Raw genomic sequence first — 62,600 nt, 5'->3', positions numbered from 1 at the left:
GAAGAAATCATCACCGAGACCGCTCCTGATGAAATTGCAACCCCTGATGCAACTGCTCCTGATCCAGTTGCTTCACCAAAGCAGGCCGATGACTCTGTTCCAGCTGGTTCCTCACTACCAGCTGAAGAATCTGTAGAGAAAACACCTTCACCAAAAGCTTCAAAGGTGAAGAAGTTAATCCCGTCTGCATCAGACGCGAAAAAGACAAGAGCTGCTGAGAAGGAAGCGAAGAAGAGAAAAGCTTCCTCAGCAAAAGAAAAGATTGAGGCAAAACGCCTCAAGGAAACTGAAGAATCTGCCCCTCTGGACCCGGTGTCTCTAAATGTTGCACCTTCATATGAAATGGTCGTCATTGGTGACCAAACTACAAGGGCAGATGAGGAAATGAAGGATGCTGCCTCTGAGGAGCATAGTGATGAGGAAATCCAGATTGATGACAGTCCTCAACCTCATATTCCTCACACAGAGACTACTCAAGCTTCAGCTGCAGCAGCTGATGAACCTGCTTCTGCCACAAAGTCAGCTGATGAAAACCAAGATGAAGAAAATGTCCAGTTTGAGCAGGTTCCTCCCGTGGCTGAGATTGCTGAGTCCCCCGTGGCTCACAGATTACTACAACACCAGTTGCAGGTACAGGTAAAGGTTACGTGACGCGAGCGCGTTGATTGTTCATTTGGAGTTGCTTCTTCTTCTTCTTCTTCTTCATCGATCTAGGAGGGGTTCCAGGCCGGCAGCCTGGGATAGCAAGGATGGACGTCGTTCTTCTTTTGTCGTTTGTTTTCGTCCGTAGACGGACCCTGCTCTTACTCTTGATGATTATGTAATGTACTGATGTGACTCTGATGTAGCTTGTGGCGAATGTAAGCCAACTCTTCACATATCTCTTCTTTTTAGTACATGTACTTGTAACGATATCCATTCTTGCGACACGACGAGATGCGCTTCTATCCATGACGAGGCCCTCGTGCCAAATTGAGGATAGGGTCGCATCTTGGGCGTGACAAGTTGGTATCAGAGCAAGGACCGACCTAGGAGCCCCCTTGATTGATCGAACTTGGCCGAGTCGAGTCTAGTGAAAAAAATACTTTGAGTCTAGTTATATATCGGAGAGTAGGATTCTTTTTTCTCCTCTTCTATGCTCTGGTGAGGAATCTTGACGTAATAATTTAATTCTACTCCTCTTCTCACTCAAAATTTTTTTAGGATCACGCGGATATTTTTGAGATCTATATGATGCCGATGTGACGGAGTTCTGTCTTGGTGCCTCCTATCTGCTCTAAGTCTCAGGGGAGTTGAGCTCCAGGGGATTCTTGAGCACATCGTTATCATTCAGATTTCTTAGTATCTCAGAACGAAGGATGTTCGTAATTGCTTCAATACTAGTAGTTGCAAGATAACCCCGATGTCCCCAGTACTGGTGCAGATTGTTCGGGAGTACTGCCATACTTTGTATCGTTGTGATCACGAGGGCCTGTTGTAGATGAAGGTCCGAGATTCTGGTCGTGTGTTGACGGATGTGATACAAGTGACAGGTTAGTATAGGAGTTGTGTGATAATTACTCCTTGTATCCGTGTACCAGATTGCATGACTAGATATTTCGGGAATTCATAGGTGGGAATTCAAGTAGTTGCTTATAGGACAATCTTCCAACAAATGCATGATGATAGGTTGGGGTTCGACATCTAGTGGATTCGTTTGTTCACGGTCGACTTACAGCGGTACACGTTGTGTCTTAAAGAGTCCTTGTAGCTTGCTACAGCTCAGGGACACTTCGTATGTCAGGTGCACTGCCTTGCACTTGATGGCTACTGTAAAATCGAGCCCGTGCGATCCTGTCCACGAAAATATCGGACGAAATCTTTCTCATGAGTTTGTTCTGGCTAATTGCAAGCCGCATCCTTGTTTTGTTGAATATGGTAATTCAAGTTGCTTCGATGTCAAGTGATGATTTCAGATCTTTCCTAATCTGTGTTCTCATATTTTTATGGGAATGCAAATTCTTTGCTCAATCAGATCGTCGTATCAATTCCATTCAATCGGTGTGTTTCTCTCCAAGTGGATTCAATCCTCCCCAATTCTTGCAGATCAGTCTCTCATTTCATCCGGAGTTCGTCTCTTCTGTCCCAAGTCGTCTTTGTTTTTCCCCGCCCTCCCGCCCTTTTTCTTCGATGATTGGATTTCATCCAAGCACATTCATTTCGTTGTGCTTCTGCTATCTCTTCTTCCTTTCGTAGCCGGTGATTCATTGTGAAGATTCTCAGGAGCTTCGTGTTCCTCTTTGTTCATTCTTGTCATCCTTGCCGGTGAATTCAATTCAATTGTCCGTGTTCATCATATCCTTTTCATCCTTGTAATTATTTCCTGTATTGGAAATTTTTATGAGTCTATTTTTTTGTTGTTATTTCTCTCTATTATATCCGAAGCGTTGAAGTTATCTCAGAATTCTTGTTCTCAATTCTTTAATTATTTCGAGGTGCTAACCTCATCTAGTTCTCTTCATACCGGTGCAATATCAATCTTTCTAGCAATCTTTTCTAACGGTGGTTTCTTTGAGTGGGCCCATAACCCACAAGTCCTTTCCTAGGATCTTTCCTGACTCTTTTAATCCTTGCCCGGAGATCATTAATTCTTTTCAACTATGACGTAAGTATGAATTTCATCAGTCATATTCTTTCTTCAAGATCTATTTGAATTAATTCTCATATTGGTTCAACCTTTCATTCTTCTTTATTCCGGAGTGTCTCATTAATTCTGGGTGGTGTTCTTCTCGTCATTTTCAGCTTAGAAGACCGAAGGAGTGTTTCTCTCAAATCTTGCTCCATTCTTGTGAAGATTGTCATCTCAGCTTCGTTTTTTTCCCTCTCAATTGTTTCTGTCATGAGTATCCCTTTCTTCCTATCCGGTGCATTTCTGAGTTGTTTTCATTCTCGATCCTCCGAAGGCCATCATTTCAGAAGATTCTTCGTTGTCAGCTTTCAACTTTCATCCTCAAATCTTCTCAATTGTTGCCTCTTCGTTCGTCTCTTGATTATTACGGTGCCTTATTCAAGTTTTCTCTCAGGTGGTTTATGATCTCGTCATTCTCATGTATCTCCATTAATTCGTGGTGTTCCCATTCAATTCTGAATTCTTACCGGTGCTTTCTTCAATTATGCTTCAAGTCGTGCTTATCTCTCTCTCTTCAAGATTCTTTCAAGAGGAATAAGCTGTATGCTAAATCCGTTGCTTGTCATCAGTTTAACTTGATGAAGGATGAGCATAACATAATTCTTATTCTTGTTCTTCCTTCTTCAAATGATTTAAATTCTTCTTCCGGAGTGGCTCATGATGTGGTTCATTCTCTAGTGTTCTTCATCATTCATGTTGGAGTACCTCAAGCATTCTTTCCCTTGCATTTCAGTGCAATTGTTCTTCCTTATCCTTTGAGGTGGTATTATAGCATTCTTGTTAGTGTAGGAGCCTCGAAGAGTTTTCCTCTCAAGAATGAGATAATTAAACCCACCAATTCTATGGTCATGAGATATTTCAACCCATGATTTCTTCATTGAGCTATCTTGGTTTGGATTTCACCTAAAGCTTTTCCTATGGATTGTTCCTATCATGGTGCTTGTCATTAATCCAAGTTCTCAATGTATCCTCTTGGTGTAAGAGTGCTCATTTCTTGTTGCTCCCAAGCTATCCTTGTTTCTCTTAGTGGTTGGTTGTCACCTCATAGTTGTTGAGATGATTTTCATAAGCCCACTACTATCTTGTTCTTTTCGTGTTGGTTTTTCCAGTTGCTATGTCAATTCTCTGTACGGAGGCTCTTCAATTCTATTGTGATGATAGTTGTCATTCTTTCTTCATTCTCTTCTTCCATATGAGCTAGTTCATATTCTATTGTTCTGGAGGCATTGTGATATTGCTCTTTTGGGTCAATCTTGTTGTTCTATCAAGATCATGGTGTTCCCTTGCTCTATTTATTTGTTTGTTGTGAATATTGTCTATTTCTTCCACCTTTCGATTTTTTTGTGTCCCATTTTCCAATCGAAGTGCTGCCGAAATTTTCCATGAATTCTTGATTGTTTCTCATATCATTCCTCATTGCCTTGCAACCTTCAAGGAACGTTGGTTTCACTCGTTTGTCAAAGAAGCGACTAAGTTTTACCTCTTGCTTTCTCATCCTCTCCCCCTTACATTCTTGGATCTCAGGGCGAGATCCTCTTGTAGTGTAGGAGAGTTGTGACAGCCCGATGCCGACGTTCCAGAAGCTTCCCCTTTTCTTTCCGTTTTCGTCGTGTGTCTATTCTCTTCTGTCGCATCATCATCGCATCATGCGCATCATCAGCATTGCATCGGCATCTCCGTTGCCGCCAGTTTTAAAAACTGGCATCCGTTGTTAGTTGCCGGTTCGCGTCGTCGTCCGTTCTGAGTCCGACCGCACTCGCACGCCCCGCGGCACCGTCGAAACCCTGTTTTAAAAGTGCGTTTAAAACTTTCTCTGATCGAGGTGAAACTTGGCACGCGGTCGTGATTAGTTATAGCTAGGTCGCATGTCGATTTTCGTCGCGATCGGAGTTCGTCTGGTACCCGAATGGTCGTCCGTAGCGGCACCGTCTTCGGTCTACCGTCGGACGTGTGTCGATGTTTTTAAATCATTGCCGCACCGCCCGTTCTCCCTCTCGTCTCCGGATATCCCCTCTACACGGCCGCGTACCCATTCCCTCGTGCGGAATCGTCCGAATCCGACCGCGCGGTTGGATCCGGATCGCGATTCCGGTTAACCGAGCCCCCCGTTTGTCTATATATAGCCCCCATGCCATTAATTAGACAACCTCTCCCTAATTCCTCCTCGTTTTCCGCGCCACCACACCAAACCCTAGCGTCCCTGTCTCCCTCCTCCAGCCGCCGGGCCCGCCGAGCCCGTCGCGCCGCCGCCTCTCTCTCTCTGCCCGAGCAGCCGCCGCGCCCTCTCCCCGAGCTAGCTCCCGGGAGCCCGCAGCTCGCGAGCTGCCCCGCGCGTGCCCCGCTCCTCCCCTCGGTTGTCGGAGCCTCCGACGCCGGGAACCGCCACCGGAGCCCCGCCTTTGCCGGCCGGAGTCGTCGCCCTCGCGCCGTTCCCCGCAGGTCGCCGCGCCATGGCCTGAGTTCGTCGAAGCTTCCCCAAGGCCGGCCGCTGCCGGGGATGGGACCCCTACGACCAGATTTGGTCAGCTCTCGCCGCTCGACGGCCTCCGTCGCCAGATCTCGCCCCCATCCCCCCCCTGCGCGCCAGTGTGGCGCCCCAGACCGCCTACAGAGCCAGCGTGGTCGCCCCCGTAGCGCTCGGGATCGAGCAGGCAACGGGAGGATGACGAGGGCCTCGCTCCAGGCCGCAGTGCCGTCCTGGGCCTTCCCCAGCGACGCGGCCCACCTCAGCCTCCACAGCTCCCCCGCAACGGGCCCAGCAGCAGCTCCCCCTTCGGCCCAGGCGCCCAGGCCGCCTCCTCCCCTTCAGCCGGCCTTTCGGCCCAAGGTGAGAATTCCCCCAGCCCCTCTAAATAACGCCTAGGCGGGTCTTAATTATTTAGCGCTGCCCCAGATTCAGCCCATTTAGATTCCAGGGTTCTTTTATTAGGTATTGTAACCTCCGTAGATTTCAAACCGTAAATCGGATGGAGGCGTATTATATATGGTTTTGGGGTAGCTTTGCGAGTAGAACACGTTTTCGCAACTTGCATTTTTATTTGACGTCGTTTAGCGTGCTGTTTGCCTAGATAAGCGTGCTGTCCTAATAGGTTTCGACCCGTATTTATTTTTCGTGCAAGACCGGGTTGCCCGTGTGCCTTAGATAAAATGCCTATGTTTTAGGGACCATTTTTCCATGTATTTTAGAGCGGTCACTCGTATTTTTGCGTGTAGGATTTGCCTCTAGTTTATTTTCCCGTATATAGGTTATTTTCCCGCATTAATATGTGGCATTATTTTGTGTTGCAAACCCCACATATTTTATATGTTTCCGGGGTAGAAAAATTCCATGGATTTTTCTGTACAATTAGTTTTAGCTTTCGAGTAAGTTAGTTCACGATATTTTTTGCTAAGTTGCCCTTTTTTTTAATTCGTAGGATTTATTCCGTGCCTCGTTAGAAATAGTTGTCAACTAGAGAGTTGATGTTGGATGTTTTGTTTAGCCCCTGGTATTTTTGGTTGCAATAGAAATGCATGTTTAGGTGTTGTTTGATTGCCCTCAAGTTGCTAGAAATAGTGCTGTTTTAGACGTGCTGAAATATTTCTAAGTCTGGAATCTGTTATGTTTTGTTGCTGTCTTTTCTTGCTTCTATCTTTGGATCTGTAGCTCTTTTGAGGTTGGTCCAATGGAGTTAGTTGTACCCCTTTGGTTTCTTTAGCATGCTGTAAAGTTTCATGCCATTTGGAGTCCTGTAGCTATAGGTTTTTCTGCTGTCAATATTGCTTCAGATCGAAAACTGCACTTTCATGAGGTGTAATTTTCACTAAGTCTGAAATAGTGTGTGAGATGCCATTTTGTGTCTTGTTTTCCTAGTGCTCCTTGCGGCCATGCTAGTTGTTGTTAGCTGTTAGTAGTAGTGCTTCTTGCCCTCTTCCGTGTCATGCCTTGCTTGAGCTTATCGGAGTTGTGTAGCCGAAGTTTTGAGGCGTATAAAATGCCATGTGGCTGTTATTGGCAGATGGTGAAGATTTCTTGTTTTGCTCGTAGTTGTTGAACCGTAGCTACGATTTGATCGTGTCCTACATGAAACTTGCTTAGAATCTCGCTTAGTTACATTTTCTCTTGCTGGTTGAATATTTTGAAGTGCTCGTGACCGCCGTTGCACACATTTTGCATTCATGCCATCATATCTTGCGGTGCTTGTATCTTTTGATCCGTAGCTCCGTTGGAGATGTTCTCTATGTGTAGATTTCTTGTCTTGACGCGTAGAATCACGTGAACCTATTTGTTTTTCTGTATAACAACCAATTAAATGTGTTAATTCAGATCTGGACAGAATTGTAAATTAACATGTGAGGTCGTTTCGGAGATGCTATATGTCATTTCCGACCTCATTTAAAATGTCTAGATAGGTAGTTTAATTTTCGCTTCACCTCTTGCATGTTAACAACATTAATATTGCCGGGTAACTAACCGGGAGTGAACTAAATAATTAACGTGGAGTTTCGTCAATATGCAACTCGTTGCATATTGAACTTCACTTAATGTGTAGTGTTTTATTGTGTGATTTGTCATGCCGTGACTTGCATGTATTCAGCTGTTCATGCATCATTTGTGTTGTGCATCGTGTGGTGAATTCCGTGTGTTGATTTGTGTTTCCGGTTTGCTTCGTCTCGATAGAGTTCCGCAAGCGTGTCGGATGTGAGGACCCGTTCGACTACATCGGTTCGTCTGCTTCCCGGAGTCGTTCTTCTTCCAAGCGGGATCTCAGGCAAGATGATCATTTCTCCAGATACCATTACTATCATTGCCATGCTAGTTTTACCGTTTCTATCGTTATGTCTCCATGTGGAAACATGGGTTCCTTGTAATATCACCATATTTAATTGCTATTTAATTTAATGCACCTATATACTTGGTAAAAGGTGGAAGGCTCGGCCTTTCTAGCCTGGTGTTTTGTTCCACCTTTGCCCCTTAGTTTCCGGCTACCGGTGTTATGTTCCATGAATGAGCGCTCCTAACACGATGTTAGTTTTACCTTTGACGAGATATCTTGTGCATCGGGATTCCGGTGATGCTTTGGGTAATCTCGGAGTTGAGGTTTTCCACTAGGGAATCCGACGAGATCGTGAGCTTCGTGATTGAGGATTTCTATGCGGCTTGTGGTAATTTGTGATGGAGTAGTTGGAGCACCCCTGCAGGGTTAAATCTTTTCGGAAAGCCGTGCCCACGGTTATGTGGCAACGTGGAAACTTTGTTTAACACTGGTTCTAGATAACTTGAAGTTAACTTAATTAAAATATGCCAACTGTGTGCGTTACCGTGATTGTCTCTTTCGTGAGTTCCTTCTCCGATCGAGGACACGGTGGGGTTATGTCTGATGTAGATAGGTGTTCAGGATCATTCTTTTGATCATCTGTAGTTCACGTCCGCTATGCGTAGATCTTCCCCCTATTATTTCTGGTACTCGTAAGTTTAGCCACCAAATATATGCTTAGCCGCTGCTGCAACCTCACCACTTAACCATACATCACCCATTAAGCTTTGCTAGTCTTGATACCTTTGGAAATGAGATTGCTGAGTCCCCTGTGGCTCACAGATTACTACAACACCAGTTGCAGATACAGGTAAAGGTTACGTGACGCGAGCGCGTTGATTGTTCATTTGGAGTTGCTTCTTCTTCTTCTTCTTCTTCATCGATCTAGGAGGGGTTCCAGGCCGGCAGCCTGGGATAGCAAGGATGGACGTCGTTCTTCTTTTGTCGTTTGTTTTCGTCCGTAGACGGACCCTGCTCTTACTCTTGATGATTATGTAATGTACTGATGTGACTCTGATGTAGCTTGTGGCGAATGTAAGCCAACTCTTTATATATCTCTTCTTTTCAGTACATGTACTTGTAACGATATCCATTCTTGCGACACGACGAGATGCGCTTCTATCCCTGACGAGGCCCTCGTGCCAAATTGAGGATAGGGTCGCATCTTGGGCGTGACAACTGGACAACTGGAAATAAATGCGGCAAATGACCGGATGCGGCAACCTACGACCAAGATGGGACAATGTTGTTGGTTTGGTGAAATCCTACTCTAAATGTGCAAATCAAGGGTGGACAAATAAAGGTATTAGAGATATTGGTTTTCTCGTCTTCATCGATATAAACAAATCAAGAACAAGTAACAACTATTCGGGGAGGCATCAAGAACATGGCAGTGATGAACTTCTAAAGAGAATAGGGATCTGCTCTTGAGTAAACGGAGACCTAACCTGGTGGATTCGGCCGAAGATGGTCGACGGCGACGAAGGCTTCTGGAGGGGCGCGGAAACGTCGAACGGGCGCGGAAACCTCGGTCGGCGTCGAAGTATTCAGCGGCGACGAAGTGTTCGGCGACGAAGGGGTGTTCAACGACGACGAGACGGACGGTGATGGCGAACTGTTCGGCCGCGGCGAAGTGCTTGACGGCGACAAGGTCCTTGGGCGGCACCAAAGCTTTCGGGCGACGGTAGGAACTACGGTTGGTGGCAGAGCTCACAGAAGACAATGAGGGTTTTCTTCGCTGCAGCAATGGGGAGAAAAGGCGATAAGACTGGTGGGTGGAATGCACCCAGTCTTGTCCCCCCACCTATTTAACAGGGCAGGCGCTGGAATCGAGGCGCCACGAGCGGGAACCGCCAAAGGATAAAGATTCGCCATGATGGCGCTCCGAAAATCTTGGGATAACGATACCAAGGGATCCGTTGGGATTACGTCATTATCTTTTCCGGAATTCAAGGGATAAGAAGATACCAACGAGAAATGGTTTGGCGATTTAAGTTTTTCCACAACAGATGGCGGGTCAAGTTCATGGCGTATGGAGGAGGATGAAAAATGAATCGCCCTTAACTGAGCAAAAATATTGGCGTGAAGAGAATACAAGTCAATCTGGGGCCTAATGTTGGGGATATTACCTATTGATAACCCGCCCTGGTTGGGCCGGGTCACCAAATCAGGCAATTCATCTAAGCGTGGTTCGGGCCTTGGCCTGGCAAGACCATAGGTTGTATGGCGGTTTACAACTTCCGGAAGGTTTCCAAGCTTTGGAAGATGGCGACTTAGAGATCGTAAGGGTCACGGTTTGTAGAAAGGAAAGTACCCTTGTGAACCCTAGGGACTCGACCTGTATATAAAGGCGAGTCCCAGGGAAGAAGAGGGCAGGTTAGAAATCATCGATTGCTAGGTCTGGCGAGTTACGCCGGCCCTCCTTGTAATCGAAACTCCATCAATACAACTCAAAGCAGGACGTAGGCCTTTACCTCCTCACGAGGGACCGAACCTAGGTAAATTATCGTCTCTCTCCCGTTCAACCCCTTTGAGTCGCCACCAAAGTGCGATTTCTCCAGTACTAAGTCCTTTCACGAGGACATCTGCCGTGAGAAAACCACGACACAGGGGATCCAGGGTTCGAATCCCTCCCCTTTCCTTTTTATTTTTGTTGCAATTCAGATCTGTTTGCTATGTTTGGCTTGCAAAGTTGCTGCACATGCTTAGTCTCTTGTGGGTATTTTTATTCACTCACTTCAGCTTGTGTAGCCTAGTATATTTGGGTGATGGTCATATATGTAGTGTGTGTGTGGTGCTTCCCTTGTAGAGAAGTATGTGTAGGTGGCTTGATATATACTTGCTTATGAGGCTAGATGTATGGCAGATTGTGTGTGTGTGTGTGGCACACCATGTGGTGGTGCTAGTGTATGTATGAATATGTGTGTAAGTGTCATTTGCATGTGTTAGCATTCTTTTGTGTTCCTAGCATGTGTAGGTGGTGTGGTTTCTACTAGATGACATGCATATGAGTACATGTGAGTGTGTGGCAAACAGCCCTATTTGCAACTTGTGCACCTCCTCATGTTTAATATGAGAGAGGGCATGATGTTTGTGTGCGTGGGTGACATAGTGAGAGAAGTATTTGTGTTGATGTTGTGCTTGACACCAACATGGGGTCCAAACCCTCATGTCCATATTGTCTTTGTGCACATGAGCATAGATATGTGATATTTGGACTAGTGGGAGTTGCATGAAATGTTGCACTATTCACTATGTATGATTTCTTGTAGTTTCTTCCTTCCTAGTTTGTGGTCACTTGCTCCAAGCAAATGCATATGTTATATTTATATTTTGGCGGTAGAAAGATCCCAGGAATCCATTGGTGAAATCATTTTTACCATTGGAAAATTTTCTGGAGAAGTCATATTTGCATTTTCATCTAAGTTTAGAGCTTGGTTCCATGAATTGTGATGTGCTCTTGTATTTGTTTCTTGGTAGTGGTAGTAGAGGGTGACCCCCTCTACCACATGTTTGTTTCAACTCATGATTTGGAATCCATGTGAGCAACTAGTGGTCACACCATTCCGATAAAGAGGCGACTTGGGAACGCGAGGATCACCTCCGTTCCGAATTTCCCGATTTCTTTCAGTCTTAGATCTCGAGGGCGAGATCTTCTTTGTAGTGTGGGAGATTTTGTAGTGCCCCAAGTGTAAACCTTCCCTATTTGGAACCTATTGCAAGTGGGTCCACCTTGGCAGGGATATGATGATACCATTTGTGCCACGACTTCATGTGATATCCCTTATTACTTCCTTCCCTTGCATGCATGCATAACATATTATTTCATGCCCATGTCTTATGTTGTTGCAATTTGGTGATAGCATTTCATGTGGTGGTTGTGATCTTGTGGATTATGTACCTTGTGATTTCATGTGATCTTTTGTGGTGATGTGAGATATGATCTTGTGTGAAGTATGCCTTGTGCTAGTAGGAGCAACCTTGGGATGGCATAGGTTTTAAAACCTTTCCTTTCTCTTTTATTCATAGCTCCAGAAAACTCTTCTTCCTTTTCTGTTTTAAAAATGCCTATGTATTAGGTTGATTTCAGTTGGGTGTGGTGAAGTGAAGTCTTTGTTTTAACTTAGCTTTGACAGGTGCAAGATAATTACAAAACAGCCCATTTATTGCTGTTTTGTAAAATATTCAATTGCCCTAATATTCATTCTTACATTTTATTCAAATAGGTTAGATTTTTCCAAGCTCGGGGTCATTTTTGTTCTATTTTCTCCCCAGTAGATTTTCCTGAGCATTTATTTCTTCCAAGTATTTATTCTGTAAATAGAGAGTCCGTGGAGTGTTTTGTTTTCCCTTTTGAATGGCGCTACCTGTGGGCTCACTCCCACATGTCGGCCCATCTCCACTCCCTCTCGTGAGTGCAGGAGCCCACGCGCGGCACCTTTCTTCTTCTTCTAACACCGTTTCCTCCCCGTTCGTGCCGACCGTCAGGAAGCAGAGATAGTGCGCGTTGCCGCTGTGAGGGCACCAACGTCGAGGGCCCCCCCTTATAACCTGGGCGTCCGTACCTCCCCTCGCCTAGGGTTCCTCTTCCCCTCAGCCGCCTCTCCCACCTCTCCCCATCCCCATCTCCATCTCTTCTTTTCTTCCCTGGTAAGATATGTAGGCTAGCAGCAGAGAGAGAGAGGGAGGAGCTCGCCGCGTCTACCCCGCCTACTTCACCGTCCGGCGAGTCCGCCATGTCCGGGAGCTCGGGGTGGTTTCCCGCGATCCATTCCCGGCGCTAGGAGCCCCGGGGATCGACCACACCGACGGCCCCGAGCTCGTCAAGGGTGCGCCCGCGGTGTTCCTGCTCCTTCCCCTGCTTCGGTTCTGTAGATCCCTCGTCGTCGTTCTTCTTCCATTCTGGCGCTTCTTCCTCCATAGACCGGCCTCCTACTTCCTTCTCTAGGTGAGGACGTTGTCCCCCTTCCTTCTTCCTCCCTGGTTCGCCCTAGATCCGAGGTAGAGTCATCGTGCTCCACTCGGGTGCTGTTCATCAGAGCCCAGCAAGTTTGTGTGCGTGCATCTTGTCAGTCAGGGTGGTATGTAGTGATGTAGCAGTAGCAGGGGAGCTCTCCCCTTTGTGTTGCAACGTCGTAGTGCAGGGGCTCTCCTTCGGTAGTGCAGCGCATCAACAACCCCGGCGAAACACCCCAGCGATCTCCCTGTCGCTGGTGTTTCTTCGTAGGCAGAGAGGGTTTCCTGCTAGCTTCCCTGTTTCAGTCCCCTGATCTATCAATTATCATATCGTAGCGCAGTGGTACAGCAGGTGTTTGTCTTCGAGAGGGTGTGGGTTCGAATCCCAGCTTGCCCCTTTTTTTAATTCCTGTTTCTCGGCATAGTAGCATGCAATAGCTGCACTTGCTTTATAACCTGTTCTTTTCCCTTGTTGCTGTCGACCAAGAGGATGCAGTAGAGTGGTGATGCTATTGGGTGTGATTGCAGGGGATCCAGGGTTCGAATCCCTCCATTGTCCTTTTTATTTTTGTTGCAATTCAGATCTGTTTGCTATGTTTGGCTTGCAAAGTTGCTGCACATGCTTGGTCTCTTGTGGGTATTTTTATTCACTCACTTCAGCTTGTATAGCCTAGTATATTTTGGTGATGATCATATATGTAGTGTGTGTGTGGTGCTTCCCTTGTAGAGAAGTATGTGTAGGTGGCTCAATATATACTTGCTTATGAGGCTAGATGTATGGCAGATTGTGTGTGTGTGTGTGTGTTGCACACCATGTGGTGGTGCTAGTGTATGTATGCATGTGTGTGTAAGTGTCATTTGCATGTGTTAGCATTCTTTTGTGTTGCTAGCATGTGTAGGTGGTGTGGTTTCTACTAGATGACATGCATATGAGTAGATGTGAGTGTGTAGGAAACAGCCCCATTTGCAACTTGTGCACCTCCTCATGTTTAATATGAGAGAGGGCATGATGTTTGTGTGCGTGGGTGACATAGTGAGACAAGTATTTGTGTTGATGATGTGCTTGACACCAACATGGGGTCCAAACCCTCATGTTCATATTGTCTTTGTGCACATGAGCATAGATATGTGATATTTGGACTAGTGGGAGTTGCATGAAATGTTGCACTATTCACTATGTATGATTTCTTGTAGTTTCTTCCTTCCTAGTTTGTGGTCACTTGCTCCAAGCAAATGCATATGTTTTATATATGTTTTTGGGGTAGAAAGATCCCAGGAATCCATTGGTGAAATCATTTTTGCCACTGGAACATTTTCTGGAAAAGTCATATTTGCATTTTCTTCTAAGTTTAGAGCTTGGTTCCATGAATTGTGATGTGCTCTTGTATTTGTTTCTTGGTAATGGTAGTAGAGGGTGACCCCCTCTACCACATGTTGGTTTCAATTCATGATTTGGAATCCATGTATGCAAGTTGTGCCCATCCATAGTTGGCTAGTGGCTGAAATTCCAGATTAGTAAAAATCTGAGATTTTCACCAAGTCTGAGAATCTGGTTATATTTTCTTCTCCCGTAGATGAGGTTGTGCTGGTCATTGTGTTGTGACCTAGCCCTAGCTTTCAACTAGAAAGTTAGACCTGATATGTTTGTATAGCTCCCTATAAAATTTCATGTCATTTGGAGCCCTGTAGGTATTGTTTTGGCTGCTGTCAAAAAGCTTCAGAGCAATGACAGAAAGTTAGGTGCAGGAATTTTCACTAAGTCCCTGTGATATGTTGGTTTTGGGAAAGTTTGCAGCCTTGTATCTTCTTGTGTTTAATTCCTTTTTGTGTGATTCTTGCTTGTTCTGGTAGTATTCTTGGCTAGCTACAGCCACATATATTATTTGTCATAGTTGGGTGGCTGTAGGTGCTTTGCATGTAGCTCACAAAGTGCTATGATGCAGTTTATGGCAGATTATGTGGTTTTGTCATTTTTGAAGTTTGTGAGTGCTTAGTTGATGTTGTGGTGTTCTTCTTTGATCCACCCCATACATGATGGGTTATTTTATGTCTTGGAAACCTGGGAATACCATATTTGTGCCATTTGAGGGTGTGGTGATGATTTTGACACGTAGGGCTTCATATCTTGTTTCGTCGATTCCCGTTGATCTGTAGCTCCGATTGTAATGTTCTTTATATGGTTTTGCATCGTTTTCACGAGACGCATCTGATCATGTCATTCTCATGCATGTAAAAATAGGTTAGCATGTAGTACTGTCCAGGAACTTGTTTTAGCTCCTTAAGCTTGTGTTAGTGATAGAAATAGTGATGCATGCTCATTCTTCATCTCATGCATCATGTGCTTGTTGCATCTTGAGGTGCTGTTGTTCATTTGATGTTATTCTTATGTCGGGTAGCACCGGGATCGTAGAACGAGTACGTGGATTCGGGAGAGTACGTGCAGGACGATCAAGAACCATTCCAAGCTGAGGATATCACAGGCAAGATGAAATGACCTTGATTCCATCTCTAGACTTGTTATGCTAGCTTGCGTTTCCATGTCATATTGCTCGCTGCCTGCCACTGAATTAAATTGCCTCCTGACATGCCATGAAACCAAACACCATCCCTACCTAGCAAAACTTGAATGGCTAAGTAGGCTTTGCTCAGCTACTAATGTTAGCGTTGCTAGATGCAGGTGCTTTGTCTCATGTGACAACATGAGCTTGATATCATTATCTAAATTCTGTTATTTAATTAATACACCTATATACTTGGTAAATAACGGAAGGCCTAGCCTTTGGCCGGGTGCTTTGTTCCGTTATTGCCGCCATAGTTACCGGCTACCGGTGTTTGATTCCATAATGATCGCTCCTAACACGTTCGGGGTTGTTATGGGGACCCCCTTGATTAATCGCGTAGTGCTAAGGCTTGTCCGGCAGGACCCAACATTGGTGTTAATTTGCTAATAACTTAATAATAATCTACATAGGGAATAGCTACCCCAAGGAATTTAATCAACAACCCGGGCCAGTGCTCCTCATGAGTGTTGGCCCCACCTGAGCGATGTCCGGGGCCCCACTGGTCACCCAGAGGTTTAGCCATCCCGACGTCTAGCTCATCCGTCGTGTCCTGAGACTGAGATACGCGGCTCTTATTAGGGTCGTTGACACGACGGGGGGTCCTACTAGCCTTGCCTTACCTTAGCGATATATCTTGTGTATAGGAATCCCAGTGAAGCTTTGGTTTCCCCCAGAGTTGAGGTTTTCCTCTAAGGAATCCGACGAGATCATGAGATTCGTGATAGAGGATTACTTTGCGGCCTGTGTACGTTTGTGATGGACTAGTTGGAGCACCCGTGCAGGGTTTAATCTTTCGGAAAGCCGTGCCCGCGGTTATGTGGCAACTTGGAATATTTTGTTAACATCCTGTATTAGATAACTTAAACAAAAGCTAATAAAATTTCCAACTGTGTGCGTAACCGTGACTGTCCCCTCGAAGATCTCTCTTCGATCGGGAACACGGTGGGGTTATGAATGACGTAGGTAGGTGTTCAGGATCAGTTAGTGATCAAGTATTCACGACCGCTAGTATAGACCACCTTCCTAAATGTTCTACGTAAGTTAGCCACCAAATCAAGCTTAGGATGCTGCAACCTTAACCACTTTACCTTATCCTACCTAATAACTTGACTAGTTCTGGCACCAAGGTCTTAGATTGCTGAGTCCCCGTGGCTCACGGATTCCTCCACAATACCAACAGGTTCAGGTACCCCAGAGACAGGTGATACCGACGGCACGCAGCTGGCGTGGGAGTATGATGAGGAGACAGACCACCTGTACGTGAACTATCCAGAAGATTCAGGCGTGGTTGTGATCGTGGGCCTGCAGGCAGGGTAGCGTAGCCTTTCTATGTTTTGTAGTCCGTAGCGGAACTACTTTGGTTGTATGCGTGGTGTACTCTGATATATTTATGAGAAGGCAATTGAACCCCTGATTGTCTATCTTTATTATTATGTATGTGCTGTGTTACCTATTTGCGAGACGCTTAGATGCGCTCATTTCCAATTCGGGGCCTCTATCCCCAGATCGGAAAGGACCGCATCTTGGTCGTTACACATTGATATTAGTTTACCGTAAGACCTTTGTGTCACTTGCTTATGTGGTTAACTTGTGTTCTTTGCTGAAATTCTGGTTATAAGTTAGGCATAGTTGCAACAACAAGATCAAACAGAGTTTGTCAAAGTTTTTCTTTCTCTCTCAGTTTGTCAACTGAGTTGCTTGAGGGCAAGCAAGGTTTTAAGCTTGGGAGTTGATACGTCACTACTAGGAAAAGGGCTATAGATGATATAGATACTAATGGCGCACCAGACAAGTAGTGCGCCACTACTATATAGAAGTGGCGCACCATGTGTAGGTGTGCCATTAGTGTGATGGACACTAATGGCGCACCACACACTCGGTGTGCCACTACTATATTACTTTTTTGCAAAAGTACTAATGGCGCACCGGAGCAGAGTGCGCCATTACTAGTTTAACTAGTAATGTCGCACCACTCACCCAGTGCGCCACTACTATATATTTGTTTTTTGCAAAACTACTAATGGCGCACCACCAGCTGATGCGCCATTAGTAACCAGGGTTACTAATGGCGCACCCCCTGGGGATGCGCCATTGCTATCACCCCCGCTAAAATCACATGCGAGTCCCCGCGCTCTGTGGAGAGGACCTGGCCACCACTCTCCTCTTCCTGCAGCCTCGTCTCCCTCCAAACCCTAGCCTTGCACGCCGCCGGCCGCGCTGCTCCGCCTCCTCCTGTCCTCCACTTCTCTCCTCCCTTCCTTCCACGATCTGTTTCCTCTCCTTGCTCGCGCCGCCTCCTCCCGCACGGATAAGACCCGTCTGTCCCCCCCATACCACCCCGCCCGCTGCCGTCCGGTCCGTCATTAGGGTTTCGTTGGCCAGCCAGCCATGGCGATCCTCGGGGAGCTCGGGATGGAGATCCTCATCCTGTCTGCGGGGTCATCGGCATCGTCTTCGTTGTCGCGCAGTGGTTCATCGTCTCCAAGGTCAAGGTCACCCCCAGCACCGCCTCCGCCGCCGCCGGCGCCAAGAACGGCTACGGCGACTACCTCATCAAGGAGGAGGGCCTCAACGACCACAACGTCGTCATCAAGTGCGCCGAGATCCAGACCGCCATCTTTGAAGGTGAGCTCACCCGTCCCCTTCGCCGACAACGGTGGTGGTCCCCCCTCTCCCTCTCACCCGCTCCCTCCCCCAGATCTGGTTCTCAGCCTCTCAGGCTCGGAAGCTTTGGTCCCCATGATAGCGGGCATCGTTTGGCTTGTGTGGAGAACCAGAGTGCTCTGGTCTTTCTTGCAGAGACCCTTCGCCCGGTTGTCACTGTCGGCATTCTGCTCAATGCAAAACAGATTCCTTGTAATATAATTTCGTCTCGTTTGGATAGAACTTCCAGAAAAACTACTACATTTTTTTATGTCTGGTTTACTGCTAATATAGGGCCTAGCTAGCTAGGGGAAAAATGATGTCACAAACCAGGCACTGAATACTTTTTCGTTGAACATGCCTAAAGTGGACACGAATTCTATTTGAAAGCTAACGATCTTTTGCTATTGTTTGGACAAAACACACTGAATTATTTTACATTTTGTTGTATCCACCAGGCAATCGAGCATACATGCGATGGATCATTTGATCAGACTATATAATGAGTGGGAAATGCAGCTACTCGTGCTCCTTAGCTTCACACTGCAGTTGTTCCTCTTCTTTGCTTGCAGGCTCCGGCGGTGTAGCGGCAACAGGCTCCTACGGCTCTCCCTTTGGGCTGCTTACTTGGGGGCAGGCCGGGCAGCAGTTTATGCACTCGGCTACCTGTCACGGCATCGGGATAATAACATTGAAAGGCTAAGAAGAACCGAACAGCTGGCTTTCTTCTGGGCAGCATTTCTCCTCATCCATCTTGGTGGGCAGGACACCATTACTGCTTTCGCCATGGAGGATAACGACTTGTGGTTGAGGCATCTCTTGAATCTGTTGACCCAAATTGCACTAGCTTTATATGTATTCTGGAAGTCCATTGGAAGACACAGCCCTCAAATCTGCTTCGACGATGACATCTCTGTCGTGCCCTGCTACTGCTGCAGGAAGAGGTCAAGCTATTGGGGACGTGGCTGCAGGGCGACCGTGCCCTCACCTTCTGCCACCTCCTCGCCCGCAACGCCGTCAGGGCCAAGCCAACCCAACTCGCCTTCGGTACACCGTCAGGGCCAAGCCAGCCCAACTCGCCTTCAGGTTATGGTCTTGGTGGGTCTTCCATGGCTCTATTCGGAAGAGTTGGTGGAGGTATCTACACTAAGGCTGCTGACGTGGGTGCTGACCTTGTTGGCAAAGTTGAGAGGAACATTCCTGAAGATGACCCAAGGAACCCAGCTGTAAGTTCTCTTCTCATTTCTCAGCTTTTGGCTACTAATTTTAGGCAAATTAGCAGACATTGCTTACAATTTATATTGTGACTATTTTGCTTCATGACATATCCTTTGCTGAACATGGAACTCTTGTTTGCAGGTGATTGCTGATAACGTCGGTGACAATGTTGGTGATATTGCTGGAATGGGATCAGATCTCTTTGGTTCATATGCAAAGTCTTCCTGCGCTGCTCTTGTTGTTGCTTCCATCTCATCTTTTGGAATCAACCATGATTTAACTGCGATGTGCTACCCACTGCTCGTGAGCTCTGCAGGCATCATTGTTTGCTTGCTCACCACACTCTTTGCACCTGATTTCTTTGAGATTAAGGCTACAAACGAAATTGAGCCTGCTCTGAAGAAGCAGCTCATCATCTCCACTGCTCTAATGACTGTTGGTGTTGCGGTCATCAGCTGGTTGGCTCTTCCAGCTAAGTTCACCATCTTCAACTTCGGTGCTCAGAAGGAAGTGTCCAATTGGTAATTTTGTGGGTCAATATTTGTTCAATTCTGCAATGTTGTACTTCCTTCTGATTATGCTTTCTTGATTTTTCACAGGGGCCTTTTCTTCTGCGTGGCAGTTGGTCTATGGGCTGGTCTGATTATTGGATTTGTGACTGAATACTACACTAGCAACGCCTACAGGTAACTAAAACATTAGTTTCTAGTTATATTATTGTTCATATTTTATGTTATTGTGCCTTATCCCCCAGCTGTTTCCTTGTGGCAGCCCTGTGCAAGATGTTGCCGATTCCTGCAGAACTGGTGGTGCCACCAACGTCATCTTCGGTCTTGCTCTGGGGTACAAGTGTGTTATCATCCCAATTTTCGCTATTGCTGTCAGCATCTACGTCAGCTTCTCCATTGCTGCAATGTACGACATTGCAATCGCTTCTCTTGGCATGCTAAGCACAATGGCAACTGGTCTTGCCATTGATGCTTATGGTCCCATTAGTGACAATGCTGGTGGAATTGCTGAGATGGCTGGCATGAGCCACAGAATCCATGAGAGGACTGATGCTCTTGATGCTGCTGGCGCCACGTCTGCCCGGTGGATGGCTGTGGAAAGAAATTCTTCACGCACAAGCATCTGCTGCAGCACTGCGAGGTTCACACCTAAACGACGAAGCAGTTGAAGAAGGCTACAAGAGAGGAGAGGACTCCAAGAGATCATCCGATGCGCGTCGAAGGGTACACTTGTGGCATCGAGGGCTGCTGGATGAGCTTCGACATGAAAAGGGAACTATCCCTGCATGAGCGTGACTTGTGTGTGTAAGTGCATCTAGTGCCCCTTAGTGATTTTGGTGGTTTGAAGACTTATAGGTTAAGTATCTAATGTGTTTATAAGTGTACACAGGATCTATAAGTCATTGAGGAGTTTGAGATATTTGAAGAATATCGAGCCCTAAAAATATATGTCTTCAGTTGAAGAAATTGGTCTGAAGCTGAAGAAATGAATCACGAGGAATCTGCGATGAAATTGATATTCCTCATGAAGATATTGATATTGAGAAGATCGGTGGTTCCTGAAGAAAATCATTTTGAAGAAATTGAAGCGTGAAGATTTACGTTTTCTGTTTTACTTTCTTCGCAGTTGATGAATAGGAACATCGTACTGTTAAAGGGGGTCAAAGTAACACTATGGAATGGATTTCCTCATGATGCTCAACCCAAGCCAAATCCTACCAAAAGCCTCAAGTGAGGAATATGAGTGACACGAGGACTCTCACAGTTGAGGGTCCCGACCGTTTCGATAGCCACGCCAAGTCACTAGTCTTATCCACTCCAACGGTCATATTATTTAAGGGCATTAATGTCAAATCATGTCGGGATGCTCCCAGGCTATAAATAGCCTCCCCCCACAACCACTAGCTGGTTGGCTGCTCCGTTAAAAACTGACACTTGTCATAAGAGCAACCCAAATTCCTCAGAGCCTACGAGAGTAAATCATCAGTGAGGAAATACACCACCCACCGAAACCACAAACCAAACCTAGTGATTGAGCATCACTGAAGAAGTTGTTCCTGTGTGGGACTAAAGCCTTTTACCTTTGAGGACTGTGCATCCTCCAGACGATTAGGCGTCATGGTCTAGAGCAATCCAGCAGTCAATTGTGGATCGCCGGGTGACCGAGTTTGTGAGGGTTTGGAAGTCTGGCCTGAAGACTTACCACGAGTGTTGGGCGAGGACTGTGTGTCCTTAGCTCAAGGAGAATACGGTAGGGACTATGTGTCCCGGGACTGGGTGTCCTTTGGTTTCAATACCAAGCCGCTCCAAACCAGATGTACAACTGTCACAGCTGTTGGAACTGGGTCATCAACAACAGTCTTCACCAAGAATCGGGTTCTAATTCCTCAACTCTTTAATTTCTCTGTATTATGTGTTGATGACTTTCACTGTGACTGTTTGAAGAATTTGCTGAAGACTTTCTCTAAATTTCCTCAACCCCAAATTCTTCACAATAGTTAATCATCATCTCTATTCTGCGTGCCTGCTTACTGTGCAATCTGTTTTCATAATCTTCACTCGGTAATACTGCTGTTGTGAACGATTGCACGACTGATCCTTAACTGTTTCCGCTGTAAGTTAGTCATCAGTGAGGAATTTCCTCAAAAGGAATTTCCTCAGTGATGAAATTCTAAAAATCTCCTATTCACCCCCCCTCTAGTCGATATAACGCACTTTCCATTGGTATCAGAGCAAGGTACTCCCTTATTCTGTATGATTTTGGTTTAACCACCTAGAGTTTTAGTTATGTCGACTGCAGGCATGTTTAAGGTGACTGCAGCATGTCCTACCTATGAGGGAAAGAATTTTCCCTTCTGGAAGAACAAAATGCAAATGCATCTACAAGCTATAGACAATGATCTCTGGTATATTGTGGAAAATGGTGTCCCCATCATTTCTGCTAGTGTCACTGCAGCTGATGTGAAGAAATTCAAGCAACTCGATTCTCAAGCGAAGAACATCATCTGTGGTCATCTGAGCCCTGGTCAGTTTGGAAGAGTAAGTGCCTTAGGCTCTGCAACACTGGTCTGGGAGAGACTGTGCAAGGTAAATGAAGGAGTATCAACCCAACGCGACTCTCGTGTTGATATTCTTCGCAATATCTTCAATCGCTTCAAGAGACATGACAATGAAAGCTGCCAAGACACCTTTGATCGCCTCACTGACATATCAAACGAACTGCAAGCACTGGGAGCTCGAGACATCACTGATCACGAAGTTGTGAAGAAACTGCTGAGATCTTTGGATTCTTCATTTGACACTTTAGTTCTGATGATTCAAGAAAGACCAGACTACAAGATGCTAGATCCTGCTGATATCCTGGAAAGGCTAAATACTCATGAATTCCAGCTAGAAGAAAAGAGAGATCTATATGGACAAAGCTATTCCAGACCACATGCACTGAAGGCAAGAGCAATTTCCTCATCTGAAGAAGAAGACACAGATGACAGCAGTTGTGACCCTGAAGAATTTGGTCAGGAACTTGCAATGCTTGTGAGGAAATTCCAGAGATTTACACGACGAGGCCAGTTCAGTAAATCATCAAGAAGAGACATGCGGAAATCAGAATCTGCATCTGAGGACTACAAGAAACGGACCTGTCACAAGTGCAAGAAATCAGGTCATTACATTGCTGATTGTCCTCGCTGGGGAAAGGAATCAAAGAAGAAGAAATACAAGGATGACAGTTCTGATGACTCAAAGAAGAAGAAGAAATCTTCAAAATCCTCATCTTCAAAGTCCTCCTCACACAAGAAGACTAGCTTCAGAAAGGCTCGGGCACTTATTGGCAAGGAAATGGATTCCGAGGCAGAATCAGAGGAATGTGATGAAGAAGAAGGCTCTGGAGAAGACTCAGAATCCGGACAGGCTAGTCTTGCACTAGCAACCACTTTCGTCAGCAAGTCAATCTTCAATCTTGAAGAAAATGATTGCACCATCCATACTGATGAATATGCTGATGACTTCGCTCCAACCTATTGCTTCATGGCGAAAGGTTCAAAGGTATCAAATAATGCCTCCTCCTCTGATTCAAGTGACTGTGAACATGATGATTACAAAAAACCCAGTTACAGTACACTTGCCATCATTGCCACTAAACAACAAACCGCTCTGGAAAAGCTTCAAAAACTGCTAGACAAAAGTGATGATCTGTTGAATGATGAAATGAATCTTAATCAAATCCTCGCTGATGACATGAAAAATCTTCAGTCTAGATTTGATATTCTTCAGGATCGTTATGATACACTCCTCACTGATCATTAGAAGCTTTCCTACGAATTTCTTCAAAGGAAGCTTGATCTTGAGAAGCTGAGGATGTCTTATGATGATCTTCGTATGGAAAATGATTCATTACTAGCTCAACAGATTAGCGCTAGTCAAGTAGAATTTATTCCTCCATGTCTTAAGTGCATTGAACGTGAAACTGCAAATTCCTCACCAGAATCATCAAATGCTACAAATGCTTCAACTCCACCTGATGTGTCTATTTCCTCACTTGAGGAAAACACAAATGTCACTGATGAAAATGCAGGGTTGAAGGAATTGTACGTGACAGGCATGTACAAAACCCTCAAAGGACATCAAATCCTTTGTGATGTGCTCAAAAAGTAGATCTTGAACAGGAACCCGAGGAAAGAAGGAATTGCCTTTGAGAGGAAATTGAATGCTGATGGATCTTATTGGAAACCTAAGTAGTATCCCAAAACCTCATGGGTTGCTGCTACTGGGCCTCCTTTTGATCCATCTAATCTAACTGGCTTCTCATGTGAATTATCCTATTCCTCGGATGAGTCATTTGATTCCAACTATAAACTGTTCAAAAATCAATCTGGTGAAGTATTTGCTCGATATGTTGGAACTAACTGCAGGAATGGCCCTCCTCTGAGGAAAATCTGGGTTCCCAAAAGCTGTCTTGAAAATCTTCAAGTGAATGTCCTCATGACATCACCTCTGAAGAATCTGAACCCCAGATCAAATTCCTCAGGAGGACCAAAGTCTTCAAGAGGATCAAAATCCTCAACTGGTCAAAACTATGCTCGTACCCGTGCTTATGCATCTAACATGGAGGGAAACTACAAGGAATATGATTATGAGCGCTACTCCTCAAATCATTTTGTTCATAAATCATCAAACCAGTTCTCTGCATACTCATATGAGTACTTTAACCCCCCTACTGTCAAGAGAAGTGCATTAGCTTCAATGCCACCTTTCTCATCTGGTGCTCGCAGGATGATGAACGCTTTGCCACCCCTTCAGATGTGGGTGGTGAAGAAATCAAACTAATCACTTCTGCAGGACAGGTCTCCAGATGAAAATCATCATTTGAAGAATTTGCTGGAGACCTGAGGAAATGCTTGATAGGACGCAAGCTAACGATTAATGAAATAGAAATATTTCACACGTCCTTATATTTCTGTTATGATGAAATCACTGAACTGATGAAATTAGTATCATATTCTTCAAATCTGAAGCATATGAGATGGTAAGCTGTACTAATTCATCTGCAGGATGACAAACCCAAGAATACTGAGTGGGTTCTCGATAGTGGCTGCACACATCACATGACTGGTGATAAAAGCCAACTGATGAATATGCCACTAACTCCGTCACCTCTGAAGCAAATCACATATGCTGATAAAGGTAAAAGCAAGGTATTGGGACTTGGCAAAGTAGCTATTTCCAAGGATAGGCATATGGACAAAGTGATGCTTGTTGAATCCCTTGGTTTTAACCTCATGTCAGTCTCGATGCTTTGTGATCTTGATATGATTGTTATCTATGGTAGATATAGATGTGTAGTCATCTTGGAATCTGACAGATCCAAAGTGTTTGAAGGTGTAAGAAGAGGGGATTTGTACATTGTTGACTTCTCTACAGGTCCTCAACCAGCCACTTGCTTACTAGCAAAAACCTCAGAAGGATGGTTGTGGCACCGAAGACTAGGTCATGCAGGCATGAGGAATTTGCACACACTTGCAAAGAAGAAGCATGTCATTGGCATCGAATCAGTCAAATTCCTCAAGGATCATCTCTGCGGTGCTTGTGAATCTGGGAAAATGACCAGATCCAAGCATCCCTCCAAAACCATCATGACCACTACACGTCCATTTGAATTGCTTCATATGGATTTATTTGGACCTACTCACTATGCAACACTAACCAATGCAGCATCTCTATATGGCTTTGTCATAGTTGATGATTATCCCAGATACACTTGGGTGCATATTATAGTGTATAAAACTGAAGTGCAGGAAATCTTCAAACGATTTTCTTCAAGGGCCTCGACGAACTTCGGCATCAAGATCAAACATATCAGGAGTGATAATGGAACCGAGTTCAAAAACACTGGTCTTGATGATTATCTTGATGAACTTGGTATTACTCACGAATTGTCTGCTCCTTATACTCCTCAGCAGAATGTTGTCGTCGAAAGAAAGAACAGGACTCTGGTTGAAATGGCAAGAACTATGCTTGAAGCATATCAGACTCCTCGTCGCTTCTGGCCTGAAGCAATCAACATTGCATGCCATATCATCAACAGGGTATATCTTCACAAATTCCTCAAGAAAACCTCATATGAACTCCTCACTAACAAGAAACCCAATGTAAGTTATTTCAAAGTCTTCGGTGCAAAATGTTGGATTAGAGATCCTCATCATAGCTCAAAATTTGCACCTAAGGCACATGAAGGTTTTATGCTCGGTTATGGAAAGGACTCGCACACCTACAGAGTCTTCAACAACTATCACAACAAAGTTGTTGAGACTGTAGATGTGCGGTTCGATGAAACTAATGGCTCGCAAAGAGAGCAATTGCCTTCTAATCCAGATAAGCTGTCTCCTGAGGAAGCAATAAAGCTTAAGCCTACGGAAGACATTGTCCCCACTGAGGAAATTGGTGAAGAAACGATCCCCATCGCTGATGAAAGCCAAGAAGATGCTCCTGAGGAAATTGCAACAGCACCACTTCCTCAGCCCAGACAAAATCCTCAACCAGCTCATCCGAGGATTGCAAATGAAGTAGAACTTGACAAAATCCTCAACGACATCAACGCGCCAAGTCCTCTCACTCGCTCAAAAGCTTCACACTTAGTTAACTTTTGTGGGCATTTTTCTTTTGTATCCATCTCAGAACCCTCAAAGGTAGCTGAGGCTTTTCTGGAACCAGAGTGGATCCAAGCCATGCAAGACGAACTTCTTCAATTCAAGCTGAATGACGTGTGGGAGCTCGTCAACGACCAGATCCTCGCAAGCATAACATCATCGGCACCAAGTGGATTTTCCGAAACAAGCAAGATGAGGACGGTCAAGTGGTGAGGAACAAGGCACGACTTGTAGCCCAAGGCTACACCCAGGTTGAAGGAATAGATTTCGATGAAACTTTTGCACCTGTTGCTAGACTTGAAGCTATTCGAATTCTACTTGCTTATGCTAATCATCATAACATCATCTTATATCAAATGGATGTGAAAAGTGCATTCCTCAATGGTAAGCTTGAGGAAGAAGTATATGTTGCTCAGCCCCCAGGTTTTGAGGATCCAAAGAATCCAGACAAAGTCTTCAGACTCAAAAAGGCTCTGTATGGCCACAAGCAAGCCCCTCGGGCATGGTATGATACATTGAAGGAATTCCTCATGAAGAAAGGCTTCAAACCTGGTTCACTCGATCCAACTCTTTTCACAAAATATTATGATAATGAGCTGTTTGTATGTCAAATATATGTTGATGACATCATATTTGGTTGTACTGACAAAAGATACAGTGATGAATTTGCCTATATGATGAGTGAAGAATATCAGATGTCCATGATGGGGGAGCTGAAATTCTTCTTAGGTCTTCAAATTCGTCAACAAAACAATGGAATCTTCATATCACAGGAGAAATACCTCAAGGATGTTCTGAGGAAATTTGACATGCATGAATGCAAAGGTGCCAAGACTCCAATGCCTACCAACGGTCACCTCGGCACTGATGAAAATGGTAAAGATTTCGATCAGCAGGTATACCGTTCTATGATTGGCTCTTTATTGTATCTATGTGCATCTAGGCCAGATATAATGCTTAGTGTTTGCATGTGTGCACGTTTTCAAGAAAAACCGAAGGAATCACACCATAAGGCTGTGAAACATATTCTTCGATACTTAGCTCACACACCAACACTAGGATTGTGGTATCCCAAGGGCTCCAATCTTCATCTGGTAGGGTATTCTGATTCAGACTATGCTGGTGACCGTGTGGATCGCAAGTCAACATCTGGCACATACCATTTCCTCGGAAGATCACTAGTTTGTTGGTCCTCAAAGAAGCAGAACTGCGTATCACTCTCCACTGCCGAAGCTGAGTACATTGTTGCTGGTTCTTGTTGTGCTCAATTACTATGGATGAAGCAAACCCTCAAGGACTACGGCATCAACATGAAGAATGTGCCTCTCTACTGTGACAATGAGAGTGCTATCAAGATTGCATATAACCCAGTACAGCACTCGAAGACCAAGCACATCCAGATTCGTCATCATTTTCTTCGGGACCATGTCCTCAAGGGCAATATCCTCATCGACCATGTGAAGACTGATGATCAACTGGCTGATATCTTCACTAAGCCCTTGGATGAGAAAAGGTTTTGCAAGTTGCGGTGTGAGCTAAATATCTTAGAGTCTTCAAATGTTTTGTAAAAACATGCACACATCCTAACACTTATGCAAAGTTGATGACTTAGATGTGCAACACATGATGAAACAATTTTATTCAACCAATGAAGAAAGTCACTCTGAATGTGAAGAAATTAACGAAGAAATTGATTCTCAGGGCCCTACGACAATTGTACGCGGCGTCTGTAATCAACATTCTTATATGGTGGGTAACGCCACCGCCCAATGTGAAATTCCTCAAGTTGATTTTCTTCAAATGATCAATTTCCTCACAATGCATTTTTCTTCAAAACAGCTGTTCTTCATTGTGACGATCTATTGCAAAATCTTCAAAAACACTTGATGACTTTCATTTGCCTAGGTAGACTGTGATTTCTAGTCCTCAACGGCATTCACTTATTGCTATTTCTTCAAGTTGATGTTTCTACTAAGTGAATGTGATCGGACCCTACTTTCCCTCTATGCTATACTTACCCACTCTATTCAATTCTTCATATGCGTTCTACTTGAAACTTTGTTCAAAATCCTCACTGCATCCTTGTCAGCTGATGATTTGGTAACAAAAATCCTCAAATCCTCAAAAATTGTTTTCTTCAAAGGAACAGTAACTGAACCCCCACTTCCCGCGATCGGATAACCACGATCTCCACTATCTCCACCGCATCGTACGGGAGCTACACGTGTCCTGCAGAGACGTAGAGGCAAGGGCTATTCGGTCCGAAACTTTCGCGCCAAACAGTAACTTTCGGGCTATAAATATGTCCTTAACACCTTCAGTATCTTCTTCACCTCATCTCTCTCCTGCCATCACACTCTCCATCGAACCCTAGCGCCACCGCTGGTTGTCTTGTCGCCGACAAGGAAGAGCTTCACTGCCTCAACCTTTTCGCCGCCCGGATCACGCCGGAGTCGGAACATCTACGTCCGCCGCCGCCGTAGACGTCCTCTGCTGCCAAGTTAGGATGCATTGGACACTTGACCGAAGAGCCTCTCCAACACCACCTTTTGTGTTCTTCGTTCGCACCTTCCATGGTAAATATATCTCATTTTTACAGCAGATTAGATCTGAAATTTTACCTCTCCCATGTGAAATCTGTTTTTCCTCAAGATACAATGCGCACATGATTCCTCAAACACTATTCATCACCACAATCATTGATGAACTAGCTAAGCATCTAAGATTTTCACGAGATTCCTCAATTCTGCGAATTTTCGGATCTGTACAACTCTGGAACCCAAGAACAGTATGCTTAAGCAAATTCCTCAACCACTGGTTATATTCCTCAAACTATCAAACTTTTTCATTTTCTTCAAATCTGAGAACGCATATGACCTCTCCAAATTCCTCGCAACTATACTCTGTTTACAGGTACACACATGTCAGCTGATGAATCTCTCGGTTCTCATCACATTAACTCATTTGCAGCGTTTTTGGAAGAAACTCTTCAAGGCTCATCAGAATCCTCAAGAGTTCAAAATCATCAGCAAATTCCTCATCTGAAGAAAATGGAGGAAGAGAGGAAACAGAAGGGAGGAAAGAAACTGGAGCAGAACACAGCTGTTGATATTCCTGATGACATATACATGGACTATTGCATGCCTGATGAAGAACCTGAGACAATGGCTAAAAAAAGATTAGGCTGCAGAAAATTGAACGCAGATGGGCACAGGAGTGGAAGGAGTACAGGTTTGTGACCCCAAAATATGCGAATAAATTCGCTTTGAAGCCTCCTGGCAGAAGGGCTCCACTTGAGGATCATCAAGTAGCTCATCCCTCAAGTCTTATGACACTTGATGACTACCCAGATGAAAAAGAAAGGCATGTGGCCAAGCTCAAGAAGCAAGCCGAAACAGCAGTGAAGAAATTTAATGAATCCTCAGCTCCTGCCTCCGGTGCTGCTCATTCCTCAGCAGCAGAAACTTCAGGCTCAGAGATTCCTCAAAAGCAGTCTGCACCATCAAAACCAAAGGCTCCAAAGCCTCAAGAGAAGTCTGGATAGGCTTCTGTCACAAAACCATCAGCGCCAAAACCCTCAGCTCCAAAACACTCAGCTCCAAAACCCTCGGTTCCAAAACAGTCAACACCAAAACCATCAGCGCCAAAACCCTCAGCACCCATCTCATCTACACCAAAGTCCTCAGCTCCACCTCCAAAACCAGTACAGAAGAAAGTCGTGAAGCCTACGACTGCCAGCTCCATCTCCTCACTCCCAGCTGCAACTAGCTCGGAGACAAAGTCTTCAACACCCCTTGTGAAGACTTTGGCAACTACTGAACCTGCACCTCTGCCCAGCCCCAGCAAAATCATCGCAGTCCCGTCTGCATCAGAGGGAAGTGATGATTATGATGATGAATCCCTGGAAGCCATCATCAGGAACAAGCAAGAAAGGGTAGCACAAGCATCAGGCAGTGCTATTCCTCTGGCCATGGACCCCAAGGTCCTCCTCGACTTCATCAATGTATGGTATGAAGACCCAAACACACCCATTGATGATTTGAAACTTCCTCCTCGCGTCAGCCACATGGTGGCCACCTTCATAAACGAAGCCAAGTGGAAGGAACAGAAGGCCAAGCAGGCAAAGATTGCAAAGGCCAGAAAGGAGAAATTCCTCAGGCAAAATCTCCTCAAGCTGACACCTGAAGCATTGGTTTCAACCCACGCAGAGCTGCAAGTCTTGACAGACAAGTGTGAGAAACTGTCAGACCGCAAACGCAGCAAACGCAATTTCATCAAGCTAGCCACTAGTGTTGTTGATGACTACAACAAACGTCACCCACCACCAGCACCAACTCCTCAGCCCCTGGTTGAACAGCCAGAAGATGCATCTCCTGATGAGGAGGAAATTCCTCAAGATGAGGAACAACACCAAGAGAGCCATGTTGATGAGCCGGTCATTGAAGAAATCATCACCGAGACCGCTCCTGATGAAATTGCAACCCCTGATGCAACTGCTCCTGATCCAGCTGCTTCACCAAAGCAGGCTGATGACTCTGTTCCAGCTGGTTCCTCACTACCAGCTGAAGAATCTGTAGAGAAAACACCTTCACCAAAAGCTTCAAAGGTGAAGAAGTTAATCCCGTCTGCATCAGACGCGAAAAAGACAAGAGCTGCTGAGAAGGAAGCGAAGAAGAGAAAAGCTTCCTCAGCAAAAGAAAAGATTGAGGCAAAATGCCTCAAGGAAACTGAAGAATCTGCCCCTCTGGACCCGGTGTCTCTAAATGTTGCACCTTCATATGAAATGGTCGTCATTGGTGACCAAACTACAAGGGCAGATGAGGAAATGAAGGATGCTGCCTCTGAGGAGCATACTAATGAGGAAATCCAGATTGATGACAGTCCTCAACCTCATATTCCTCACACAGAGACTACTCAAGCTTCAGCTGCAGCAGCTGATGAACCTGCTTCTGCCACAAAGTCAGCTGATGAAAACCAAGCTGAAGAAAATGTCCAGTCTGAGCAGGCTCCTCCCACTGAACAGGCTGACCAAACTCCTCAAGCTGAGAAGGAAGAAGAAATTCCTCAGCCTGAAGCTCAGCCAGAGCAAGAAATACCAGCTGATGAAATTCCTCAACCTGAGGAAACTGCTGAAGAAAATGTTCCCGCCCCTGACAATGACTTCATTGTGCTCAACCCCGAGACTGCCATGGTTGTTTCCCCTCCCATTCCTCAGCACAATATCAAGCCAGTTCAGCGCCAGCCATTCTCGAAACGGCCAAAGTTTCAGAAAGAAAATTTCTTTGAGGAACACATGTATTTCATCGGCGAGAATCCCTATGACAAGCCTCAAATGAGGCATCTGAAGTTTTGGACAAGGACTTGGATGAACTACTATGCTTCTGTGCTCTGTGGACGCAACAAGATATTCCAGCACAGGCACATTCCTCATGATGAACTTGAAGAAATTCGCTGCATGGAACCAGTCCTGAGTGTACTCCATGATGCAGGTTTGCTCCCTATGTGCTCAGACATATCAGATTGGAATAGTGAGCTTATTCTTCAGTTCTATGCAACTCTGCACATCTCGGGCAATGCTGATGACATCAACACTTGGGTGTTCGACTGGATGACCCAAAACACTCACTACAAGGCTCCAGCGTCTGAACTCCTCAGAGAACTGCCCGTACCAATTCCTTCAGACGGGGCAGTGAAGCTTTATGGTGAGCGTGAGCTGCCAAATGGAATGATGGAAGTCCTCATGAAGCCTTTGGCTGCAGGAAAACCCTCAAGAACCTCATTCCTCGTCCATGAGCTCAAGTACACACCCCGGTCTGTCTATCGCATTCTCTGCAGTGTGCTCGCGCCAATCAAAGGCCATGACGATGAAGAAGATGTTGTCGGCCTCATGAAGAATATCCTCTTCAACATCATTCACGGTATCCCCATGAATATCCATGATTTCTTCTTGAGGACTTTGGCTGACAATGCAATGTGCCCCTATGATCACAAAATTTATGCACCGTGGATCATGAGATTCCTCGGGACTAGGACAGGCATCAACTTCCACGCAGATTTCCAAAACCATGTCGGTTATATGCCTCCTATCCGGGTCAACAAGAAGACTTTCGAGCCCATTGAGGGAAAAGGAAAGTCTGTGATTGATGAAGGCAACAGGCCCCTTGATGGCCAGTTCAAAGAACCAGATGCATATTCCTCATGGGACGATACTGAGACTCGTCCACCCAGCCCTGTTCCTCCTCGCGTGCTAAACACCAGAGAGCTTCTTCTCAGTCTTCATCAGAAGGTAGATCACAACCACAAATGGGTCAAACGCCAGTTTGGTGCCATTGTGAAAACCCTCACTGAGACCCAGAACTCTGTGAAACTTAATCATCACTATCTGCATGAGGTTTTCGATCGCACCTCGGCCACTCTTGCACATTTGAAGACCCAGATTGAGCTTGAAGAAATGAACTTTGAGCAAGACTTTGAGTGGTCGTGGCCTCCCAAGAAGAAGTTCAGGCCCATTCCAGTGCCAGATCTTGAAGACAGCTCCTTCTCGTCATTCCGCACCGCCGAATCTGATGAGGAACAACTCGACACCGCAACAGGCCCAAGGAAGAAGACTACACCCAAGAAGCGTCAAGGATCTTCATCAACCAGCAAGAAATGAAGTCTTCATGGGCGTTAGTCCTCAGTTTGTCCCTTTTTGTCACTTGATGACAAAGGGGGAGAAACTTGAGAGTTAGTCTTCAAACGGGATTTATTTTTGGGGCTTATGAACTATATCTAAGTTACAAACTCTTGGCTCTTCTGAAGCTTTTATGTAATGAGTTGTAACTTAAGCCCGATGGTACTCTCACGCCTTTTGAACGTTTTTCTTCGCATGCTTATTCCTCAAGTTTTAATGCACGCATGCTGGAATTCGTCAGATACCATTTGCCATCATGCATCTTCATTTCCTTCATATAATATGTTATATGTATGCATGATTTACAAGATTCAGGGGGAGATCTCCATGATATAAATCATCAATGTGCATATGCTATAATAGCAAAATCCTCAAGGTATGCACATCTTCAGGGGGAGTCTCTGTGAATCTTGTATTCAAATTTCTCAATTGAGTATTTACACTGCACATTTTTATTCCCTGCTGAAGACTTAACCTAATTGTCATCAACCACCAAAAAGGGGGAGATTGTAAGTGCATCTAGTGCCCCTTAGTGATTTTGGTGGTTTGAAGACTTATAGGTTAAGTATCTAATGTGTTTATAAGTGTACACAGGATCTATAAGTCATTGAGGAGTTTGAGATATTTGAAGAATATCGACCCCTAAAAATATATGTCTTCAGTTGAAGAAATTGGTCTGAAGCTGAAGAAATGAATCACGAGGAATCTGCGATGAAATTGATATTCCTCATGAAGATATTGATATTGAGAAGATCGGTGGTTCCTGAAGAAAATCATTTTGAAGAAATTGAAGCGTGAAGATTTACGTTTTCTGTTTTACTTTCTTCGCAGTTGATGAATAGGAACACCGTACTGTTAAAGGGGGTCAAAGTAACACTATGGAATGGATTTCCTCATGATGCTCAACCCAAGACAAATCCTACCAAACGCCTCAAGTGAGGAATATGAGTGACATGAGGACTCTCACAGTTGAGGGTCCCGACCGTTTCGATAGCCACGCCAAGTCACTGGTCTTATCCACTCCAACGGTCATATTATTTAAGGGAATTAATGTCAAATCATGTCGGGATGCTCCCAGGCTATAAATAGCCGCCCCCACAGCCACTAGCTGGTTGGCTGCTCCGTTAAAAACTGACACTTGTCATAAGAGCAACCCAAATTCCTCAGAGCCTACGAGAGTAAATCATCAGTGAGGAAATACACCACCCACCGAAATCACAAACCAAACCTAGTGATTGAGCATCACTGAAGAAGTTGTTCCTGTGTGGGACTGAAGCCTTTTACCTTTGAGGACTGTGCATCCTCCAGACGGTTAGGTGTCATGGTCTAGAGCAATCCAGCAGTCAATTGTGGATCGTCGGGTGACCGAGTTTGTGAGGGTTTGGAAGTCTGGCCTGAAGACTTACCACGAGTGTTGGGCGAGGACTGTGTGTCCTTAGCTCAAGGAGAATACGGTAGGGACTGTGTGTCCCGAGACTAGGTGTCCTTTGGTTTCAATACCAAGCCGCTCCAAACCAGATGTACAACTGTCACAGCAGTTGGAACTGGGTCATCAACAACAGTCTTCACCAAGAATCGGGTTCTAATTCCTCAACTCTTTACTTTCTGTGTATTATGTGTTGATGACTTTCACTCTGACTGTTTGAAGAATTTGCTGAAGACTTTCTCCGAATTTCCTCAACCTCAAATTCTTCACAATAGTTAATCATCATCTGTATTCTGCATGCCTGCTTACTGTGCAATCTGTTTTTATAATCTTCACTCGGTAATACTGCTGTTGTGAACGATTGCACGACTGATCCTTAACTGTTTCCGCTGTAAGTTAGTCATCAGTGAGGAATTTCCTCAGTGATGAAATTCTTAAAATCTCCTATTCACCCCCCTCTAGTCGATATAACGCACTTTCAGTGTGTTCTAGATGATTGTTAAGATGGTCAAAACTATGCTTCCTCTAGGTTAATTTGTTTGTCAACTTGCGTTCAATGTATGTGCATGTTTATAAACATATTTTCATTGTGGTGTAATATGTGTTTATCTTGAACCTTCTTGTGGGTGTGAGGATAATAATTGAATATTTTTAGAGCTGGTAGTATAACCTGTGGCACACCTGGGAGGCATACTAATGGCACACCTGGGAGGCCTACTAATGGCGCACTTGGGAGGCATACTAATGGCGCACCTGGGAGTCATACTAATGGCGCACCTGGAAGGCATACTAATGGCGCACCTGAGAGGCATACTAATGGCGCACCTGGGAGGCATACTAATGGCGCACCATGAGCTATACTAATGGTGCACTACCTGATGCGCCATTAGTATATCAGATACTAATGGCGCACCTGTGGTGCGCCATTAGTAAAAAATTCTAATGGCGTGATGCTAGTGGCGCACCTATAGTGCGCCATTAGTAGCCAAAACAGGTGCGCCACTAGCAGGCCTTTTCCTAGTAGTGCGTCTCCATCGTATCTACTTTTCCAAACTCTTTTTCCCTTGTTTTGGACTCTAATTTGCATGATTTGAATGGAACTAACCTGAATTGACGCTGTTTTCAGCAGAATTGCCTTGGTGTTGTTTTTGTGCAGAAATCAAAGTTCTCCAAACGTCCTGAAAATTTACGGGGAGCATTTTTGGAAATATGTAAAAAACTGCGCCAAGATCCACCTGAGGGGGTGGGCCAGTGGGCCACAAGCCCTACCTCCGCCACCCCCTGGTGGCGGTGGGCAAGCTTGTGGGGCCCACACGGCTCTGCCGCCCCCAACCTTAGCTCTATAAGTTCACTTTCGTCCTAGAAAAAGAAGATTTTGTTGCGTTTGCGATACGGAGGCGCCGCCACAACCTGTTCTTCATCTGGAGGGAAGATCTAGAGTCCGTTTTGGGCTCCGGAGAGGGGAAATCGTCGCCATCGTCATCCTCAACCTTCTTCCCTCTCCAATTCCATGAAGCTCTTCATCGTTCATGAGTAATCTATTCGTAGGCTCGTTGGGCGGTGATGAGTAGGATGAGATCTATCATGTAATCGAGTTAGTTTTGACGAGGATTGAACCCTAGTATCCACTATGTTCTGAGATTGATGTTGCTACTACTTTGCCATGCTTAATGCTTGTCACTATGGCCCGAGTGCCATGATTTAAGATCTGAAATTATTATGTTGTCACCAATATATGTATGTTTTAGATCCGATCTTGCAAGTTGTAGTTACCTACTATGTGTTATGATCCAGCAACCCCGGAGTGACAATAACCGGAACCACTCCCGGTGATGACCATAGTTTGAGGAGTTCATGTGTTCACCAAGTGCTAATGCATTGGTCCGGTTCTTTATTAAAAGGAGAACCTTAATATCCCGTAGTTTCCTTTTGGACCCTGCTGCCACGGGAGGGATGGACAATAGATGTCATGCAAGTTCTTTTCCCTAAGCACGTATAACGACACACGGAATGCATGCCTACATCACATTGACGAACGGGAGCTAGCCACATATCTCTCCGTGTTATAACTGTTGCATGATGAATATCATCCAAACAAATCACCGACCCATTGCCTACGAGTTTGTCCTACTGCTGCTGTTACTACTATTGTTGCTGCTGTTACTTGTCTTGCTCTGCTGCTGTTACTTGTCTTGCTCTGTTACTACTGTTGCTACTACTGTCGCTTGCTACTGTTGCTACTTGCTACTGTTGTCACTACTGTTGTTCCTTGCCACTGCTATTACTCGTTACATTGTGCTACCTGCTACAATCTTGATCGATGGTCGCTGACGGGAGCTGACAATTTCCGTCAACGAGGCAACTTGGCGCCATTGATACAATCGTTAGAAATAGTGTGCCGTGTCAACAGATCGTTTCTGACACCGTTGTTATCATACTACTTTGTTGTTACTACTTTGCTTGCAGATAGTAATCTTTCAGGTGTGGTTGAATCTGACAAATTCAGCTGCTAATACTTGAGAGTCTTCTCTCACCTCCCGTCGTGCGAACCAACAAATTTGGGTTGAATACTCTATCCTTGAAAACTGCTGCGAACCCACGCGCTGGTGGGCCATCAACAACATTCTTCTAGTTTCATTGTTCGGGAGTGCTAGTAGCATTCTTTTGGTGCCGTTGCAAGGGAAGGTTTGTTGTCACAGAATCAGCATTCGTCTAGCTATTGCGAGAGAGTGCCAGTCAACGGCCATCTTTATTAATTATTCAACATAGATCTAATAAGAACATACATCAAACCATCCGAAGTCAGCACTCACACCTAGGAAACTCGAGACTGTGGAGTGCTATCACTCCCCATATCTAAAACCGGTGCCATCACCGATCCATCCACAAAACGTATCGGAACCAACAGCCGGTGCAGCAGACCTAAAGCGTACATCACATGCACACGTTTTAGACGCCGCCATCATCATCAGGCCGCTGACCCATCTTCAGGAGAGAGATCTGTATCATCCTTGCCAGTCCGTCCATCCGTTGACGCCACCACGGCTCGTCAGTCCAGACGCGAAGATTCTGAAAGATCTGTCGTGCGTAGCACCCGCCGACCAGGCATGACACAGCGTAGCACCTGTCAGCCAGGCATGACTTGACATCTCCACCGAAAGCTCCGTGCAAGATGATCGATGCCACCACGGCGCCAAATAGCGCCACCGCCCTGCGCTCATTCGTCCAGACAACGAAGATTCTGGAAGAACTGTCGTGCGTAGCACCAACCAACCAGGCATGACTCAGCGTAGCACCTGTCGACCAGGCATGACTTGACGGTTCCACCAAATCTTTGGGCCAGACGAAGCCGCTCCATCTCCTGCCTCTGTCATTCAATGTTGCTCCACAAACGATGCTCCCAAGAGAGAAACGACACCGTCTGATCTGGAAAGTCAGATCTTAGGGTTTCCACCGAAGCAGTGCCCACCACTAGCAACTGTCCAGGACCCACATAGTGCCCACCACCACTCAGCCCTCAAGGCGATGCCTTCAAGAAGGTCACGACGTTAAGGATGTCGCCGCCGCCCACCGGTGTTAGGGTTTTCACCCGAGAGGCACTGAGGTAGGAAGTGAGCAGACGTAGACCGACATCTCCAAGAAGAACAACGGCGCCCTTGAGCATCGTCGTCGGCGCGGCCGGCCAGGGCCGACCAACGGGTTTCCCTTTATCTGAATCTTATCCACCAGCTTCATCCGCACCCACGCCGGCAACGTCAGGAAACCACGGGAGAGAAGCACGCCGCGGGTATCTGGATCAATGAAGATCCAATCTGAACAGTGACGAGTACCACCACCCTGCGCTGGCCGACGGCGTCCGGGCGCCGGATCCAGAAGGATCTGTCCCGAACTCAACGACGCACGCGACCACCATGTCTTGCCCCTCCCGCCGCCGCCACACCGCGCCGCAAGAACGAACCCCAGCCCTCGACGCGCTCCGCACGCCGCCGCGAGGATCCACATGCCCCGCCGCCGCACAGCACGCTAGTCCGTCGCCTTCTCACGATCGGCTGCCCCGCGCCAACCATGTTGCGTGAAGAGGAGAGGATCGCCGCCACCACCCCTGCCGGCCAGGCTTCGCCCGGCGGCGCTGCTGACGGCGGCGAGGATGAAGGAGGAGCGAGGGGGCTAGGACTGGTGGCGGCGGCTAGGGTTACCCCTGGTCCCCCACGGGGGGGACGGGAGGGGGCGACGGAGGGGGTTACGGGGGGCGACGGGCGTACATATAACATATTTAAATAATAAATATCGTAGGTTACACAATATTACAAACTCATTGATACCAATGCAGTTTACAAACTAAAATCCATCCTCTTAGTATTGTAAGATGTTTATTCCACAAGCATAACAGACACACGAACAATATATAGCAGGTCCAATGAACTGACCAAGCTGCTCCTGTGTTCAGACAAACACACTCCCAAGCCACACGAGGCAGTCAAACAACTGCTGCTTAGTCAATCACTCAAGGTGCACACACATCGGTGCGAGCAGCCAAGAACCATGCTGCTTCTTATTTGAAAGCCACAATGCTAGGTGCGAGCCACCACAAGCTCACACCTGACAGACACAAGAACACAAAGCAGCAGTAGGAGCTGATGGATCGATGACCGACACCATCAACATATCTCTTTCAAGCAATCCGGGAAGCACACAACAAACCAAACATATGCAAGAGGCAGCAGGACCTGCAGGATCGGGCGTCCATCTGGTCTCCCATTAAGGATGGAAGAACCACATCGGTGAAGCGCAGCGCAAGGATCACCTACACAATGTAAGTGGCAGAGTGCAGAAAAAAAGAGTGAATAACAAAGCTGACATCGAGTATGATGTTGGCAGTTCAGCAAAAATGGATTTGCTACATATGTAAGTGAGAGTACCTGAGCACGGAGACCCTGGGCAGTTTCTTCTTGTAGTAGCGTGAGTGCAGCGGCGCCTCGAAGTGGTCGGGGCACACCTCCCCGTCCCACTCAAGCGCGTCCCAGACGTCTTTCTCGATCTCGGCGGTTGGCTTCTTCATGTCTCCGCTACGGGTCCCCACCACCGGAAGCCGGCGCAGGGCCCAACATCCTCTGATCTTGATGGTCTTGAGATTTGGTGCCACCATCTTGACCTCGCATATCTGCTGCAGCACTGGCAGGTCGTGCAGGTGGATGGTGGCCAGCTTCGGGAATGCTACATCTTGGGTGGATATTTCCATTGGGTACCACAGTTGGTGTAGCACGAATACGTGTCTGAGTTGTCCGCAGTGGATGATGTGCAGGGTCTCCAAACTTGGGAAGGAGTTGACCCATACAAGGAGCACAAACTGAAGGCTGGGGCAAGAGCATAATCGTAGGCACCGCAGATTCCTGAATGAACCATCATTGTAGTCTTGGTAACCCGTTTTATTGCATACCCAGCGGGCCATCCGGAGATCTATCGCCCAGATGGTCTCCAGCTGCAAAAATCCACCTGATCGGATCGGGAAGAATTCATCCAACTTGGGGCACCTCTCCATGCGGCATTGCCTTAGAAACGTCCATTTTCCCGAAAACATACTTCCAATAGTCGAGACATCATGGACATGCAATGATTCAACAAACCTTGTCATCACACGTACGAGGGCATAATCAAAGACGTGGCTCCCTTCAGCAATCTCAATATGCCGATTAAACTTGTCAGTCGGAGGATTTGGGAAAACCTGCATCGGGGCATCACCAACTATGTCTTGGAGATCACTGTACCGGCCGTCTTGAACAACCTGCAGCAGGCCGAGTTGATCTCCATGCATGACGACCTTTTTCTCCTTGTAGGTCACTATGGATTGAACTGGTCCGTTAGACACCGGTGAGGTGGCATGGATATTAAAGCACACATCCTCAGGTTCATAATGATGAAACAGTGGATTCTCCAATGACCGAAAAAGCCTCGCATCCACAACACTGGCATGCACCTGCAGCCGAAATGATTTGTTCTGGTCAATGGACGGCGGACGACAGCCCGCTCCAGCTCGCGTGTCTATGCATAACAAATTCAAGGAAGGGATATCTGCCATGCTCCAAATTATTGCACAAAGGTTCTTACATCCTAGCAGAAATAATTGCTTCAGCATTGGGACTTCTAGCACCATAGTGCTGAAATCAAGTGTCTTAATTGCAGTTCCAGAGAGGTCAAGTTCGACGAGGTTGGGCAACCCACGCATAAACATATTTTCCAATTGTGTGCAGCCTTTGAGGGAAATACTAGACACACTAGCACCCTCCTTAGTAGTTGGGGTCGACGGGCGTTCTTGTTTGGCAGGCAGCTCAACAGTTGACGCCCGGTGGAAAGCTGGCCCATATCCGTCAAAGATAAAGGACTTCAGCGAGTGAGGTAGCCCATCAGGGACAAGGATATTTTTAAGATCATTGCAATCATCCAGAATGAGCACCTGGAGACTACTTGCTTTAGATATGCCGTTTGGTAGAATTTTCATCTCACTGTTGCCAGACAGGTCAAGTATTTCTAGCTTTTCCTTGTGCATGAATGAGTTGCCTAGGTATGCTGAAATATCTGGTCTAGAAGCAGGCTTGATAACCCGAAACCATCTTAGGTTTGGTAGCTGCCCTTGTAAGCGAGTTGTGTATTGCCAACACCAGACTCCCTCTATGCTTAGCTCCATGAGGTTATCCATGAGGCCCATCTTTTCTGGTGATAAGATTTCATTCCAAGCAGTGTAGCATAGGTCTAACACCCACAAGCTATCCAAGCAATCCCACTCAGTATGATCCTCTCCTTCACCGGTTCTGTCATCTGTACAGTGGTCCAGTCCAAGGAATCTTATGCTATGACATTTTAGAAAAGGGGGTGATGCAAAATTGAAGGCACAACAACAGAGAATTAGCACACCAAGGTTTCTGGAATGTTGAAATAAACTATTTGGCAATGCTGTTGGTTGACCAGATATTTGAAACTCCAAGAAGAATGATGATGTCTCTGCTGGTAAATTATTCATACCCAGTATTTCCCTATCCCTCAATGTGATTGAAATCCAACGGTATGAATCTTCTTCATATACACCATCTTCTTGAACTACAAGGAAAGGAAGCTTGAGATGTTTCTTGAACTTTGTGAGCACATCATCGTCCCACTCCCACCTTATCTCTCTATGCAATGCATCATTTATCTCCAATGTTACATCCTTTTGCAATATCCCATCACATATCCAATAACTGGACACAAGATCACCCCATGCAGAATTGGTCTTGTCAAAACTACATTGCAAGAATAGTTTGTACAAACAACAATCGACAACCATCATTGGATTGACTCCCTGGATCTGGATGCATGGATTGCCAGCAATTATGATAGCAGCCTCCTTACACAGTAGTGCATACCAGCCTCCAGTATGTAAATTCTCTATCATACCATGAAGCAAAAGATGTGTGTACCTCAGTCCTTTCACTAGTTCATGTTTTCTGTAATTTTGTATGGTCAATATTCTCCTTCTATAGCACCATATCATCAGATTGTCACCAAAACTTGTAATTGGAGGAACACCAAAGTTGGTTAGGTCAACAAATTCGTTTTCACTGCCATTATGAAAAATCAATGCAAATTTGTTGTATTTCAGGATTTCATAGATTTCTCTTGACACAATTGTTATCTCATTCCTAGAGCTTTCATCAACTCGTTCAAAATCATCCTCTTCATCCTCCTCATCCAGAATAGCCATTATTGAGCTTTGAAGCTCCAATTCCTCTGCGATTGCCCTCTGCAACCCTCTTCTATTTTTCCAATATGAGCAATCTATATGAATTATTTTATCAAAGCATAGTTTGGGAGTGGTTGTCCTATATGGGAGCACTTCCGCTATGGATCTAAGCACATCAGACGCCCCAAGTCGGTCCCAACCATGATAATAGATAACCCTATAATTTCTCAAGGCCTGAAGAACTCGGAATATCTCCTCTCTGCCATCATCAAAATTTCTGCCCAAGATACGCTGGATTTAAAACCCGTAATTAATTTAGACCATGTTTCCTAGAAGCATCACTAATCTAATTCATGCAAACACAAACTCTTAGTACACATGAATAAACAATGGGTGCATTAGTGAATTATACATGATTCCATACTTCCTCACAGGGTTCATTCATTATCATACTACTGAGAGACTAGCATGTTTCTTTCCCTTGTGTATTTACCGACCCGTACTTATAGAGCATTCTAGCTAACCACATAAATAGTTGCTTTTTCACATTTATAACTATGTCCGTCCCAGACGCCTGGTCCGTCCTCGGGTCACTGACATTGAAGTATGTATACATCGCATGCATGACTACAGGTTGGGTTGATGTATAAACACGCATGGGACATGAAAATCTAAACATAATTAGATGAAAGAAAACGATTAATTAGTAAGTTCATAAACATAATTTGCACAAGAGCATTACCCATGCTATGAATAGATGATACGCATACTCATGCATATTCAAGAAAAAGAGCATTACACATGAAGTAACCATGATGAAGTTCTCTATCAAGACCAACAAACAAAAGCAGCAGCAGATGAATCAATCTAACCCATCTCTGGTGAAGGTGCGTCACCACTGCCTACATGCACAGCAACGACAACATGTTACATTTGAGCCTCAGCACACCAATATTAATTATCCAGTAACACGCCGGGCAATTTTATCTAGAATACGTTACAAGGACAAGGTTGAAGTCTCAAACCGAGCTAACAGAATGTCACTATTTTAGTATTTTCAGAAGTATGTGTGTACCTTGATAGTAGACAGGAGGAGCACAGCCTGAGAAACAGAGACTCGGACCAAGGCTCCGCGATTTTTAACTACAGCTCCGCCTGCTCCGGGCGCGGAGTTGTGGAGCGGAGGACCTCAATTTCAAGTATTTGACTTCAGAACAGAGCAAGGTTTGGCCTATGGAATATGGAAATCAGCCCTTCCTTCTGTAAACTAAGAAAGGCACAATTCCTTGCGTGTTATCCCTATACTGGAAGTGTCCCTTTTTCTTTTCTCCAGAGCATGCAATGATGATGGTGCCTGGTAGTGTACACTAGAATTCTCTACAATCTGGTACTGCTAGTGATGTAAAGCAGCAGCAGCAAAGTAACACACGTCTTTTTTTTAAGTACAGTAACACACGCCTTTGCTCAAAGCAGACTCATAAACAGGCCCGGCGGACAATCTGGGGCACTTGGTGGAATGATACAATAAAATCAAAATGCATGTAAATACTTGTCACTCAGCCTGGACACGGTCCGGTCCGGTCCAGTCCCGGTCCGAGCCGGCGTTTGGACCGGCCGCCGGCGGTCCTGACCGGACCGGACCGAGCTGTCCAGCGGTCCGTATTTTCAGGACCGGCTCGAAAGTGAGCTAGGTCGGCCAGTCTTTTTAGGACCGTGAGGATCGATTGGAACATTCCTTTCAGCAGCTGTTTAGCTCCGATTTAGTTACAATTTAGGTCCTCGTTAGCTACAACAACAGCGGTTCCTGCAGTTTAAGTCCTAGGAGCTCCTGTTTGCAAAATGTGCTAGCTAGCTGCTTAACCAAGCATAGACTTGTACATTCAGTATTCCTTTGCTGTATTTTTGCAACGAATCTGTCAATGTAGAGTGCTGCCACATTGCACTACTGAACCATCTGCAACTTACTCCATGCCGAGACAACTTTACAGTACATTACAATGTACAGAAACTTCAGAAATTACAGCAGCAGCGCGCTTGTCCCCGAGGCGAGCTTGGTGCAAAAATGGAATTGCGAATGGACAGTGATCGCCGGAGATACGACCGAAGCTGAGGGAGACAAACACGGAAGTTTTTCCGGCGCTCGAACACCTTGGCGCGCGAACGACTTTTCTGTTTTTCACCTGATCGAGAACTCCTGAGCTGCTGCGGTGCACACACTACAGCGAGGTAAGCAGCGGCAAGCCTGGAGACATGGTGGTTTATACAAGGGCTGCCGATGGCCGTGAAGACGAGAAACAGCGGCGGGCACTGCTTCTGCATCAGTGCATGCACTAGTGGAAAACGGGCCTTTGGCCGGGACCCAGTCCCGGCCTGCCTCTGGGCCGGGACTAAAGGCCCGGCCACGTCGCCCCAAATCTCAATGCCTCCCTCGAGGCTTTAGTCCCGGCCCGTAAGGAGCCTTTAGTCCCGGTTCGTGTCCCAAACCGGGACTAAATGACTACGCGACGGGCAGTGGTGGTGGCAACCGTTCGTATCCCCCTTTAGTCCCGGTTGGTGGCTCAACCCGGGACTAAAGGCCTAATACGTGGCCTGCCGTAGTGGTGGCAACCGTTGGTATACCTCTTTAGTCCCGGTTGGTGGCTCAACCCGGGACTAAAGACCCAAACAGTTTGCATCCCGCGTCGTTTCGGGTGATGAAAAGCACGAACCGAAGCACAGTCGCCATTTCTCTGTTTCTTCTTCTCTCTCGCTCTCCCTCTATGTTCTTCTCCTCTCTTCTTCCCTTCTCTTCTTCCACCATGCCAACTCGCTTTCAAAAGGTGCTCGCACATGGCACGACCATGCTCGATGTCGTGTACACGAACGAGAGCAGGGAGGTGCCATTTTTTCTTGAACAGTTGAAGGAAAAATGGCTTGACGCCGCAATGGATCATGAGAAGTTCTTGGGGCTTGATCTGGAGTACACGGCCGATCAACGCGGTGTTGCCGTCATCCAACTATGCTTCGCACGCCATGTCTTGATCTTCCAATGGGCGAGGTAAGTTTTGAGGCTTTCTTTGATCCAAGATAATGACATTGTAAGTTTATTTGTTTCAATCATAGTTGGTTCCCTTCAAATAGTTGTAGTGAAACAATTTTGATTAGTTGAAGGGGAACACAATCTAATTGGAATAGTGTTTCATAATCTGAAAAATCGTATTAGAATCAACTAGTGTTTAATATGTTCCATTGGAATCATAGTTGGTTCCCTTCAAATAGTTGTAGTGAAACAATTTTGATTAGTTGAAGGGAACACAATCTGATTGGAATAGTGTTCCATAATCTGAAAAATAGTATTAGAATCAACTAGTGTTTAATATGTTCCATTGGAATCATAGTTGGTTCGCTTCAAATAGTTGTAGTGAAACAATTTTGATTAGTTGAAGGGAACACAATCTGATTGGAATAGTGTTCCACAATCTGAGAAATCTGATTGGTTCAATATGTTCCATTGAAATCATAGTTGTAGTGATACAATTTTATGTGGTGTTCTTTGATCCAAGGTTATGAAAATTGCATATAGCTAGTGATCTCTCTAGGTTCCATTGGATAGCAATATGATATGTCATAGTCATGAAAATTGCATATAGCTAGTGATCTCTCTAGGTTCCATTGGATAGCTATAGTGATCTCTCTAGGTTCCATTGCATATGTTCTATTTGAATCCTAAAGATAATTTTCTCTTTAGTTGTAGTGAAACATGTTTCCTTATTGCAGCGGTATGTAACATTTGTTCCATTTTAATTTGTTTCTGTTGCAGTAGTGACAAGCATTGTCCAGAATTCATGGACTTCCTTTGCAGCGGCATCACTTTTTCTACCGTTGACATAAGGAACGACAAGCTGAAGATGAGGTACAACTTCGGTATTGAGATACCAACTGGTTGCCTCATTGATCTCCAAACGGTATTCAGGCTTCGACATGTCAGGACTTCGATGGCTCATATGGCAGTTGCCTTGATCGACGAGGAATATGGTGATATGAAGACCAGTTTCCCAAAGTCTCAGCACAAACTTTGGGAGAAGGCCCCATTTGATCCTATCAACATTGAGTATGCAGCAAAAGATGCATACGTTTCATACGAGTTGTACCGCAAGATTCGAGTCGTCAACTATGGCCAGCGTCACCTCGAGGAAGGTGGACATTCTGATTCAGACGATTCAAACGAGTAGTGTTCTCAACGTCGAACACTTGTATATATATCTATGGTAGCTATTATTATGTACTGTTTGGACTAGTATCATGTACTGCTTGGACCAATTTATATATGTCTAGTTTCTGTTTGTGCCATTATAGTTTCCAAATTTGAATGGTTTAGCCCTTTCTAACTTCATTTGCTACTTTTGAATGGTTTAGCCCTTTCTAACTTCATGGTATCATGCATTTCGACCACATATATATACAAAAAGTCTTCAGTTCAAATAAGTTCAAAAAATGAAACCCCTTTTGTAACAGATCTGTTTTTGATTAAAACAGTCATTTAAAAATGAAAGACCATTAGTCCCACGTGGTGTGCAGCGGAACCATGTGGCGTGCCGCGGAACCACTTTTGTTGTGGGGGTCGCTTTTCCTTCTTCTCCTTGTGCTAGATATTTGTTATGCATTAGGGAAAGAAGGAATAGCGACGATCATTGACGGTCAAAAAATCAGGTGAGGGAGTGTCCACCATACATGAGAGAAGAAGAATGCCGACTGTTGTTGTGGGGGTTGCTTCTCCTTCTTCTCTTTGTGCTACATATTTGTTATGCATTAGGGGAAGAAGGAGTAGCAACCATCATCGACGGTCGAAAAATCAGGTGAGGGAGTGTCCACCATACATGAGAGAAGAAGAATGTCGACTGTTGCTGTGGGGGGTCGTTTCTCCTTCTTCTCCTTGTGCTAGATATTGGTTATGCACTAGGGGAAGTAGGAGTAGCGACCATCATCAACGGTTGAAAAATCAGGTGAGCTAGTGTCCACCATATATGAGAGAAGAAGAATGTCGTCTCTTATTGTGGGGGTCGCTTCTACTTCCAAAGAGATTGTCCATTTTGTACACGAAGTGCATCCCGTTTTTAACGTCACCCTCTCAACTTTCTCGCACATGCTATGTGGGTGAAATGATGATAGCATGCCAACTTTCAACATTTTCATAGTTCATTTGTAGTGCTTTTCAATTTCAGGGTCAACTAGCTCAAAAAAAAAGTAAATGCACGAAGAATACCAAATGAAGTCACAAATTGTTGAAATTTTGTGATGTGCCTTTGAATGGTGCATTTTGAACACACAAAAAGTACTGAGTTCAAATAAGTTCAAAAAAATGAAATCCCTTTGTAAGAGATGAGTTCTCGTTCAAAACGCTGATACTTCGAGAGAGATTGTCCGTTTTGTACACGAAGTGCATCCAGTTTTTGTCGTAGCCCTCTCAACTTTTTAACACATGCTATGTGGGTGAAATGATGATAGTACGCCAACTTTCAACATTTTCAGAGTTCATTTGTAGTGTTTTTCAATTTCAGGGTCAACTAGCTCAAAAAAAATAAGTAAATGCACGAAGAATACCAAATGAAGTCAGAAATTGTTGAAATTTTGTGATGTGCCTTTGAATGGTGCATTTTGAACACACAAAAAGTATGGAGTTCAAATAAGTTCAAAAAAATGAAATCTCTTTGTAAGAGATGAGTTCTCGTTCGAAACCTTGATACTTCGAGAGAGATTGTCCGTTTTGTACACGAAGTGCATCCAGTTTTTGTCGTAACCCTCTCAACTTTTTAACACATGCTATGTGGGTGAAATGATGATAGCATGCCAACTTTAAACATTTTTAGAGTTCATTTGTAGTGCTTTTCAATTTCAGGGTCAACTAGCTCAAAAAAAAATAAGTTAATGCACGAAGAATACCAAATGAAGTCAGAAATTGTTGAAATTTTGTGATGTGCCTTTTAATGGTGCATTTTGAACACACAAAAAGTATGGAGTTCAAATAAGTTCAAAAAAATGAAATCCCTTTGTAAGAGATGAGTTCTCGTTCGAAACCCTCATACTTCGAGAGAGATTGTCCGTTTTGTACACGAAGTGCATCCAGTTTTTGTCGTAGCCCTCTCAACTTTTTAACACATGTTATGTGGGTGAAATGATGATAGCATGCCAACTTTCAACATTTTCAAAGTTTATTTGTAGTGCTTTTCAATTTCAGGGTCAACTAGCTCAAAAAAAAATAAGTTAATGCACGAAGAATACAAAATGAAGTGAGAAATTGTTGAAATTTTGTGATGTGCCTTTGAATGGTGCATTTTGAACATATAAAAAGTATGGAGTTCAAATAAGTTCAAATAGTTTGGATAGTCAAAATAATTACTTTTGAAAATTGAAAATAGTTTTGCATGATTTATTCAATTTCAAACACTTTTGATTATCATAGTTTTGTCAAATTCTCAAATATACAAAAAGAATTTTAATAAACATAGTTTTTAATTGAAAATAACAAAATAGATAATAGTTTGGATAGTCAAAATAATTACTTTTGAAAATTTAAAATAGTTTTGCATTATTTATTCAATTTCAAACACTTTTCCTTATCATAGTTTTGTCAAATTCTCAAATATGCAAAAAGAATTTTTATTTAACATAGTTTTCAATTGAAAATAACAAAATAGATAATAGTTTGGATAGTCAAAATAATTACTTTTGAAAATAGAAAATAGTTTTGCATTATTTATTCAATTTCAAACACTTTTCATTATCATAGTTTTGTCAAATTCTCAAATATGCAAAAAGAATTTTAATAAACATAGTTTCTAATTGAAAATAACAAAATAGATAATAGTTTGGATAGTCAAAATTATTAATTATGAAAATAGAAAAAAATTGAAACTATATGAGAATTCATAGAGAAAATTCAATCTAAATTAGATTGAATTTTCTCTATAATTTCGAATATAGTTTCAATTTTCAGTGAGTTTAGACCTGTAAGCCTGCTTTACAGAGGAGCTCGATGGAGAAGCTGTGACGGGGCTTATAAACAAGTGTTAGTCCCCCTCGCTGGGCGAGGTGGGACTAAACTTATCATGCAGCCGAGGTGGGGCTTTAGTCCCGGGTGGAGCCACGCCCCGGGACTAAAGACCCCCTGCTTCCCGCCTCCTGGTCTGCCCGAAAAGAGGCCTTTAGTTCAGGGTCGTGGCTCCAAACGGGACTAAAGGGGGTCTTTAGTCCCGGTTCGAGCCACGCGCCGGGATTAAAGATCCACCTATATAAGCGGGACTTCGAAAAATTCCAACCCAAATCGACCATTTCTCTTTTTCTTCCTCTCGTTCTCGTGCCCGGCGCGGCACAGCGACGAACTCGACGACGCCGTCAGGCTACCCGCCGTCCTGCTCGCCGCCGCCTGCCGTGCTCCTCGCTGTCGCGCCGTCCTCCTCGCCGTCCTCCTCGCTGCCTGCCGTCCTCCTCGCCGCCTGCTGTCCTCCTCGCCGTCGCGCCGTCCTCCTCGCCGCCGCGCCGTCGACACCTCCGGCCGATAAGCCCCCCGCCCCCGCCTCCCCAACACTCTGGCCAGTAGAAGAAAAGAAGAAAAAGGAGAAGAAAAGAAGAAAAAGGAGAAGAAAGGAAGAAAAAGGGAAGAAAAGAAGAAAAAGATTTTTTTTGTCATTTAATTCCTATTGTTATTAGGTTTGTGCTAGATTATTAGGGTTAGTAATATTTAGAATTAGGAAAAAGGAAAATAAGAAGAGGAGGAGAAGAAAAGAAGAAAAAGGAGAATAAGAAGAGGAGGAGAGGAGAAGAAGAGGAAAAATAGAAGAAGAGGAGAAGTAGAAGAAGAGAAAAAAATTAGAAGAGGAGGAGAGGAGAAGTAGAAGAAGAGAAGAGGAGAAGTAGTAGAAGAAGAGGAGAAGTAGAAGTAGAAGAAGAAGTAGAAGAAGAGGAAAAATTAGTTTAGGGTTACAAGAAGAAGAAATATTGTATAGTGTATATGCTTAAGTGTTAATAGTGTTTCTTAGATTATTGCTTAATTTTGCTATTGTATATGCTTAAGTGTTAATAGTTTAATTTTGCTATTGTATATGCTTAAGTGTTAATAGTTTATTTTTAGCAAGAAAACTAATAGAACTAGTTTATTTTTTTAGTTCATTTTACGATGCCTATCCCGCATCCTCGTCGTCGACTCGGCGGAGGACACCTGCTTGATCAGAGGGGCCCTGTCCGGGACTGGGCTCCGCCCGGCTGGTATTGGGAGGTGCTACCTTCCTGGGGGCGTAGGTTGGTGAGGAGCCAGCCCGTCGTTGACCCGATCCTTGTTTGGTGGCGGTCGCGTGGGCTAGTGAGGGTGCTGAGGCTTCCGGACACCGCGGAGGTGGTACGTCACCGTGTCAGCGAGGAGGATGAGCACGTCCGTCGCTACATGGTTGCGTTGGAGGGCAGGTTCGAACATACCTGGCAGGTTCTTCGGGGATCTCACTGGAGCTATGATCATGTGATGGTTCCTTCTCTTTGGGTGTCCACCGCCCGCGCCGATGCCCGTCGGGCGCTACGGTTCTAGATGTATCAGTGATGCTATATGTATGATAGTATTCGAGGAGTATTAGTGATAATATTCGACGATGTATGGACAAAAGAGATGATGTATTTGCTTATAATTGAATGCATGCTAATTTGAATACTACTTTATTTTACGATTTGGTTTTGCTTATTGAATGCTCAAATTGGAAAAGTACTCCTACTTTGAATACTATGCAGAAATCTAGGAGTCCCGGGTGGAGCCACGACCCGGAACTAAAGTTGTTTTGGAACGGAGTTCCTGATAGAATAATTCTTTTTTGGTACAAAGGTTAAGAGAATCCGTTTTTTGCTGAACTATGGATCCACATATCAGGAACCTCGAAGAGGAAGAACTTCTTGAAGATATAATCAAAGACGGCCCCGACGTTGAACTAGCTGAATCTCCGTCGTCATATCTAAACCACGACGTTGGAATGGAGGTCGAACGACACGAAGATAAGCCGATGGGGCAGGAGATAGGTCCAATGACGGAGAAGGTGATAGCTCCACTCATGGAGAAGCCGGTGAACAAATAATAAAGTCCGGCGAGGTATACATATGAAGTTTGACAATCACTTGTAATATGTGAAAAATATTGGAGATGGCTCTATATTGTATACATATACATTCATTTGACGAATGTTTCTCCCTCTTAGGCCTCCACATCGAGCAAAACTACGAAACGAGGCCCGACTAGAAAGTTGGATGCACGGACGCATTACACCTTTGAGGTGATATTGCCTACGGGTGAACCCAAGCTTCCTAAGAATGTTGCTGACACATTCAAGAAGCAATGCGGAGTTCTCGTTAGGGATCACGTCCCGATCAGCGTTCGGGAGTGGAACAAGCGCAAAGGGGCAGCCGATAGTGACTATGTCGCTGAAAGGTACGAAGATAATCTTTGGAATGATCTCATGTCACATTTCAACCTGCCAGAATGTGAGAATGAAGACGCCGCAGACAAACTGAGGGCCAAAGTCAAGCAGTGGACTCTGAAGAAGATGGCCGAACTGTTCCGTAGCTGGAAGAAGAAGCTATGAAAAAACTATCTGAAGACAAAGAAAGTGCCAGTATTCGAGGGGTATCTAGCCAAGCAGGCGAATCACTGGAAGGCATTTCAAGAGTAAAAGGAGTCAGAAGATGCCCAGGCATTATCAGAAAAGAACAAGATAAATGCCGACAAGAAGAAATATCACCACAAGCTGGGGCCAGGGGGCTATAAGACTGCCATCCCAAAGTGGGATAAGAAAGAGCAAGATCTGCTAGATAAAGGCATCATGCCTGAACCACTCCGTGATGAGTGGGAATTGAGAGCAAGAAATTGGTTCCTTGCGCATGGTGGGTCGTACGACGAAAAAACAGGGGACCTCATCTGCAATGACGGTCCTAGGATACCCAGAGAGAATTGGACAAGGATAGTGAAAGAAATTTAGGAGGGAAAAAGAAAGTTCACTGCAGATAGAGAGAAAGATTTGCTCACACTGGTCCTCGGCAATGACGAACATGAAGGACGAACGCGAGGCTTCGGTCCTTCTTACCCGTGGTGGCTTGGGTTTGCCAGAGACCAAGACACTTACAGAAGCCGAGAGAGAGCAAAGAAACGGCAGCAGGATGAGGAGAATGACTAGTTCAACCAGTTGCTTGCCAGGATTAACGAGCAACAGAAGAAGATTGATGAGCTTAGAGGAGTAGCGCGCCAGGAAGATCCTGCACTTGATATTACCGGCGCCCCATCTAAGCGGAAAAGCAGCATGGCTGAATCTGAGGCCCCGCCCGACGATGCACGAAGAATGATAGAGGGCGGTCCCGGCTACCCCGTGGATGGAATCAAGGAGTCAACATCATTTGAACTCCATCAAAAATTCAAGAACATATCCATGAAGGTGGCCGTCGGACAAGCTTTACCTTCTGGCCCTGATGCACGCTGGCATGGCCGTGAGATTCCAGCTGGCTTTGCTAAAGTCGGGGTGGATGAAATCATGACAGGGTTTCATGATATGGAGCTCGACATAGCTGGACCCGAAGATGAGAGGACACTCGGAGAAGTACTGGGTGGAGTCATCCTATGGGACAAGAACTACATCAAGCTTCCAGGCTCGGCCCCAAGGACAAAACCGCCTCCGAGTCGTCGCAGGTCACCTACACCTCCATTACCTCCAAGCCCTCCACATGACGTCGGCCAGCACAACACGAGTCCATCTCGATCACCGCTGCCGGACTTGGGTCATCCGTCTCCACCGCCGCCCACACAGGATACTAAACGGAAGCGTGCCACCAAGAACGCTCCGCCGACGATTCCTAAGCGACGGAGCCACCCAAAGCGCAAATGGTCGCCCCTCCCAAAGGTACCTCATGCTAATCTTCCTATCAGACCTTATGATCGTACCCCCGAGGAAAACGCCAGGATAGCAAAGGAACATAATGATGCGCAGATGAAAAAGAAGGAACCCGAGCCCCGCCTGGAATACACCGAGAAGCAAATAGCATGGGCAAAATACTTCATAACCCTTCCATCACAATATGACTTACACTATAAGCCTGATGACTATACACGCACATTGCAGAAGGAAGTGAAAAAGAGCAGGTCACGTGCAAGTGCAAGTGGGAGCAAATCAATTTCAACTACAAGCAAGATAAAATCAGACGTTCCTCAGCTTGGACAACAGGCCAAACAGTCGATCCCACCCCTCAAGGTGTTAACCGAGAATGTTCCCCCTCCGGTGCAGGGGCAAGCTTTTGAAAGAGCATAGGAGTTGGCGGCTGAATGTGGTATCTCGGTTGAAGATTTGCTGGCTTCCCAAGACGACAGGATACCCAAGGTTGTGGTAGCCCCAAAGCCACAGTTTGTCATGGGAGAGCCTTTGGTCAGCAAAGATGATCTCCCAATAAATATGCGTTACTTGCATCAATGGTACTTAAGTGAATCAAAGAATGGGAGAACGATGATCGTGCTGAATGTCCCACGGGAGTACTACGGCCGCTCCGAAGAAATCCATATCGACTTTGATGAACTCTTCCAGATGTACAATGGCGACGCCCTCGACAAATCGCTTATGAGTTGCTATTGTCTGTAAGTTTTTCAATTCGTTGTCTACATATAACTTGTTTAGTTATTTCAATTCATTGTCTATATATAACTTGTACTCTATTATGCAGAATGAAGATTCTGGATTGTAAAAGTAAGACCATCCTAAATATTGGGTTTATTGACCCAGATAAAATACATGTAGCGACGCTAACTGATAAACCCAAGGAGACGGACGAAAACCTTCTAAGGTTTCTAATAGATCAAAATTTCTGTGACCACATACTGTTTCCATACAACTTCAGGTGAGGGTCTTTACTCTGTTGTGTCCATTCACTTATAAGTGTAATTGATAAGTTACTGACACACACATATATATATACATGTGCAGCTTTCATTGGATTCTGTTGGACATTCAAATTGATAAGGGAAGAGTTGATGCCTTCGACCCATTATCGAGACCCTTGGAACAGTTCCAAAGCCTGCAGGACAAGCTCCAAGGGTAATTTTAATCACTCTTGCGCTCTATCGGTCTCTTTCGATGATTTTCTGATATATCAATTAATGAAAAACTTAGCAAATCATTATCCTTGTCGGGCAGGGTTTGGAAGCGGTTCAAGTGCGTGACTCCCGGTAACTTTCCACAGAAGCTGACCATTAGAGCGGCTCAGGTAAGTAGTAGTATGATATACTTCTATTAATTTTCAATACATTTATGATGCTAGATTATTATTTTGATTATATATATTCTGTTCTCGTAAAGTGCGACCAGCAGCCACGGGGAACACATCTATGCGGATACTATGTTTGCGAGACCATTCGCACGTTTACCTCTAAGCTCAAGGATCACAGATTCGACGTAAGCAATGAACATTCACACCTCTATTTTTACCTGTCATTCTTTGTTATCATGATTGATATTCATATTCATCTCCTCTTCTTATATAGCACACGACCATGAGGACGAAGGTCCTACCAGAGCAACGCGCGATTGCTGTTGCAGAGGAGCTTGTGGGATTTCTGAGGATGGAAGCTATAGATGACAAAGGACGATTTAGTGTAACTAGGGGCCATTACTGATGTTCGTCCATGTAATCGAATAGACGGGATCTAGTCCCGATAATTCAGATCTCCATATAATTGTATATATATGCTCGCTTGTAAGATAAGTTAATCTTATATATATGCATAATTATTTCTATTTAAATTTTATGAAAACTAATTCCCGAACACCAAACGAGGCATCACGTTAATCTCCCGAACACCTAAACCCTAAAACCCTAAAACCCCAAAATAATTTCATTCAAAAAAAAAACCAAAAAACCAGCAAAATCTGAAAATCTTTGGTCCCGGTCCGTGTAACGAACCGGGACTAAAGGGCCTGCCCCTGGGGCGCTACGAGGCGCCCACGTGGAGCACCTTTAGTCCCGGATTGTAACAGGCCGGGACTAAAGGTTAGGCCTTTAGTCCCGCCCCTTTAGTCCCGGTTGGTGAACCGGGACTAAAGCCCCTTACGGGCCGGGGCTAAAGGCCCCGTCCCCACTAGTGATGTGCTGGTGCATACGTGCGGCGGCTAGCAGAGGAGACGGCCACAAACAGAGGAGACGACGACGAGCAGAGGATACGGCAGAGAGCAATGGAGACGAGGACGTGAGCAGAGAAGACGGCGACGCCAGCAGAGAAGACTACGGCGAGCAGAGAATACCTTGGTCCTGCGAGCGTTCTCGGTTAAAGACCGGACCGGACCGACGAAGTGGCGGGCCGAAATCTGCAGCCCGGACCAGCTGGATTTTCTACCGGCCTAGGACCGAGCCGGCTCGGACCGAGCGGGCCACGAAGCCCGCTCGCCACGTCCAGGCCTACTTGTCACTCGGACTCAAAGTACAGATGAATAGTTTCGGATATGAGGCCGTGAATAGTGTCGGACACATAACGATGCTATGCATTATAAATTTCAGTTATGATATGCGACTGACAGATCCATGAAAAACACTTTGGGATAAGGCCGCTGTAGTGAGATATGTGTGAGGGCTCTCGCGGCTTGCCTGATGACGCGCTCGGCGACTCCGTCGCACCGCCGGGCCCCACCGGGGCATCTGATGCCACTGCGTATTCTCTCCCCGCTGTTATCGACCACCCCCCTCCATCGTCGATGTGGATGCTTGCTCCTCCTTGAGGTAACCCTTGTTTGTTCTCTCATGGTAGTGCGATCCGTGCTCGTTCACGTGACGTTGTTCCGCGTCCAAGCTCGGCCTTTCGCGAGAGTGTGCTAGCGTCCTTTCTCTCCTCCGTGTCCCATGATCTTGAGTCCTTCCCTGACCTGGGCATGCCCGGCGTGCTCTATCTCATCGCGTCATTCCCGGCGGCATGTTTCTCATGGTAATGCGACCCGTGATCGTTCACGTGACGTTGTTCCATGTCCAGGCTCGCCCTTTCGCGAGCGTGTGATGGCGTCCTTTCTCTCCTCCGTTTCCCATGATCATGGGTCCTTCCCTGACCTGGGCGTGCTCTATCTCGCCGCGCCCTTCCCGGCGGTGTGTTTCTCATGGTAGTGCAACTCATGCTCGTTCATGTGACGTTGTTCTACGTCGAGGCTCGGCCTTTCGCGAGTTTGTGTTGGCCTCCTTTCTCTCCTCCGTGTCCCATGATCCTGGGTCCTTCCCTGACCTGGGCATGCCCGGCGTGCTCTAGTTCATCGCGCCCTCCTCGGCGGCATGTTTCTCGGTCGAATGGGTCGTTGGACTCCTTTCCTACTTCTTCTGTGCCTCGGAAGAGTGTCTCAAGGTCGTCCGTGTCGGTGAGCCCTTCTTCTCTGTCGAGGTCGCTAGTCCGAAGATCGTCGCGTTCCTCGTCGCAGTTGGCCCTGGCCTCATGCCTGCCATTAACCTCTCCCTCTTTGCGTTGCGTGGCGGCGCTCACGTGGCAGTGACCAGGGCTCTGGCCCGAGCGAGGCGAATTGCAGCCCGTTGCCACCCACCGGGTGTAACTGCGTCCTCTAGCCGCGCTCGCCTCAGTAGCCTTTTAGGCATTTGGTGACCTGTCCCCTCCGGAGTTAATAGCCTCGGTTTGCTTTCCCTGCCTTCGGAAACCGTTTCGGCTGCTGATTCGCCCAAAACCCCCTGCGAATTCATTGCCCATCCTGCTCCCGATCTCCCTACGGGATTGGTCGTGCCTCGCAGCAACGACACGGGCGTCGCTAGCGGTTGTCCGTTGCGCATTGACTGCCTCGAGGTTGACAGCTCCGCGGCGGTGGACCCGGTAGCATTTACATCCCCGTCTCCCGCGGGAAAAGGTCATACAAGCCCGCGACTGCTCTCTCCAGCCACGCGTCACCCCCCCCCCCCCCGCGCGCGCTTCCCCTCTATCCCGGGCTGGTTGTTTTCACTGCCTCTCCTCCCACCATCTCGTCTACGACTGCCGCGACCCCGTTCGTTGTCGTCGCTGGTGGGTGTCTGGGCACCACGCAGGCTCGCCTCGCTGTGCCATGGCCTCCCTCTGCCGGCTTTCATCCCCCGCCGCGGCCTCCTCCTCCCCCGTGCAGCCATCCTGCACCTCCTCCTCCGCCTCCCCCCGCTCGGCGTCTGCCCAGTCCATTCCTGATGGTGCGCGCCCGCTCCTCCAAACACCTTGCAAGCCTGGCCCTGCTTTGGGGGTTCAAGTTGGGAGCGCCCACCTCCCCTGCCCCTGACGTGGAGCCGATGGACGAGGCGCCGGTGGAGCGGCGTTTCCATGACATCTCCATATCGGAAGTTGTCTCCTCACCTCCTCCCTCCCTGATCCCTTCGTCACCGGTGTCCAACCACCCGGAGACGATCGCGTCGGTGCTACGTGCCCCAGACCACGGTGAGGCTGTGGTCTTCCCTGCTTGGGCTTGGCGGGGGTGTCGTTGGCTCGGGCGACGCCCTATCCTCTTTCGTGGGCTCGCCTACCACATCAGAGTAGTCCAGGTCCTCTGAGCGATCCATTGATGCGGAGTCAAGGTGCTCGAACTCGGTTGAGGTTTTCATGCCTCAGGATGACTACACCGCGACCATGAGGCTGGCGTGACCATCGAGCCATCGAACGAGTTCCATAACGACATGGCGGTGGTTCAAGTGCACGGTCGTTCTTTGCTCCATCGGCCACCTCCTCCTGGAGACAACTCCGTCGTCGATCGGCACCATGTACCTCTGGTTTGCCTCTGTGGCGGATCGCAAGGAGGCCATGGGCCACCAGCCATTCATGCATGAAGGGGGCCGCATCGAACTCCACCGCGAGGAGGTGTATGGGCGGGTTGTAACGCCTAAGATGCGATCCTATGCTTATTTTGGCAGGAGGGCCTCGACAGGGATAGAAGCACGTCTCATCGTTTTGCAAGAATGGATATCGTTATAAGTACATGTACATAATAGATGAGTATATGGAATTAGCTTACACTCGTCACAAGCTACATAAATGATCACATCAATACATCAACATATTGAAACACCAGGTAGAAGAGCAGGGTGCGACTACGGACAAAAACAAACGATAAAAGAACGACGTCCATCCTTGCTATCCCAGGATGTCGGCCTGGAACCCATCCTACATCGATGATCAAGAAGAAGAAGTAACTCCAAATAGAACAATCATCGTGCTCACGTCAACATATCACTTTACCTGTACCTGCAATCGTTGTTGTAGCAATCTGTGAGCCACAGGGACTCAACAATCTCATTTCGAAAGGTATCAAGACTATCAAACTTTAATGGGTGAGGTATGGTCATTGTAGTTTAACATTATGAAGGTGTTATGTCGCAAAAAAAATGAAGGTCTTTATTTTACGGAACTCCTACCTGCCGCTCGCACAGGGCGTGACTCAGTTGGGCCGACCCATTTCGCGAAGTGGAAAAACGCCAAAAATTAAAACTCTAGCTAAAGATGGGATGTGAACCAAAAATATCCACCGTAACACCTAGGAATTTGTAACTGAACTCGCAACCTGGTCCATAAGAACTATATTCAAGTTTTTGAAATTTATGAACAATTGTCCAAATTTTCTAACATTATTTTAAACAGAACCATTTTTGAAAAACAGGAATTTTTTTTTAAAAACGTGAATATTTTATGAAATTTCTCAAAGATTTTTCAATCTGCGATTTTTTATGAAACAAGAATATTTTTCAAATTTGAACAAATTTTGAAATATGGAAAATTACAAATTCGTGAAAACAATTATAAACTTATGATATTTTTCAGTTGTGAACATATTTTGAAACCGCGAACATTTTTTGAATTGTGAGCAATTTTCAAATTCATGAAGAAATTTTAAAATTATATATTTGAAAACCATGAACATTATTAGAATTGTGAAAAAAAACTTAAATAATTAAACAAAACCAACCAATTTTGAAACTATGAACATTTGTTAAAAAATAAACTTGACGAAGAGTAAAGATATAAAACTAAAAAAACAAAGAAAAAAATGTAAAACAGGAGAAAAAAAGAAGAAAGATAAACATAAAAAGGAAAAAAGGAAAACCGGTTCAGGAAACCTTCTAGAAGTTTTTGAAAACCAGACAAACTGACTGGAAACCTGTAGAAGGTTCTAAAAACCGGGAGGGTTGGAACGCTTAAACCGGCCAGCCGGTTGCGTCCCTGCTCGGTCGCTCGCATGTGCGAAGCCCCGGTAGTTTGACGCAGCAAGCATAAATAGAGTATTCCTTTATTTTACACTTGAATCTTACCGGTTGTTTAGTAATTTTGGGCCGTAGAGAAATCGACGAGCTGAGACGTGTATTTCTTGAGGTGTATTTATAAGAACATGATAATCCAAACATGACCTTAGTAATTTATAAGCGTCTCTAAATCTTAGGTATCCGAAACCTTTCTTGGGTCAGGCTCATTCTTTGTGGGAAATAATGTATTGAGACTTGTAATATGTATATTTTAGGGTATATTTAACAAGGATCCCTAAAATGGACAACGGATCTGTCCACGGACCGTTCAGAATAATGATACGAGAACTGGCCATCCAAAGGTAGCCGCAAACATCTGGTCACATTTGACGCGAATTAAAAACAAACTGGACGATTTTCATACAAATTTAGCGAATTTCTGCGTAAAACCTAATAATTTTCATATAAATTGGAAAACATATGTTACATTTTTTACATATTTTAACTAAACTATTACGGAATAGGCTATCCTAACCTACTCTAAAAGATCGTCGGCAGAAACAACGTTCATTTCCCACGACATGTCTTTTCCATGTCTAACAACAAGCCCATTGGATGGGCGTGAGTCCCAGAAAATGAAACTTCAACAAAAAAGGGAAGAATAGGCTCCGCCTCCACGAAGCGGGCAATCTCACCAACCGGCGATGAGCCCACGAAGTTTAGTTTTAGCACGAGGGGATGCATAGTGACCTTCACCTCCGTGAAGCGGAAACGGGCAAGCTCACTGGTTGTGAGGTCCGACAAGACGTTGGCGGTGGCTTTCTTGAGACCGGTGGCGGCCTCCCATATTCTACTCTTCCTCACTATCGGTTGCGACCACCTATGTTTTACTTTCCTCGTTATCGGTTGCGGCCTTCCATGTTCTACTTGTGCTCGCTATGAGTGGTGGCATTCCTTTTTTCTTGCTTTTTTCTTCCGTACTTTTCTTTGTTGTTTCATTTTCTTTTTCATTTTTATTTCCTTTAATTTTTTATTTTGCAAATTCCTCAATCTTCTTCTTCAAACTCATGAATTTTTTAAACCCACGAGCAATTTTCAAATCCTGGAACATTTCTAGAAATTCACAAACATTTTTTAAATTCATAATTTTTTTTGAAAGTAGTGAAATTTTTATTAATCAACGAAATTTTGAAGGATTTTTTTTTAAGAATCTTAAACATTTTTCGAATTCGTGACATTTCTTGAATTGACTAAACATTTTTGAAATTTTTGAGTATTTTTTACTTCATGATTTTTTTAAGTTTGTGTAATTTTTTTTTAAATCTAGAAGAGTTTGTAATCCCAAACATTTTTTTGAAACTAAGGTTCATGAACAGTTCTGAAAGCAAAAAGAAAAAATAAAAAGAAAAAAAAAGGAAAAATGGAAGAAGAAAAATGAAAAAATAATAAAACAATTAGGAACGCCAAGCCTGATTTCGGCCGGCCGAATTGCATGCAGGTGGGGAGGCGGGGGTGCGTAATTACCGGTCCATATCAGTGCTTCGGTGGGCGTTCTTGGGAGCGCGCGGATCTGCATGTAAAACAGCCGGCCTCGAATTAGAGAAGGAGGAGGATATCGATGCTGCAGTAGCCGAACATTGTTTGAAGCAGCACGCACACACATAGATCCCCAAGCAGATCCATCGTTTGCAAGTAGAGATTAGAGAAGAAGCCCAAGCTGAGAGAGAGATCGGCCAGCACAAAAAGCACCCCGATCGAAGGAGCGAATCGTCGCCGAGCCGTACATGCAAACGCGCCGCCGCTGATGCACGGCCCGTCCCCGCCGCCATCAGTTGGTCCCAAGGCAACGGCAGCGCCCGACAAACATGGGGCAATCCTTTTAGAAAAAGATAGCAAAAGGGCCTGTGCGTTGCAATGGAAGAAAACAATAGCACACGTTTTTAATTTTTTTATAATTATTTTGATTTATTAAATAATAAGCTAACTAACTAATATAGTCAGTCCTATCCTATTTTGTTGAAAAATCAACCCGTCCATTGTTAATTTCACCATGATAAAAAATTGAGCGGGACAAGCAAAGCAAAACAAAGAGGCTACTTGAATTAATCAATGGACTGTTATCTTATTTCACTCATGGGGTAGAGAATGTGGGATCAGATGACAAACTGAAGGTGGTGTTCCGTTCTCCCTTTCTATAACAATGCAATCTTACATTCAATACATTCATTCATCAGCAAACAAATTCCCACAAAACAAAATTTCTTGCCGGTGCTTGGCACACGGTTGGAGGCGAATTGGGAGGGGATCTCACCAGATGATGAGTTTCTGCCAGAGGAGGGGATACGATGAGGGGAGCAAAAGTTAGGCGCCTCTATCTCGCCATAAGGAGTCGCCGTTGCCGCGCCATAACCTCGGAGTTCCCCGTGTGAGCCATGGAGGCCCGCCTCCACCTGCAAGTACTTCGCTCCGCCGCGCCTTATCCGCGCGCCGCCGCCGTTCTGCATCGAGCAGACGCATCATCCCAAGTCGCTGTAGCAGACGCGTTGATTTGATCCAGAAGCTGTGCTCGAGCGTCGAAACAGGGGCAGCAAGCGGGCAGAGGTACGACCGCAGAGGCGGGTGGATTGAGATCGACAGCAGTGGTGGTTGAGGTCGATCGCGGTGGCGAGTGGTGTGGCAGCGGCCTGGACACAGGCCAGGGTGGACCAGGGTCGACGCGATGCGCTCGAGCGCCGCAACGGGGGCAGTGAGCGTGGAGAGGTACAGCCGTGGAGGCGGGTGGGTTGAGATCGGCAGCGGTGGCGGTTGAGGTCGGCCGCGGCGGCAAGTGGTGTGGCGGCCTGGGCACAGTCCAGGGTGGCCCAGGGTCGACGGGAGGAGGCGATGCGTACGGGTATAATTTTTGCAGCGAATCATTTTTTCCTTTTGCGTTGTAGATAAATGATGGAGCACGGGTTGAATAACAAAAAATACATATTTTTTTTTATAAAAATGCCATGATGGGTTTTCCGACGGAAGCTGTAACCGCTTTATTATTAGGTATAGTATTGGGCAACATAAATAAAAAAATCAATTAGGCTTTTGAGAGCATATGCTCCTGCACATGAAATAATTTTTTTAATGTCAAATAGAACTGAAAAAAATATGGATTCATTTTACACTCAAATGGTAAATGTAATTTTTTTAGGGGCAAAGCTTAAGCATTTTGACCTGTGTCAATAAAAAGAAAGTCAAACCGTAAATGTTATCTTCAAATATTACATTTAATTTTATTCTTTTAACCAACAAAGTACTACTATCCCGTTTCTCATAAAAATTGTCAAGCACGGTTGTTACACTAACAAGAACATTTACACAAGAAATCAGAATCTTTGGCTATAACAATTTGGAAATGGCTATAACAATTTGCAACTTGGGCAGAAGGCAGTGATGTAATGTCTCAATAGCTAATGCCGAGCTACTCATGATATATTCATTTGTTAGTCCATAGGTTCGGGATGACGGATATAAGCTTGTATGTTAGAGACGATGTGAATGAGTAGGACAATTTTATGAACTAGGAGAAAGCGAATTTATAG

The 62,600-nt window shown here is 45.4% G+C and overlaps 2 protein-coding genes across 2 annotated transcripts; one reads left to right on the top strand and one right to left on the bottom strand.

Annotated features, from left to right (window-relative positions):
* The first annotated feature begins 5,330 nt into the window (after positions 1 to 5,330).
* LOC123409506 (pyrophosphate-energized vacuolar membrane proton pump-like) lies at positions 5,331 to 38,170 on the top strand. Its single transcript, XM_045102385.1, has 8 exons — positions 5,331 to 5,495; positions 17,450 to 17,606; positions 18,197 to 18,285; positions 18,563 to 18,850; positions 18,984 to 19,363; positions 19,442 to 19,528; positions 19,614 to 19,991; positions 37,915 to 38,170. The coding sequence occupies exons 1-8, from the start codon at positions 5,331 to 5,333 to the stop codon at positions 38,168 to 38,170; spliced, it is 1,800 nt and encodes a 599-aa protein (XP_044958320.1).
* A 653-nt stretch (positions 38,171 to 38,823) lies between these two features.
* LOC123411678 lies at positions 38,824 to 39,391 on the bottom strand. The gene is made up of 2 exons (XM_045104640.1): positions 39,014 to 39,391; positions 38,824 to 38,898 (listed from the first exon to the last, which is right to left on the bottom strand). The coding sequence occupies exons 1-2, from the start codon at positions 39,331 to 39,333 to the stop codon at positions 38,895 to 38,897; spliced, it is 324 nt and encodes a 107-aa protein (XP_044960575.1). The 5' UTR covers positions 39,334 to 39,391; the 3' UTR covers positions 38,824 to 38,894.
* Between the last annotated feature and the right edge of the window lie 23,209 nt (positions 39,392 to 62,600).

This window comes from Hordeum vulgare, chromosome 7H (assembly GCF_904849725.1).
Source record: "Hordeum vulgare subsp. vulgare chromosome 7H, MorexV3_pseudomolecules_assembly, whole genome shotgun sequence".
In the NCBI taxonomy this organism is placed as follows: Eukaryota; Viridiplantae; Streptophyta; class Magnoliopsida; order Poales; family Poaceae; genus Hordeum; species Hordeum vulgare.
The sequence above is the reverse complement of the archived record's forward strand: the minus strand, read 5'-3'. Positions and strand labels throughout refer to the sequence as shown.

Excerpts from the sequence above, each read along its gene's own strand:
- LOC123409506 (XM_045102385.1), top strand. The coding sequence starts at position 5,331 with ATGACGAGGGCCTCGCTCCAGGCCGCAGTGCCGTCCTGGGCCTTCCCC. Across the intron at positions 18,286-18,562 it reads GGCAGCAGTTTATGCACTCG|GAAGAGGTCAAGCTATTGGG; the intron begins GCTACCTGTCAC and ends CTACTGCTGCAG. Across the intron at positions 19,364-19,441 it reads CAGAAGGAAGTGTCCAATTG|GGGCCTTTTCTTCTGCGTGG; the intron begins GTAATTTTGTGG and ends GATTTTTCACAG.
- LOC123411678 (XM_045104640.1), bottom strand. The coding sequence starts at position 39,333 with ATGGAAATATCCACCCAAGATGTAGCATTCCCGAAGCTGGCCACCATC.